Raw genomic sequence first — 66,355 nt, 5'->3', positions numbered from 1 at the left:
GTGTTTATCCGGCTGGGACACGGGGCCGGGGGGAGGGAGCCAGGGCTGGGTGTCGGGGGGGGGACACACACAAAGCCCCCCCCTCCCGTCACCCCGTCCCATCGCTCCCATCTCTTTATTTTCCCGTTATTTTTTTTTTTCGGCTAAATCCGGAATCCCGCTCAGATAAAACGGAGGGGGGGTGTGGGGGGGGTGGGTCCAGGAAATTGCAGCCCCCACCACCACCACCACCACCAAGGGGCACGAACCGGTCGGGTTTTGGGCAGCGACTCCTCCTTGGGGACCCCCAAATCTTCACCACCCCCCCCCCCCCCGCCTCTCCCCGCACCCCCGCACCCCGACCCTGCTCCTTCCCGGCCGTTCCTCGCTCCCTCTCCTCCCTGCCGGGGGGGTGGGGGGGGTAAGAAGATTTACGCTTAAACCCCCCCCCCTTTATATCCGCAGGCGATGCTCCCTGAGACCCTCAGAGGGTTTCTCCTGCCCAGCAGCTCCCACCCGGGAAGTGCCCCCCCCGCCCCCCCCCCCCCCCCGGCGGGGCCGCAGGTGAGTGGAGCTGGGGGGGGGGGTGTGGCGGCGGGGTCCCCCACCCCCGGCACCCCACGGAAAGGGGTCAGGGATGGTGGGTTTGGGGGGGTTTGGGGGGATGCTGAACCCCCCCTCCCCCCCCCCCGCAAGCGATGGGGGCATCCCCCGAGCGATGGGGGCATCTCGGTGGTGGGGGGCACCCCCCAAGTGCTAGGTGCATCCCCCAGGTGGTGGTGGGTGGAACCCCCCAAGCGATGGGGGAATCCCCCGAGCGATGGGGGCATCTCGGTGGTGGGGGGCACCCCCCGAGCGATGGGGGCATCCCGGTGCTGGGTGCCACCCCCCAAGTGTTGGGTACGTCCCCCCCCGTCCAGGGTGCACCCCCCCGATGCTGATCGCATCCCTGGCGGTGGGCGAATCCCCCCCGACACTGGGTGCTTCCCCCCAGTGTAGGGCGCATCCCCCGGGTGCTGGGTGTCCCCCCATGATGCTGGGTGTACCCCCACCCTGTCGGGTGCATCCCCTGGGTGCTGGGTGTCCCCCCATGATGCTGGGTGTACCCCCACCCTGTCGGGTGCATCCCCTGGGTGCAGGGTGTCCCTCCACAGTGCTGGGTGTACCCCCACCCTGTCGGGTGCATCCCCCCAGGTGCTGGGTGTCCCCCCATGATGCTGGGTGCATCCCCTGGGTGCTGGGTGCACCCCCACCTTGCTGGGTGTACCCCCACCCTGTCGGGTGCATCCCCTGGGTGCAGGGTGCCCCTCCACAGTGCTGGGTGTACCCCCACTGTGTCGGGTGCATCCCCTGGGTGCTGGGTGTCCCCCCATGATGCTGAGTGTACCCCCACCGTGTTGGGTGCATCCCCCCGGTGCAGGGTGTCCCCCCCATGATGCTGAGTGTACCCCCACCCTGTCGGGTGCATCCCCTAGGTGCTGGGTGTCCCCCCACGATGCTGGGTGTACCCCCACTGTGTCGGGTGCATCCCCCCGGGTGCTGGGTGCATCCCCTGGGTGCTGGGTGTCCCCCCACGATGCTGGGTGTACCCCCACCCTGTCGGGTGCATCCCCCCAGGTGCTGGGTGTCCCCCCATGATGCTGGGTGCATCCCCTGGGTGCTGGGTGCACCCCCACCTTGCTGGGTGTACCCCCACCCTGTCGGGTGCATCCCCTGGGTGCTGGGTGTCCCCCCATGATGCTGAGTGTACCCCCACCGTGTCGGGTGCCTCCCCCCGGTGCAGGGTGTCCCCCCATGATGCTGGGTGTACCCCCACCGTGTTGGGTGCATCCCCCCGGTGCAGGGTGTCCCCCCATGATGCTGGGTGTACCCCCACCGCGTCGGATGCCTCCCCCTGGTGCCGGGGGCTCTGCTCTCTGCCCGCAGGCCGGAGGATGCCGCGTTCCTGCCTGTGCCGGGGGCTGCCCGTCCTGCCCGGCTCCTGCTGGCTGCCAGGTGAGCACCCAGAGGTGCCCAACGGGGGAGCGACAGGGTGGGGGGGGGCCTCATCCTCAGCCCCCCACTCTCCTCCCTGCCTCCGTCCCTCCGCAGACCCGCTCCGGGATGGGGCACGGATCTCCCTCACCATCCTCCTCGGAGCTGCCTTGGGGTGGGGGGGTGGGGGGAAGCGACCTTGGAGCCACGTCCCCCGGTCCCCAGAGAGCCCTAAGCGTGTCCCGCTCGCCCCGTAGGGCTGGTGTTCCCCGCCTGGGCGTCCAGAGCCGAGCCCAGCCCCGGCTCCCGGCAGATCCAGTTATGGCATTTCATCCTGGAGCTGCTGCAGAAGGAGGAGTTTCGCCATGTCATCGCCTGGCAGCAGGGCGAGTCCGGGGAGTTTGTCATCAAGGACCCCGAGGAGGTGGCCCGGTTGTGGGGCAGAAGGAAACGCAAACCCCAGATGAACTACGACAAGCTGAGCCGGGCGCTCAGGTGCCACAGGGGACAGGGGACATGGAGAGCCCTCACCATCCTGGGGGACCCCATGGGGTGGCATCCGCCATCCCAAGGGGAATCCACCAGGTGGCATCCGCCATCCCAAAGGGACCCAACAGGGTGGGAGCCAACAGGGTGACATCCACCATCCCAAGGGGACCCAACAGGGTGGCATCTGCCATCCCAAAGCGATACGAGGTGGTGGCATCCACCATCCCAAGGGGAACCCACCAGGTGGCATCCGCCATCCCAAAGGGACCCAACAGGGTGGGAGCCAACAGGGTGACATCCACCATCCCAAGGGGACCCAACAGGGTGGCATCTGCCATCCCAAAGCGATACGAGGTGGTGGCATCCGCCACCCCAAGGTGACCCAAGAGGGTGGCATTTGCCATCCCAAGGGGATGCAACACGGTGGCATCTGCCATCCCAAGGGGACCCAACAGGGTGGCATCTGCCATCCCAAGGTGACGCCATGGGGTGGCACCCACCATCCCGAAGGGACCCAACGGGGTGGCATCCACCACTCCAAGGTGATCCCGCAGGGTGGCATTTGCCATCCCAAGGAGGTACAACAGGGTGGCATCCACCATACCAAGGGGACCCAAGAGGGTGGCATTTGCCATTCCAGGGGGACTCCTTGGCTCACCTGGTCCCAAGGGGACCCAACAGGGTGGCATCTGCCATCCCAAGGTGACGCCATGGAGTGGCATCTACCATCCCAAAGGGACCCAACAGGGTGGCATCCACCACCCCAAGGTGACCCCGCAGGGTGGCATTTGCCATCCCAAGGAGATACAACCCGGTGGCATCTGCCATCCAAAGGGGACCCAACAGGGTGGCATTTGCCATCCCCAGGTGACCCCATGGGGTGGCACCCACCATCCCGAAGGAATCCAACAGGGTGGTATTTGCCATCCCAGGGGGGGGCCCTTGGCTCGCCTGGTCCCAAGGGGACCCAACAAGGTGGGAGCCAAGAGGGTGGCATCCACCGCCCCAAGGTGACCCAAAAGGGTGGCATTTGCCATCCCAAGGTGATACAACACGGTGGCATCTGCCATCCAAAGGGAACCCAACAGGATGGCATCACCACCCCAAGGGGACACCATGGGGTGTCATTTGCCATCCCGAGAGGACGCAACAGGGTGGCTTCTGCCATCCCCAGGTGACCCCATGGGGTGGCACCCACCATCCCAAAGGGGACCCAACCGGGTGGCATCCACCGCCTCAAGGGGACGCCATGGGGTGGCATCCACCATCCCAAGGAGATCCCCGGGGCTCACCTGGTTCCCAGCCCTCGGTGGGGGTGTCCGTCCGTCCGTCCATCCCCCCCCGCCCCGTTAACACCCCCCCGTGTCCCATCCCGTGCCCCCCTCCCCCCCCCGGCCCAGGTACTACTACACCAAGCGCATCCTGCACAAGACCAAGGGCAAACGCTTCACCTACAAGTTCAACTTCAGCCAACTCCTCTTCCTCACCTGCCCGCTGTGGGACGCCCGTGTCCCCCCCGCCGGGCCCCCCGCCGGGCCCAGCCAGGTAGGGGAGCTGGGGGTGGCCGGTGACACCCCTGGGGACAGGCTGTGCCCTTCCCCGGCGCTGCCATGTCCCCTTTTATGTGTCCCCCCCTCCCCAGTTGGCGCCCAGCGTGCTGCTGAGCCGGTGGGTGCTGGCGGAGCCGCTGGCCTGGCACTGGGGTCCGCGGCCCCCCCAGCCCCCCAACCCGTCGGAGAAGAGGGTGGCCACCAGCGGGACCCGTAAGTCCGCCCAAATACCAGCCCCCTGCGCAGGCTCGGGGGGGGGATTGGGGGGCTCGGGGACGGGGTTTTGGTGGGTGCGGTGGGGGCTCGGGGTGCTGGGTGCTGGCTGGGGGGGGTCCCTGCCCCAGCGCAGGCAGCGCCGCTGCCGGTCCCACAGCAGCACCCAGCGGCTGCGGCTGGGAGAAAGGAGGGGGCCCCCCCATTTCCCCCCCCCCGCCCCCGCGGAGAGTGGCCAGGACACGGGAGTGGGGACCAGCCGGAGCACCCCGGGGTGACACACGTCCTGCGGTGTCACCGCCCCCCACCTCCTCGGCCACCGCCGGCCGCGCTCACCCCGTCTCTCACTGCCCCACAGGCCTCGACTCCGCGCCCCCCCCATGCCTGGGGGGGTCCTGCTGCCATGTGGGGGGCCCGGAGGAGTTTCCCCCCCTGGTCACCTTCCCCCCGCCGCCGCCAGCCCTGGCCACCCAGGCCCCCACTTGGGCCACCTTCCCCGACCACGTCCTGGCCCCCCCCGGCCGCCTTCCGCTGCTGCTGCCCCCCCAGCCGGGGGTCCCCCCGTCGGTGCTCCTGCACCCCGGGTTCTGTGGGGTCCCGCTGGGGGCCGGGGGGGCCGGTGCCGGAGCCCCCGCCATGCCGGCTGGGGGAGGAAGGGGAGGAGGAGGAGGATGAAGGCCAGAGCTCAAGAAGCCAGAGCTCAAGGACAGGATGGGGGGGGGGGGGGGGGGCGGGCAAAAGTGGGGTGCCCCCAGCCAGCACCTTCCCTCCCACCCCCCCGCCCCACCAGGCCCCCCCCAGCTGGTCCCTCCAGCCGCCCTAGGGTGGGCTGTGCATTGAGTGGGGGGGGGACAAGGGGGTGTCATGGCTGTGTCCCCCCCCCTCCCAAGCCGGCAGCACCCCAGGACATGACTGACGCCCCCAGCGCAGCCCCCCGCCATCGGGTGTCCCCCCTGGGGTGTCCCCCCCCCTCCCCGGCCACTGGGTCCCTGCCTGTACGAAGGGCAGGAACCAGTGTGTGTGTCGTCCCCCCCCGCCATAATAAACCAGTTTGCCAAAATTCTCGCCCTGGTTGACACCCCCAGACCCGGTGGCACCCCCAGACCCGGTGGCACCCCCAAAGCCACCGTCACCGTGGGGGGAGGCCACGTCCATGACATCCCCCCCCCACCGGGGGACGTGCAAACGGGATTTGGGGGGGACACAGCGCGGGGGGTACGCAGGCAGGACGGACTGAACTCCCTCCCCCCCCCCAAAGGTTGATTTGACCCCCGGGGGGGTGATGTGGGGGTCGGGGTGCGGGATTTGGGGTGCGGGGTGGGTGGGGGGGGGCCGAGGCGGGGGCTGCCTCTCGCTCCCAGGGATTCCCGGAAAACGGCTCATTTTCATTTTCACTTTTCCATGTTTTCTGCCCTGGGAAATCTGCGGGGGCGGGGGGAAAGGGGATGGGGGGGGAAAGCGCCTCGCTCTGCTTTTTGGGGACCCCCTCTGTGCCCCCCCCTCACGGCAAAGGGCACCCGCGGGGGTTCCGGGGGTGGCGGGGGTTTGGGGGGGGGGGGCTTATCATGGGGGAGGTGGGGTGAGCCCCCACGTCCCCTCCGAGGCCTTGCGTGTCCCCCCCCTGCTGCGGCTGAGGGCCCCCCCCCACACCTGGGCGGCGGGTGGGACCCCCGTACCTCTGTCTATGGGTCACCCCATATGTGGGGACCCCCATACCGGGCTGGGGCTGGGGGTCCTCCCAAACCACGCTGTCCCCATGGGTCCCCCCTATCCATGCCGTCCCCCCCGTGTCCCCCCCACCCAGGTGTCCCTGTGGGTCCCCCCCCCCAGTCTCTGCCATCCCTGTGGGTCCCCCATATCCACGCTGTCCCCCCATGTGTCCCCCACACCCAGGTGACCCCAGGGTCGTCCCCCCCGCACCCGACTCTCCCCATGGCCCCCCCAAACCCAGGTCCCCCCCTGTGGCCCCCCCACCCAGGTGTCCCCATGGGTCCCCCCAATCTCTGCCATCCCCGTGGGTCCCCCAGACCCTGGTCTCCCCCCGGGTCCCCCATATCCACGCTCTCCCCATGGGTCCCCCCCGCTCTCTGCCATCCCCACGGGCCCCCCAAACCCAGGTCTCCGCATGGGTCCCCCCCCCCATCTCTGCCGTCCCTGTGGGTCCCCTCACCCGACTCTCCCTATGGGTCCCCCATGCCCATGCTGTCCCCCCGTGTGTCCCCCAGACCCAGGTGTCCTCATGTGCCCCCCCAATCTCTGCCGTCCCCATGGGTCCCCCACACCCAGGTTTCCCCTGTCTGTCCCCCACACCCAGGTCTCCCCATGGGTCCCCCCCACCCGACTCTCCCCGTGGGTCCCCCACACCCACACTGTCCCCCCACGTGTCCCCGTGTGCCCCACCAATTTCTGCCATCCCCAGCGTCCGCTGCACCCAACTGTCCCCGTGTGTCCCCCCAATCTCTGCCATCCCCATGGGTCCCCCCACACGACTGTCCCCCCGTGCCCCCCATACCCACACTGTCCCCCCCCGTGTCCCCCACACCCAGGTGTCCCCGTGTGCCCCCCCGAATCTCTGCCGTCCCCATGAGTCCTCCCCACCCGACTCTCCCCGTGGGTCCCCCACACCCACACTGTCCCCCCGCGTGTCCCCCCCCCACCCGACTATCCCCATGTGCCCCCCAATCTCTGCCGTCCCCCCGTGCTTCCCCCACACCCAGGTGTCCCCGTGTGTCCCCCCCCCAATCTCCCCCCCAATCTCTGCCGCCTCCGCGGGCCCCCCCCATCCCCACGCCGTCCCCGCGCGTGTGTGTGTGTGTGTGTGTGTGTGTGTGTGTGTGTGTCCCTTCCCCCGTGTGTGTGTGTCCCTTCCCCCGCCGTCCTTCCCCCCCCCCGTCCCCTCCTCCCCCGCCGGCGCTGCCCCCTCGGCGGCGGCGGCGGGGGCCGGGCGAGCCCGGGGATTGGGAGCGGGCGTAGGCCTCTCCCTCGGCCCGGCCCCCAGCGCCGCCGGGCGGGTCGGGGCCGGGGCCGGGGCCGGGGGGGGGGCCGCGCCGCCGCCGCCGCCGCCGCCGCCGGAGCCGGGCCCGGGGATCGGACGCCGGGAGCGGGGCCGGGCCCCGCCGAGGCCGCCCAGGCCGCCGCCGGGCTGCGGGGATGGTGGCGGCCGGAGCGGGGCGGCGGCTCCCCGCGCCCTGACCGCCGAGGGGCCGCGGGCGAGGCACCATGAGCGTGAGGCCTCCGCAGGCCCTCGACAGGTAGGTGGGGGGGGACACCGGGGGGGGTAGGGGGGGGACACGGGGACACCGGGGGGCTGCGGTGCTTGGACCAACCCCCTCCTCCATCCCCCTGCTGAAAAAGCGGCGTTTTGGGGGGAAAACTCAGTGTTTTGGGGCGGCTGGAAGTGGCGGTGGTGGTGGGGGGGGATCCCGTCCTCCGTGGTGGGCCTGGTGTGTGTGTGTCCCCCCGCCCCGCAATGCCCGGGCCTTGCTTATGGGGTGGGTGGGTGTCCGCCCCCCCCCCCCCCAAAAAAAATGCCCCAAAACCAGCCCGGTGGGGAAAAAGGCAACATGAGAAATGGGGAAACAGCCGGGTTTGCTCTTAAATCCCTTCCCACCCCCCACCCCCGCCGGCGCAGGGGAGCGTTTTGCCCCAGATAGCCCCACTTTGCCCCCAGATAGCCCCACTTTGCCCCCAAATAGCCTCAGTTTGCCCCAAATAGCCCCACTTTGCCCCAGATAGCACCAGCGTTTGCCCCATATAGTCTCAATTTGCCCCAAATAGCCCCAGTTTGCCCCAAATAGTCTCAGTTTGACCCCAAACAGCCTCAATTTTAAGCTGAATTCTTTCAGGTGGGGTGTTGGGTTTTTTTTTTGGGGGGGGGGGGGATGTTGGGGTGAAATGGGGCGTCTTATCCTCGGTTCCTCACGGGGCGATTAAGCTAATTAAACCCCAGCGGGACGTGGTCGCCTTCTGGCCCGGGAAATGGGGGGGGGGGGGGGGGCGGCAAGTGTTTGGGGGGGGTCCCACTGGTGTGTGTGTGTGTCCCTCGTCGTCCCCAGACAGCGTGGTGGCAGGTCGGCAGTGTCTTCCCCCCCGCCGCCACCTCGGGAAGACGGAGATCCGAGATGGAAACGGGCACCTCGCTCCATGCAGACCGGCATGGCGAGCCGGTGGAAAAAGCCCCCCCCCCCCCCCAAAAAAGAAACAAAAACTCCACAAACAAACCCCAAACCATTTGATTTTGGGGTGACTTGAGGAGATTGTGATTTCCCCGCCTGGGCGTGAGGAGCTTCCCGGTGTCCCCGGCACGGCCGGGACCCTCGGTCCACGCCACAACGTCTGTTCCACGTGGATCTTGCCCGTTTGTGCCCAAAACAAGGTTTTATTTTCACATCCCAGGAAGAAAGAAGCGGGTCCGGGGGTGTCGGGGACGGGGGGACGCGGCTGCGGTGCCGCATGGGCTGGGGACGTCCCTGGCCGATGACGTCCCCTTCGGGGACATCCCCTGAAGATGCTCGACGTGGGTTCCCGGCGCGTCGGCACACTGTGCCGAAAAAGGTGGTTTGGTGCGTCCATTGGCAGGGCCGGCGGCGTATTCCCACTTCCTTCGCCATTTGCGTGGATTTCTCCCGTTTTTCGGAGCGCCTTTCTCCTGATTTTTTTTGGGGGGGGCGGGGAGAAAGCGCACGTGCGAAGCAGAGGGCGAAGCTGGAGCGCAAAATCGCCGCGTTTTTCCCTCGCTGTAACTCTTCAATTAGACGGAGAAACCGGCCAGGAGGCCAGCGACCTGTTCGCAGCCGGCCCCACTGGACCAGGAATTAAGGAGCTGCTGGATTTTCCAGGCAGGGAAGGGGCAGGATCGAATCCCCGAGCCCGACTTCCCCACCTCGGGAAGCCGCGGGGCGTCATTCCGGGGCTTAAGGCTTCTCTCCGCTCTTTAAATAGCCGCCGTCTCCTCCGCTCTTTAAGGTCAGGCGCCTCAAGTGCCCCGGCCGAGGCGGCAGCCGCTTGTCGCCCGGGGGTGGCGTGGCTCCCCAGCCACAAAAACCACCGGAAAATGGGTGAACGTGAAGATTTCCCCCCCTCCCCGCCTAAAAAAAACCCACCCCAGCAGCCCCCGCCCTCCTGCTGCCACCAAGCCAACGATGGCGGTCCCCGATGCCCTGGAGAGGCACACCAGTGCAAACCAGTAGAGTTCTTCCTCCTGCGGTGGGGAGGAGGCGCGGAGGGAGCCGCGCATCGAGGATTTAAGTCGCCGCTCTCTAACCTCATGTATCGCCAGGGCTTCCATCGCAGAAGGAGCCCACGGGGAGGCCAGGCCAGAGGAGAACATTCCGAGGGCGGCCCCGCTGGAAAAAGGCGCGATATTCCCCGCTCCGGGCTGCGCGGATTTTATTTCGGAGGAAAATCAGTCGGGGTGGGAGGGGAAAAAAACCCCATCCCTTGGGGGTAGGTTATTCCCTATCTCACTCGCTGCGACGAGATCTCGCACCACGAAAGCGCCGCCATCGGTGCCGGCCAAACCAGATCCGCCGGTCTGTGTTTTCCAGGAGACGAGTGGCACCGTTAATGATGTTAATGATTACACCGCTGGGCGCGGGGATTGCTCGGGAGCGGATTCCCAGCCGTTCGCCCCGTCCTGCTCCGCGCGCCGCCGGCGTTCCCGGAAAAACCGGGCCCCTGGCGCTGCGGCTGAGCCGCATCTTCTTCCCGTCTCAGTTGGGATCCCGGTTCCGCTTTTCTCCGCCGGGTTCCCTCCGTCAATGCAAACATCGTCTAATTAAGACGTAAATACTTCGCTCACCCCTTCCTCGCCTCCCGCCTTGGCTCCCGCGGCTCTTCCCCAGTTCTTGCTGGGCGCAAGCACTCCATTTTCCATCTCTTTTCGGGGTCTAATCCTGCTGGGGAGATCCCACGGCTCCGGGAGTGGGGCTGGCGTTGTTGGGGGTCTCCCTTTCCCCTTGTAGGTGCTGCCGGCGGGGCCGTTTCGGGAGAGATGGGGTGCGGGAGAGCACCGCGACTGCGAAACACAAGCGGGTTTTTTTTTTTGCGTAACCGCCCGAAAATCGCAGCTGTCCCCGCGCTCAGCCGCCGTTCCTCCCCCCCGTGGGGAATTGGCATTGCAAAAATCCGCAGCACACGGACGATTAGGAACGTTGGGGAACGGAGGCGGCCGCGCCATGAAACAACCAGGGCTGCCGGTGCTCCTCGTGTTAATTTTTTGCCTTTCCCTCCGTTTAATTAAAAGCCTTAATTTAAACAAAGCTTTTGCAGAATCCCCCGGGCTGCTGCGAGAAAGTTGCGGGGGGGAATCCGGGGATTTAAATTCGGTTTGCCGCGGCGCGTACGCGGGACTTTTGGCATCCGCTTCGCAAAACGCAGTTTGCCACCAGCCGCCTCCCGAGGGCTGAGGCTTTGCTTTGCTTTTCTCCCTTTGGAAAATAAAAAAAAAAAAAAATAATAAGCAGAGAGAGACAGAGAGAGAAGGGAAAAGCTTTGCTGCGTAAACCCCGGATGGATCCGGGATGACTCCAGCCCCGTGGATTTGCGGGCGGCAGCTGCAGGGTGGCTTTGGCGGTGGCACGGAGCCCGCGTGCCACGGGGACGCGTCGGCTCCCGGCGTCGCCGAAGCCCTGGGTTTGGCAGCGTCCTGGCGAAGGAGGAGCTGGGTGGCAGCCCGCCAATCCTCCCCCCTCCCCGGCATGGCGGGGACGCAGGCGGCGGGGCTTTTGGGCCAACACTGGCCGAAAGTCGCCGTGGGGTTGCCCTCGTCCCGCGCGTGGGGCGGGCTCCGACGTGCTCTGCCGGCTGGGAGTCGGAAACGCTGGTGAAGACGCTCTTTTGGGGGGAAAAAATGAGGGAAAAAAACCCCAGATCTCCTCTGGGACGGGGGGGTTGTGTCATCGCGAGGGTGTTTGCAGGCGGCCAAAAATGTTGAGAAATTATTTTATGCCTTTTTCCTCCGCCCCCCCGCCCCCCTTTCCTTGGCTAGCAGCACCCCAGCAAGGTTTAAATCTGCCTCGCCGTGCGGACCGAGAGGCAGACGCGTCATTACGAGCTTCCCCCATGCGTCACCGTGGGTCGGCGGGCGAGCGGGAGCCTCCGACCCCTCCGGAGAAGCAGCCGGCATTCCCGGGGGGGCCGCGGAGAGCCATCCCCGGGAGATGCGCATCCTCAGCACGGCCGCTTTTCCGCTGGGAGGCTGGAGCGGCTCCAGCGAGAGCAGCATCGGGGCTGGACGCGGCCGGGTCCGACGCGTTTTCCCTCGGCGGGGAGGGGAGGAAGCTGAATCATTTTGATTTTCTTTTTTTATTTTTTTTTTTTTTTTTTTAAGCTGAAATTCCTTCCTTCCTTCCTGTCCCCAGAATACGTGCGGCCGGCGGCGGCCCGGCAGAGTGCCGGGGTTTGGCGCGGGAGATGGTGGGTGATCCCGGCGCTCCCGGCGACGCCGAGCGTATCCTCGGGCTGCGGTGGAAGCAATGACTCTTCGCGAGTTGTGGGGTGGTTTGAGGTTTTTTCCTCCTCTTTTTTTCCATATATGTGTCTTTTTTTTGGTTTGTTTGTTTTATTTTTTTTGCAACTTTTCCTCCTGACGGCCCCACCTGCCTCCTGCCTCCGCTCGAAAGGCAGCGGCTTTTCAGGGATGCCGGTGCGGGCTCCGGCTGTTCGTAAAACTTTTCCCCGGAGCTGGGATCGTGGGGACCAGCCGTTTGGAAACCTGGGAAGGGGAAAAAAACCAACCTCCCGGCCTCGGAGTTTTGCAAAGCTGCGGCTGGAGGCTGACCCGCTTTGAGGATTTGAGCCTGTTCCTCTCTTAATCTTTTAATTGCGGCGTTTGCTCCGTGTGGGCTCCCGAGGTGGCGGCGCCTGTGCTGTGCTTTGCCCTTTTCCTTCTTGGTTTTCCTTCTTTTTTCCTCTCGGCCGTGCCCGTCCGGGCGCCTCTCGCCAGGCTGCCCGGCGTGCCCCGCTGCCCTCTTCCGTCCTGCCCCCATTGCGTGTTCGTGGCAAGCGAATAGCTGCGATTTAACTGAAAGTACCCAAAATCGGGTGAAATAACCTCAGAGCAGAAAGTGAGGGTAACGCATCGGATGCGGTTGCAGGTGCCGGTTCGTAGACCGGCACCGGGGCTGGGACTGGGTGAGTCGAGGGTGGTTGCAGGATTTGGGCGTTGTGCAATCTCTGGAATTAACAATTTTTGGGAAAACCGGAGGGCCGGTCTTTCAGGGCACCGAAAGGAGCTTCCCCCAGTGGAAGCAGGTGCCGGGGTCAGGTCTCCGTGGAGCTGGTGGCGTTTGGTTTAAAATGGCATCTTTTGGCTCTCCGTAAGTCAATTAGGAAGGAGCTTACGCAAAGCCGAATTAAACTACTCTTTTAGACGGCAATAAGCCAGCGCTGGCCCGGCTCCTTCCAGCGGGATGGAAACGGGCTCCGGGCACAGCGTTGGCATCTCCTGGTGTGGGACTGGTATGGGACTGGGGGGCTCCTGGTCGGGCTCGGGGCTCGGCTGCGCGTGGTCCTGGCACCCATGGAGCACCGAGGAGCTTTCTTCCCCTAACGAAGAGGCTTAACGACCGTCCCGCTGGGCAGCAGCGCCTTAAATCCCGGCATCCGGGGCGATGCGCAGAGAGGAGCCGATCCTTCCGTGGCCCGGATAAGCGGCAGGTCTGACCTGGCCCCAGCACCCTGCCGGCTAATCCCGCTGGGGTTAATCCTGCGCCTACCCCTTCCACCCACAAAGGTGCTGGTCCCCATCCTGGATTGCCTCTGAAAGGGTGCGGGGGGACCCGGTCCCACCACTGTCCCCAGCTCCTGGGGATGCTTCGGCTGTGTCTGACCGTGCCTGGGCTCCTTCGTGCCGAGGTGCTGGTTTATCTCCCACTTGGGCGAGCCAGGGTCGTAGTGGGGCAAATCAGAGGCTGTGGCGTAACAGGTATAGAATCACAGAACCACAGAACGCGTTGGGTTGGAAGGGACCTCTAAAGGGCATCCAGTCCAACCCCCCTGCAGTCAGCAGGGACGTCTTCAACTAGATCAGGTCGCTCAGAGCCTCATCCAGCCTGGCCTTGGATGTCCCCAGGCATGGGGCCTCCACCCCCTCTCTGGGCAACCTGGGCCAGTGTCTCACCACCCTCAGTGGAAAGAACTTCTTCCTCATGGCTGATCTAAACCCACCCTGCTCTGCTTTAAACCATTGGCCCTCGCCCTGTCGCTCCATGCCCTTGCAAACAGCCCCTCCCCAGCTCTCCTGTAGGCCCCCTTCAGGGACTGGAAGGGGCTCCAAGGTCTCCGCGGAGCCTTCTCTTCTCCAGGCTGAACCCCCCCAGCTCTCTCAGCCTGTCCTCCCAGCAGAGGGGCTCCAGCCCTCGGATCATCTTTGTGGCCTCCTCTGGCCCCGCTCCGACAGCTCCGTGTCCTTCTTGTGCTGAGGGCTCCAGAGCTGGACGCAGGACTCCAGGTGGGGTCTCACCAGAGCGGAGCAGAGGGGCAGAATCCCCTCCCTGGATCTGCTGCTCACGCTGCTTTTGATGCAGCCCAGGATGCGCTTGGCCTTCTGGGCTGCGAGAGCACATCGTTGGCTCACGTCCATCCAGCTTTTCTTCCACCAGGACCCCCAAGTCCTTTTCCGCAGGGCTGCTCTCTATCACCTCATCCCCCAGCCTCTACTGATAACGAGGGTTGTCCCCCCCCAGGTGTAGGACCTTGCACTTGGCCTTCTTGAACTTCGTAAGGTTTGCTCGGGCCCACCTCCCCAGCTCGTCCAGGTCCCTCTGGATGACATCCCGTCCCGCTGCCATGTCAACCGCACCACTCAGTGTCGTCGGCAAACTTGCCGAGGGTGCCCTTGATCCCACTGTCTATGTCATTGATGAAGATGCTGAACAGCACCGGTCCCAGTACGGATCCCTGAGGGCCACCGCTTGTCACCCCTCTCCATCTGGACATCGAGCCATTGACCACCGCCCTCCGGATGCGACCATCCAGCCAGTTCCTTATCCACCGAACCGTCCACCCATCAAATCCGGATCTCTCCAACTTAGAGAGAAGGATGTTGTGGGGGACCATGTCAAAGGCCTTGTGGAAGTCCAGGCAGATGATGTCCGTAGCTCTCTCCTTGTCCGCTGACGCAGTCACTCCGTTGTAGAAGGCCACCAGGTTGGTCAGGCGGGACTTGCCCCTGGTGAAGCCCTGCTGGCTGTCTCGAATCTCCTCCGTGTCTTCCACGTGCCTTAGCAGAGCTTGGTTGCGCAGGTCAGGTCTGGATTAAATCGTCCAGGCTACCCTAAATGAGGTGTTTCCTAATATTCGGAGCGGGGAAGGAGCTGGGAAGCTGTTGCGCCTCGGAAGCCGGGGCTGTGGAGTTTACGCTGCTGCGGGCTCCGACTTTGGGGTGTTTTTTGGGGGGAGACCCTCTTGCTCAGCCCCATCGTGGAGGGCTGAGAGTCTTCCCGGCTTCATGGTCCTGCAGTGAGACCGGGCTGGCTTCGCTGTGGATGTTATTTTAGGCAAGTGGGGGCTTGGTGGGGGCAGGGGGGATGCTTGCCCACGGGCTTGCCCCAGCCTGCCTCCAAGCAGCCCCCCTGCCCGAGGGACGAGGCCGAGGAGCGATGCCTCCCCTTCCCCATCATCCCGAGGAGGGTGAGAAACTGGAAGGAGGATTTTCCCCCCCAGAAGTGAATCCTGTCCCAAACCCCGGTGGGCGCTGCGAGGCCGTGCCGGGCAGAGGGAGGTGTTTTTGGGTCCCGCCGCCCTCCCCAAGGGGTGTAAGCACGCCGTCGCTGCGCTCTCTCTCCCACCTCTGCCTCTGGATCTGTTCGTCTCCTCTTTCCCCACTTCCTCTCCCCGCACCCCTGTCCTCCGGCTGTCCCTTGGGCCACCTCTCACCCCTGTCTCTGTCCTCCCCGGCAGCCGAGCGGGCAGCAAGAGGCAGCCTCACCTGCCCAGGTAAGCGGGGTCGGGGACGGGGCCGCTCCTGCTCTCATCCCGCACCCTCGCTTCAGGTGGCCGAGACCTTCCAGCTGGGAGCACCTTCATTTTCTCACTCTTCCCGTTGCTTTCCGACCCCGCTCCGTTCCTGCCCCGATGGGTGATTCGGTTGGGAGGAGGAGAGACAGGACAGCGGAGCCGGGCTTTCGTCCCTGGGATTTCATCCCTGGCATGGCCTGGGATCCTGGAGGGGCTCAGGGAAGGGGAGGCAGCGCTCCAGGGCCCTCCTTTTGTGGCTGGAGCTGGGTTTGGAGGCAGAGCCAGGCTTCCCAAGGGAGGGGTGAAGGCTGGGGGCTGCTCTGGGATGCCGTTCCCTCCGGCCGCAGCTTGTGGGTCTCCTGCCTGCACACCGAGCCTGCCGGCACCGCCTTGTTGCAGCAGTGTCAGCAGGGACGGCAGCCCAGCCTTGGCTTCTCCACACCCCCGTTGGCTGGAGAATTAACGCTGGGGCTCAAAAGAGCTGCGCGGACGAGTCCGTCCCCCCCAGCTTCCTATCGCCGTCCTTCCAGCGCGGCAGCGAGGGGATGTGCTGCTGCCCCTTCGATGCACAGAAAGCCCCAGCCCATGTGCCCGTCCAGCATCCACAGCCTTGCTGCAGCACCGGCGAGGGCAGGACCGTTAAATATCTGTCCGTCTGTCCCTCTCTCACCCATCCTTGGCTGCTTCGTGTCCCTCCTTCCATCAGCCCCATCGCAGCCTGGGAAAGACCTGCCGCCGTCTGCGCTGCATGATGCATCTCTCCCCTCGCCCGACGCCTTCCCTGCTCTCCCCGAGCCCCGGGCAGCCCCCGTCGCTCCTCCCCGACGGCAAATGCGAGACCTCGGGGTGCTGGCCCCGAGCGGGGGCTCTCCTTGGGCTCTCCCTGGAGCTCTGTGGTGGTGACGGGAGAGGAGCCTTTTCCCAAGGCGGTTTGGGGACAGGCAACTGGAGGGACGGGCAGCACCCACCCGTGCGGGCTGTCATCGCCATCCAGCTCTGTGTGTTTGGTTTTCCCGAGCCTGAGGAGCCATGGCTGGAGGGTGGCTTCATCCCTGATCCCAGCCGTGGCCAGAGGATGGCTTCATCCCCGGTCCCAGCTGTGGACAGAGGATGGCTTTGTCCCCGGTCCCACCATGGCTGGAGGATGACTCCATCCCTGGTCCAACCGTGGCTGGAGGATGGCTCCGTACTTGGTCCCAGCTGTGGCTGGAGGATGGCTCCATCCCTGGTTCCACCATGGCCGGAGGATGGCTCCATCCCCATCCCAGCCATGGCTGGAGAATGGCTTCGTCCCCAGTCCCAGTATAGCCGGAGGATGGCTCCATCCCTGGTCCCACCATGGCTGGAGGATGGCTCCGTCCAGCCGTGCCCCTCCCTGACCTCTCCTCCTCCTCCTCGCAGGTTAAGCAGCCTGTCTTCCCTGGGTGATTCCCCTTCAGAGCGCAGGTCTCCCGGGCACCACCGCCAGCCCTCCGACTCCTCCGAAACCACAGGTAGGTTTTCCTGCCCGCTCCTCCGCTTCTCTCACGCTCCGGGGCTGCGTTTAGTGCCCTGTCCGCCCCGGGAGCTTGGTGGCATGTTGCCACCTGCCTCCGTCCTTGCAGCGCCCTTGGGGATGGGGCTCCTGTGCCCCTTCGCAGCACCCAAAGGGAGGGCAGGACCCTTCCTCGGCAGCCCAGCGGGGCCAGGGATGATGCTCCGGCTGCTCTTCCCACCTTCCGCGGGCTCGCCGGGACACCCTGTTTTCAGGAGAAGGGGACCGTCACGCGAGGGGTTCGTAGGGTGCGGATGGATTAGCCGTGCCCTTGGGCTCTGGCTGCAGCGTGGCTGGCTCCGGAGGCTCTGTGCCGGGCTCTGGCTCGGGAATGCAGTCCCTGAAACCGAGAGCGGCAGGGGGGGTGGTCCCCACAAGCCAAGCCGACGCTCCAGGCTTGGAATTTCACTGCTTTTCCCTCCTCTCCCTCCCCAGGTCTGGTCCAGCGCTGCGTCATCATCCAGAAGGACCAGCATGGCTTCGGCTTCACCGTCAGCGGGGACCGCGTCGTCCTGGTGCAGTCGGTGCGGCCAGGTGAGAGGGGTCGGCGCTGGCTGGGGCCGGGGGGGAGGCAGGAGATGCCTCGGGGCTCCCCCTCACCCAACTCAAAGTCACATCCCTCGGGAGAAAACGTGGGACAAAAGGGGTTTTCCTTCCGAAGCGTTGCTGGTTTGGGGTCTCGCTGTGGCCAGGATGGGCAGGACACGATTGCTGGGGGAAGGAAGGTGTTTCTGGGGGCGGGGGGGGGGGTGTTTTGGGGAAGCTCCCCAAAACTGCCGTGCTCTGCCCGTTCCTCGTACAAGGCGGGGAGCTGCTGACGGCGGGCAGGGAATTCCCTTTTGTAGGCCCTGGGTAAACAGGGATCCAGCAGCCGGCTGCTCTTGGCGCTGTGCTGCAGGAGACGCCGCCGGTTTTGCTGGATAATGACTTTGCGGGGTGGCAGGGCTGGGAGCGGCAATTTAAATAGACAATGAGCTGCTTATTTTACAGCGGATGTTCCCACCTCCTCCCCCTTCCCCCCCCCCCGGCCCTGCCGTGTCCCCGTTCCCCCCCCCCGGCCTCTAGCCCCAAAGCCAGGAAAAATGAGAATATCGGAAAGGGAAAACGCCGCGAGTAGTTTCAAGGGCAGGTTAGCGCTGGAGTGCTTCTCTCCTGCAACCGGAGCTGCCTGGGGACACCCCCCCCCTGCCCCGGCATCGTCCCTCCCACCCCCGGGGCTGGCTGGGGGGACAGGTCCGAGGTCCCCGGGTGCAGGACAGCCCGGAGTCCTGTTCCCCCTCTCCCGGCTCATTTCGTTTGCCAATAACCAGAGCATTAAAAGCCGAAAGAATCCAAACAATCCGATGTACTTTCCACTCTCGGAGCTCGCTGCCGTGTCTCAGGCCCTTGGCTTGGAGTGGAACCTAATGGAAACATTTTCCTCTCGGTTTTGGCTTTAGGAAAAGCGAATTATTTCATGTGTTCCAACCTCGGGAGCTTTGTTAAAGAGCAGGCAGGGGGAGAGGAGGCAGAGCAGCGCTGCTCTTCCCAGGCCCCGCTCCTGCCTTTGGATCCAGGCACGCGGTGGCTCTCCGGATGTGTCGGAGCCAACCCCAGCGGTGGGAGAACAGGTTGGGGCCCCCTCGTCCATCCCCAGGTGGATGGAAAAGGCTGGGATCCGGCTGGCAGAGCCAAGGAGGGCTTGTTTGGAAGAGCCGTGAGCTGAATGTGCGCTGGGTGTTGGGGTAAAGCACCCAAGGCTTGGTCACCAGCCCCGTCCCATGGGGAATACGTACCCCGTGGTCCCCGTGTCCTCCACCCTGGCGGGATGAATGGCACAGGACGATCTGGACTTCTGCAAGGCCTTTGACACGGACCCCCACAACATCCTTCTCTCTAAGTTGGAGAGATCCGGATTTGCTGGGTGGACGGTTCGGTGGATAAGGAACTGGCTGGATGGTCGCATCTGGAGGGCGGTGGTCAATGGCTCGATGTCCAGATGGAGAGGGGTGACAAGCGGTGGCCCTCAGGGATCCGTACTGGGACCGGTGCTGTTCAGCATCTTCATCAATGACATAGACAGTGGGATCAAGGGCACCCTCGGCAAGTTTGCCGATGACACTGAGTGGTGCGGTTGACATGGCAGCGGGACGGGATGTCATCCAGAGGGACCTGGACGAGCTGGGGAGGTGGGCCCGAGCAAACCTTACGAAGTTCAAGAAGGCCAAGTGCAAGGTCCTACACCTGGTTGGGGACAACCCTCGTTATCAGTAGAGGCTGGGGGATGAGGTGATAGAGAGCAGCCCTGCGGAAAAGGACTTGGGGGTCCTGGTGGAAGAAAAGCTGGATGGACGTGAGCCAACGATGTGCTCTCGCAGCCCAGAAGGCCAAGGGCATCCTGGGCTGCATCAAAAGCAGCGCGGGCAGCAGATCCAGGGAGGGGATTCTGCCCCTCTGCTCCGCTCTGGTGAGACCCCACCTGGAGTCCTGCGTCCAGCTCTGGAGCCCTCAGCACAAGAAGGACACGGAGCTGTCGGAGCGGGGCCAGAGGAGGCCACAAAGATGCTGGGAGGGCTGGAGCCCCTCTGCTGTGGGGACAGGCTGAGAGAGCTGGGGGGGTCAGCCTGGAGAAGAGAAGGCTCCGGGGAGACCTTGGAGCCCCTTCCAGTCCCTGAAGGGGGCCTACAGGAGAGCTGGGGAGGGGCTGTTGGCAAGGGCATGGAGCGACAGGGCGAGGGCCAATTGTTTAAAGCAGAGCAGGGTGGGTTTAGATCAGCCATGAGGAAGAAGTTCTTTCCACTGAGGGTGGTGAGACACTGGCCCAGGTTGCCCAGAGAGGGGGTGGAGGCCCCATGCCTGGGGACGTCCAAGGCCAGGCTGGATGAGGCTCTGAGCGACCTCATCTAGTTGAAGATGTCCCTGCTCACTGCAGGGGGGTTGGACTGGATGCCCTTTAGAGGTCCCTTCCAACCCAACACGTTCTGTGGTTCTGTGATTCCATGATCTGGGGCCAGCGGGAGGGGATCCCTGGCTCCGTCGGCTGCCCCTCCAGCCCTCCTGACACCTGTCTCTCCTCCCTGTGTCGCAGGGGGGGCTGCCATGAGAGCCGGGGTGCAGGAGGGGGACCGCATAGTCAAGGTGAGCATCCCCCTCCATCATCCTTTTCCAGCCGGGGCCGTACGCCCCGTTCCCCCCGCCCCCCGCTGCTGCCAGCCTGTCTGACCCCCTGTCTCCTCTCCCAGGTGAACGGCACGATGGTGACCAACAGCTCCCACCTGGAAGTGGTGAAGTTAATCAAGTGTGAGTATGGGCCAGGGAGCTGCGGCGGCTCCTTCTCGTCCCGGGTGACCGACAGCCCCGCTCCCCATGGTCCGGCTGCTCTTCCCGGCCATCCCACTCCATCGTGCCCGAGCCACTGTGGACTATTGGGCATTGGGGACATTGGTGGCAGCCAGCCTCCCGCCTCTTGCACCCGCAGGGTGACGGTCTGCCCCGTAGCAGGGTCCTAAAAAGACAAATCAGTGTTTACAAGCCTCGCAGCGCGGAGAGGGGCGCCTCATTGCTCCCCAGCCTGGGAGGCCACAGGATCCCACCCAAGGGCAGGTTGATTCTTGGGGAAAAAATGGGAAAATCCGTCTCAGTCCTTCCAGTGAGTCTTTCCAGGCTGGGCCAGCACCCGCCGTGGCAGAGGTGGCCTCGCTGCTTACAGGGACAGGGACGTGCCCACCCCGACGCCGTGGTCCCCGTCGGATATTTTAGGCTGAGAGAGTGAATAATACAAGTCTTTCTCGTCCTCTTTTTCCCCCTCCTGTATTTTTCCAGCCGGCGCCTACGTCGCTCTCACCCTCCTGGGCTCTCCCCCTCCTTCGGTGGGGCTCTCCGGTTCTCAGCAAGACGTGAGCACGGCGGGGGCTCCCCGCGTCACCCCTGCCTGCCCCCCACCGCCTCCCCCGCCGCCGCTCCCTCCGCCGCAGCGCATCACCGACCCCAAGCCCCTGCAGGTAGCAGACCCTGCGGTGCTCCCCCACCCCTACCCCCACCCTGTCACCCTGCTGCGTCCCCCCCACCGCCCGGCAGGGTGGGCAGGAGGAAGGCGAAGCTCAGAGCCCTCTTTGCATCCCTCCCAAATTGCAGGACCCCGAAGTCCAGAAGCACGCGACGCAGATTCTCCGGAACATGCTGCGGCAGGAGGAGGCAGAGTTACAGGTACGGCAGCGGCACGGCTCCCTGAGCTGCGGCTTCAGCCCATCGTCCCGCCGACCTGCTCGGCCCCGTTTCCTCGTGGGCGGCGGGATGGGGCTTACTGGGTTGGGACTGGTGTGAGCGTCCCCTCTCGTCTCTCCGCTCAGCGTTTCTACGAGGCGTACAGCCGAAACCCTGCCACCGCGGTGGAGGAGCAGATCGAGGGGGCGCGCCGGCGGGTCAGCCAGCTGCAGCTCAAAATCCTCCAGGAGACTGGTGGCTCCATGGTACGTGAAATTAGGGGGGTTACCACCGCTTGGCGGGGGCAGGGGGGGTTCCTGCCACCCTCTCAGCTCCCTCCGAGCCTGGCTGGAGCCTGGGGAGACCCGAGGTGGGGGCACAGCGGTGGAGACATCCCTGGTTTCCAAAACCTGCTGCGGTGGGAGCTGCTGTGGCTGGCTCATCCCTGTGCCCGGGTGTCCCCACAGGCCAGGGAACATCCCACCGCTCCGACGCACCTCCTCTCCTTGCAGGATTCGGGGCGGCTGTGCAGCGACTCCAGCTCGGCCGGTTTCAGGGTGATGGAAGGTGAGTCGTGCCGGCGGCTGGGACCGTCCCCGCGTCCCCGTCTCCTGAACGCGCGGGTCAGTCTCTCCTCTCCTCCCAGGACGCCTCTCCCTGGACTCGCAGGACGGTGACAGCGGGTTGGAGTCCGGGACGGAGCGGTTCCCCTCCGTGAGCGAGGTGAGAACGGGGTTACTGCGGCCGTGGGGAGCCCACCCCAGCTTCTGCTGGCTCCTGGGAGCGGGGAGAAAAACCCGGATGGATGGGTTCGTGCTTCCTGAGGAAGCGAGGACCTGCCGTTGCAATCGCGATTAGTTGTTTGCCATCGGAAGAAGCTGAATTTCTTGTAAGGCGGTCTTGGCTCTCAATTTCTTGGGCTTGCAATGCTTAGCCTGGCATGACTGCCCCAAAATGGAGGGTACCCCGCAATTCCCGGCTTCTGGTCCTAATTTTTAAGTGTTTCTAATGGCCCCGGAGGGGTTTTGTGGTTTCCAAGTTCCCTGGGCCCGTCTCCCTTTATGGTCTCCCACCTGGGAGCTGCTCTCGAGACAGCCCCAAGTGCCTCTGCCGGGTGGGGGAGCGGCGGTGGCAGCCCCCAGCATGGATCCTGGCCGTCCCCGCGCCCCGCGTCCCCTGACGCCCATGCTGCCGACCCAAACAGATGTCCCTGAACCGCAACTCCGTCCTCTCCGACCACGGCCTGGACAGCCCGCGAACCTCCCCGGTCATCACCGCCCGCCTCTTCCAGCACCATCGCCGGCAGGGCTCCGACACCCCCTTCGCCCCCTCGGCCGAGCAGGTGGGCTGGGGCCGGGTGGGGGGGTCTGGCTGCACGGCTAGGGGTGTCTGATGGCTGCTCGACCCCGTCAGATGTGTTCCGAGGCTCCTTCGGAAGCTGGCGGGGTGGGATGCTGCAGGGGGGGTGAAGGCGTCCACCCCAAAGTCCGGCACCTGGCTCCTAACTCTGTCCCCCTTTCCCTGGCAGGGGTCGGACCGGACAGGACGACCCCTCATCATCGGGCCGGAGGAGGATTGTGACCCAGGATATTTCAATAACGAGGTAACGGTGTTCTGGGGTTTTGTCCCCTCTCCTCAGGGGACAGGGCTGTCCCCCTCCACCGTGGGTCCCTTTGTGGCCCCGCATTTAGAAATCCTCCCAGGGGACATCCAGGGCCGGGCTGATCCGGGGGAGGCGAGTGCTGGGCTGGGGAGAGGAAAGGGATGTGGGAGCTGAAGATTTACCGCGGTGCTAAGCTGTGGGGTGGGCCTGATCCGGAGGAGTTCATTCCTTTCCTTCCTAACTGGCTCTTTCTCCTCCGCTGCCTTCTCTGTGCAGTGCGACTCCCTCTTCCAGGACCTGGGCAAGCTGAAATCCCGGCCGGCGCATCTGGGGGTCTTCTTGCGCTACATCCTCTCCCAGGCAGATCCCAGCCCCCTGGTAAGGGACCCGCCGGCGTCACCGACCAAGCCGGGCAGGAGCGGGGGATGTGGCGTATTTGACAGCGTCCCCTCCTCCGGCTGAGGGCAGGGTGGTGCTGGTTTGCCGAGCCCGTGGGCAGAGCTCTTCTGGAGGCTGCCTGAAGCGTAGGCAGCTGCCTGCCACCGGCTGCCTGCTGCCAGCCAGCCCTTCCCACAGCTTGTGTGCGCTCGTGAGAGGGAAACAGCGCAGGGTTACACTTCCTCCCCTTCCTGGGGTGCTGCCCTCCCCGGACCCCGGCGATGGTTTCCTGTTTCGTGGCCCTACGGGCTCCGCTTTACTGAGCTTTTCACCTCCCGGCTTCTAAACCCCCCTCCTCCCTCGCTGCCCACCTCCTCTCTCTCCCCTCTTTGCAGCTCTTCTACTTATGCACGGACGTTTGCCAGCAGACCACCGCCAAGGATTCCCGGGTCTTGGGGAAGGACATCTGGAACATCTTCTTGGACAGGAACGCGGTAAGGGCAGGACTCGGCTGTGAGCTGGCACAGAAGATCATTGCCCGTGAGCCAGCGACGTGCCCTCGTGGCCAGGAAGGCCAATGGTGGCCTGGGGTGCGTTAAAAAGAGGACGAGGGAGGTCATTGTCCCCCTCGGCTCTGCCCTGGGGAGGCCACAGCTGCAGCGCTGGGTCCGGTGCTGGGCTCCCCAGTTGCAGAAGGACGGGGAACTGCTGGGGAGAGTCCAGCGGAGGCCGCGAGGATGATGAGGGACTGGAGCATCTCCGTGCTGGGGAAAGGCCGGAGCCCTGGGGCTGTTCAGCTGGAGAAGAGCAGGCTGAGAGGGGATCTCCTCGACGCTCAGCGAGAGCTAAAGGGCGGGGGGCGAGAGGATGGGGCCGGGCTCCTTCCAGTGGTGCCCGGGGACAGGACGAGGGGCAGCGGGCACAAACTGGAATATTACGGTTCGTCTGAATATGAGGAAAAACTTCTTTGAGGGTCCCAGAGTCTCCTTCTCTGGGGATATTCCGAACCCTCCTGGACGCGACCCTGCGCGACCTGCTCTGGGTGACCCTGCTCTGGCAGGGGGTGGGACGAGGTGATCTCTAAAGGTCCTTCCCAACCCCGGCCAGTCTGCGGTACCGTGCGATTCTGTGAATCCTTGTCCCTGCAGGGGATCACCTGGGAAGCCAGCCTTGGATGTCGTGTCCCTGGTGTGGGGAGGCATTTTTAATGGTGTTTTTGCCGCCGACAGCGCTTTGTTGCTGTTGGTTCCTTCGCATGGGTGCGAGCAGTTGCGCAAGGCGTGCACCCCCGTGTTGCACAACCGCAGCCGCCCCGGTGCCTGGAAGCTGGGCTCAGGCAGGAGAGGAGGGTCCCGGCAGCGAGGACGGGGCTCCGGGTGCTCCCGTTAGTGTTCCTGGAGCCCAGCATCCCCCCGCAGGGAGCGGGGACCCCTTGCCGGGGGGGTTGGGGGTGTGTTGCGTGTTGGGTGCTTGGTGTGTGACGTCCCCAGCTCTCAGGCTGCAGGACGACGGTGCGGGAGCGTGGGGCACCCCCTCCACGCTGGCTGGAGGGTGGCTCTGGCGTAGGCGCCGGGTCCCCAGCTCCTTCCAGCCCCGTTCGCTGCGCGGGGAAGGTGAACCAGTGCTGAGCCCCTCTTCTCTTCTGCCTTCCCTCCCCAGCCGCTCCGAGTGAAAGTGTCTGAGCAACTCCTGGCCGAGATCGGTGAGTGAGGGGCTCCCAGGCCGCGTGCGGGCTCTTTCCAGAGAGGATGTGCCAAGGTTTGGGACTGGGGCTCCTGAGTTCTTCCCCGGCTCGGTCCCGGTGGTCCCAGGGGTCTTGTTATGGGCAGATGTCTCAGCTTGGGTGTGCAAAATGGGAGACTGGTTGTCCCAGCCTGGAAACCAGCTGGCAAGGGGGCTGCGCTCTGGCAGGAGGGGGCCAGCAGAGAGGTCTCCCCGCCTGCCCTGCTCTGCCCAAGGACTTGGGGCTGCCAGGAGATGCCTTGTGCCCTTCCTTGCATGCTGAGCGTGCCTGGTGACACCAAATCTCCTCTCCCGTCCCCAGAGACTCGCCTGCGGAATGGGGACGATGTCCGAGCCGCCCTCTTTGAAGCTCAGGAGATGGTGATGCCCGAGATACAGGAACAGATCCAGGACTACAGGTAAGGCAGCTGCCCCGGCTGCCCCGCGGAGCTCGGTGGGATCCTGCCCGTGCTGCCAGCCGCACGGGGTTTGTCCCGGCAGCGGGTGGCCGGTGGCCGTGCTCATGGCTCTGACCCTTGTCCTCCGCAGAACAAAGCGCACCATGGGCCTGGGGAGCCTGTACGGGGAGAACGACCTCTTGGACCTGGACGGGGACCCCCAGAAAGAGCGGCAAGTGGCCGAGAAGCAGCTGGCCCAGCTGGGCGATATACTGTGAGTGCCAGGCTGCCATGGAGGCGCCCTGCCCTGCCCTGCCCTGCCCTGACCGTCGGGGAGCGCCTCTCTGCCTGGATTTGGGGGGAGGGTGCGGGGAAGGGGATCGGAGACGGGCTTGGCTCTGCTCCTCCATCCTGCTTGATCCGCACGTTTGGTGTTGGAGGTGGGAAGGGGAGTTTGGAGCAGGCGGTGGGTGCGGTGAGGGGCAGGGTGGGACGGAGGGCTCGGCGCTGCGAGCGCCCTGCCTGGGGGCTGAGTAGAGGAGCCTGTTCCAAACAAGCTCTTTTATCCCTCTCTGTCTCTCTCTCTCTCTCTCCAGGTCAAAATATGAGGAGGACAGAAGGTGAGTGGCCCCGGGGCGTGGGGGGAGCACGTCCAGATGCGACTGCCTTCCAGTCGTTAGCTGAGGAGGCAAAAGGAGAGGAGCCGCAGGAGCATCCCCATCCCGTGCTGGCCTCTGGCACCCTCTGCCCGTGCCCGTGGGCTCTCGGGCTGGCCCTGGGGAAGGGGGGACATACACCTTGGGGTCCTGGGGCAGCCCTCCTCCTCGGGGTCCTGCCTGCAGCCCCCTGCCAGCCTCAGCTCACCCTCTTGAACTGCTTCTCGCCTTTCCTCCCTTCTCACTTGCCCCGCGTCCCAACCTGGGCATCCTCTCCCCGCAGCGCCCCGGGGGATGTCCCGGCCTCCCCCCTCGCCTCCTGCGGTGCCCTGTCCTGGTGTCGGATCTCCAGCCTCACGCTCTCCTCTCTTCCAGCTCTCCCATGGCCTTTGCCCTCAGCACGTATATGAACCACACAGGCATCCGCAGCCGGGAGCCCCGGGTGGCCGGCACCAGCGAGAAGGCACAGTCCCTCCCGGACAGGGACAAGTGGCTGCCCTTCTTCCCCAAGACCAAGAAGGTGGGTGGCTCTCTGCCCTGGGGCCAGGTTCTTTTGAGGTGACCCAGGGAGGGGGTTCTCCAGAGATCTCCATCTCCCCGCCGTTGCCTTGGAGAGCTGCTTAGCGCCAGATCCCAGCCCCATCCCTTCCCCGACGGCTTATTCAGCCAGCGCCGTGAAGGTTGGGGACGCCCCGGGGAGCCGCGCGGGGACGTGTGTTTTTATCCAGTGCTCCTCTCGGGTGTCCCAACAGAGCGGCAGCGCGAAGAAGGAAAAGGATGCTATGGAAGACAAGAAGCGCAACCCCATCCTCAAGTACATTGGGAAGCCCAAAATCTCCTCCCAGAGCAGTGAGTACCGGAACCTTCTGGGGTGCTGTACCCACCCTGCTGCCTGGAGGACACCTGCAGCCGTCTGCGTGCCCGGGGCCGTCGGGTGGCCTTTGGCACCCGTGGGACTCCCGTTCACCCGGTAGCAGGCACTTGGCATCAGCCACCCTCTGCCCTCCTCCAGCCACGCGTGGGAAACCTCTTGTCTCCGCTGTCGGTGCTCCCGCATGTGGGAAGGGAGCAGAGCTGAGCTCTCCCCCAAATTTATCTCGTCTGCCCCGTGCTCGCAGGCTGCTCGCTGCCTCTGAAAAGCGCCACAGCTCCTGGGGGGCTGAGGCAGCGGAGAGCGAGCCTGTACCCGTGTGCGTACACGTGTGTACCCGTGTGCGTGCCTGCCTTCCTCATCCCCCCCCCGCTTCTGCTTTGAGTTCTCATGCCGTTCGCTCACACCGTTACCTCTTTGCCTCCTCCGTTGCCAAAACGCAGGATTGATTTGACATCTCATTTTTGTTTTTTTCCTTTCAGCATTTCATGTCCCTTTGTCCCCCGTTGAAGGTAAAAGGCCTCTTCTTTTGTTTGCCATTCACCTCATGCGCTTCGTTTGATTTTGCCCCCCCCCCAGCCCTCAAGCTACCCCACTGTCGTTGCACCGGCCGTTGGGGTGGGCTCAGATGGGTGCCGTGGGGTCCGGGAGATGGCCGGAGCTCTGCCGGCCAGACGGTTGAAGCCGTGGTGCCGCAACGTGGGCGGCAGCACCAGCATCTCCCCCCACACCACCCCGACCCAACCATTCCCAGTCCGGTCTCACCGGGATTCTTTCCTTGCTTTCGCCCCAGCAGTCAAACCCGGCAATGTGAGGAACATCATCCAGCACTTTGAGAACAACCAGCATTACGAGAGCCAGGAGCCCGGCGCCCAGCGTCTCTCCACGGGCAGCTTCCCCGAGGACCTGCTGGAGTCGGACAGGTAGAGCAGGGGGATGCGGGAGGGGCATCGTCAGCCCCTGTTTTTTGGGGCTCCCACCGCAGTTTTCTGCATGCGGGGGGATGGCCCTGCCTGTCCCACCAGGCTCAGCCTGGCCTCGGCTTTGTCCCCCTGCCGCAGCTCCCGCGCTGAGGTCAAGCTGGGCCGCTCGGAGAGCTTGAAGGGCCGGGAGGAGATGAAGAAATCCCGGAAAGCGGAAAATGTGCCTCGGTCCCGTAGCGATGTGGACATGGATGCCGCAGCCGAGGCCACGAGGCTTCACCAGTCGGCGTCATCTTCCGCTTCCAGCCTGTCCACAAGGTGGGAGACGCCGCCCGAGCCCCACACTGGGAGGACCTGGGTTCTCCTGGGCATGTTTGGCTTCAAAGGGGAGCTGGGATGGCTGGGGATCTGAAAATCCCTTGGGCTGAGACGCTGTCTCATGGGAAAGCTTTTGCTAAACCCGTGGGTCAAGGCCGAGCCCCAGCCAGGCAGAGCGGGGCGCTCCTGGCCCCCCAGTGGCCAGCAGAGCCTCCTGGGCCAGCGTTTGCCCGGGGCAAACAGAGACAATTGGGCTTTAATCCCCATTTGTGCCCCAAACCCCTCTCACCGGACCCACGTCTGGAGGGGCTTACAGAACCGCTGCTGGGTGCTGCCCCACGGGGTGCGGTGATGGGAAGAAGGGGGGGGTCGGGACGTCGGGACGTGAGAGTGACTGTCCCATCCCTCCCCAGGTCGCTGGAAAATCCCACCCCCCCGTACACGCCGAAGATGGGACGCAGGTGAGTGGCCCGGCCTCGCTCTCCGCCGTCTCTACCGCGCCGCCCCGCGTCCCCGGGGCCAGTTTTCCTTCAGAGCAGGAGGGTCACTGTAGGGGTGCGCCGGGGCTGTGCCCCGGCTTTGGGGCTCAGAGGGGGTTCCATCTTGCGCCTTCCTAGCTTTTCCCTCCCCGTAAGCGAGCCGTGAGGGAGCACAAGGGGAGGCGATGGCCAGGGCTGCCCCGGGAGGGCGTCCCCCGTTAGTTCTCCATCCTCCTGGGGCGAGGGGGCACCTCTGTTCCCTTGTGTCTCATGCAGGAGCTTAAAGGACCTATATAGATGTCTGCTGGGGGACCTAGTCTTTTAGCTCAAGAGTCAGAGGCTTGTACTTCTTGTGCTGAAGGCCCCGGGTTCAAGCCGAAATAGGGCCCAGGTAGATATTGGCTGTACTGGGAGCGCCGCGGGGTGGGCTGGCTGGAGGCGGGTGGCTGCAGAGTACTCCCACCGCCGCCTTTCACCCTCCCAGGAGCATCGAGTCGCCCAACCTGGGGTTCGGCGTGGATCCTTTCCTGCCCCATCTCCTGGAGGACGAGCAGGGCCAGCTTTCCGACCTGGAACCCGAGCTGGACTCCCAGAACTGGCAGCACACGGTCAGCCGGGAGCTGGTGGCCAACCTGCCGCAGAAGGAGATCGATCGGCAAGAGGTGATCAACGGTAAGGAGCACCGGCCACCCCGGGGACGCCAGGGACACCCCGGCAGCGTGCCCCAGCGCCGCGGGGCTCCCCCGGCCACTTCTCCACCCCTGCGCCTTTCGCACAGAGCTCTTTGCCACCGAAGGGTCTCACCTCCGCATCCTCCGAGTCCTCGACCTCCTCTTTTACCAGCGGATGAAGAAGGAGGGCCTGCTATCCCGGGAAGAGCTGGCGCTCCTCTTCCCCAACCTCCCTGACCTGATAGAAATCCACAGTAAGCCTCTTCCCACTTGCATCCCGCTCTCCCCTGGAAATATTCCCCGAGAGTGGGAGCAGAGAGTGGCCCAGGTGGCCCAAGGCCGCCCGGAGCTCCTGCGTGGCCACCCACCGTTCGGACCAGCCCTGCCGAGGGCATCGTGCCATCTCGCCACCCCGGCCTCTCCTTTCCCTCTCCTGGGAGCGATCCAGAGCCTGATTTTTTCTGGGCTCTGCCAATTGCCCGTGTCTGGGACGCTTGGTGTGTAGCCAGCCCTTGGCGTTAGCACGCTTTGGGGAGAGGCTTTCAGTGTCACACTCCTTGCCACGCCGCAGCAATGGAAGCCCCCCTGGCTCTCGTCCCCTCCTGCCGGGGAGGCGGCAGGGACCCTCTGGGGCGGGCGGCTCAGCTCACGGACGAGTGGCGGGTGACCCCGGTGTCCCGTTGACGTGAGTCCTGTCTCGTCTCTCCCCTCCTCGTTCAGATTCTCTTTCCGAATCCATGAAGAAGCTCCGGGAAGAAGGACCAATCATCAAAGAAATTGGGGATCTCATGCTGTCTCGGGTAAGGGGGGGCGGGGGGACAGGGGTGGTAGAGCCCCCGGGGGGCATCTTCTGGTCCTCCAGCGTGGAGGGTTGACATCTTTAAGGGGAGGTGGAGGTGACGCCACTGTCACGCTGTCCTCTGGTTGTGGCAGAGGGGCTCGGGGAGCCTCAGGGCCAAGCCTGGGGGGTGCCTGAGCCCAGTTCTCCCCCCCGGCCCCAGTTCGACGGCCTGGCTAAAGAGGAAATCCAGCAAGTGGCTGCTGACTTCTGCTCTTACCAGTCCATCGCCCTAGAGCTGATCAAAACCAAGCAGCGCAAGGAGACCCGTTTCCAGATCTTCATGCAGGTTTGGCCCTCTCCCGGGCTGTTCCTCGCCCCGCTGCTCCCCTGGTTTCCCTAAATCCCACCTCGGGATTTTTCCCCTCTTCCCTCCCCCCTAGGAAGCAGAAAGCAATCCGCAGTGCCGGCGCCTGCAGCTGAAGGACTTGATCATCTCCGAAATGCAGCGCCTGACCAAGTACCCGCTGCTGCTGGAGAACATCATCAAACACACCGAGGGTAGGGGCTGGGGGGGGGACACCGGGGGGCGGGGGGTTGCTTGTCCCCAGGCTTGCTCGGCTGCGCCTTCCCACCTCCTTCGGCTGGCAGGAGGCGATCGCTTCTGCCGTGGGGCTGGTGGTGGCTCTCCGTTGCCATCCAGAGCACGATCCCAGGGCGGCGCGGGGGGGGAAGCGGTGCCTTTCCAGCAGAAAGAGCCGGGGTGCTGGGGGGTGGGAAAATCTCGGAGCTCTGGATTGGTGGTGTTTTGTGCCCCACTGACCCCCTCACTGCCATCCCAGCGGGCACCTCGGAGCACGACAAGCTGTGCCGAGCCCGGGACCAGTGCCGGGACATCCTCAAGTACGTGAACGAGGCGGTGAAACGAGCGGAGAACCGGCATCGGCTGGAGGGCTACCAGAAACGCCTGGATGCCACCTCGCTGGAGAGGACCAGCAACCCCCTGGCTGCCGAGTTCAAGGTGGTCCCGGCTGGCGGGCAGTGCCGGGGGGGCTGGCGGGGGGTCTCTGCGGCCCCGGCCTATGCTCACCGCTGCCCTGGGCTTCCCGCAGAGCCTGGACCTCACCTCCCGGCGCATGATCCACGAAGGGCCCCTCACCTGGCGCATCGGCAAGGACAAGACTGTGGGTACGGACTTGCCCCACCGCCCGGCACCGGGACCACGGCCTCAGCGTCCCCCAGGACCTGGGCATTGTCCCTCCAGCGGCGTTAGAGGGACCCCCTTGCCCCCGGCTTTGCCACGTCTGCGGGGCCACCGTCCCTCCTGGCTGCAAGGAGGGAGCTTCCACCTGGCTTGCGAAGGCATCCCGGGCTGAACCTCGGCTCTCTTGTCTCCTCTCCCCCTCCCCAGACCTGCACGTGCTGCTCCTGGAGGACCTCCTGGTGCTGCTGCAGAAGCAGGACGAGAAACTGGTGCTCAAGTGCCACAGCAAGACGGCGCTGGGCTCTTCGGACAACAAACAGACCTTCAGCCCCGTCCTCAAGCTCAATTCGGTGCTCATCCGCTCCGTGGCCACAGGTAGGGAGGGAGAACCTACCACGGCCTCCAGCCACGTCCCGCCGCGGCCGGGCTGGTGACAGGCGTGACGGTGGGGTCGGGTTGAAGCCCTCGCCGTGCTCTTGACCCTTCCTCGTCACTGTTGGCCACCACCATCACCCCCCCCCCCGGCAGATAAACGAGCCCTCTTCATCATCTGCACCTCGGAGCTGGGACCCCAGATCTATGAGCTGGTGGCGCTGACGTCCTCCGAGAAAAACACGTAAGGCTGGGTGGGACGGGTGCTGGCAGCGACGGGCAGTGCCCCCCCCGGGGCGAGGGCTTCTCTTGGGGGTGCAAAGACCCCCCCGACCTCGGGGAGCTGAGGAGGGGCTCTCGGCCGGGCAGGTGGATGGAGCTGCTGGAGGAGGCGGTGCAGAGTGCCACCAGGAATGCCACTTTCCCCCCCAAGCGCCGGACGCCGGAGCCCACCCGTGCGGCACCCTCCGGGTGAGCAGCCCAGCCCTTACTGGGAGCCGGGGACCCCAGCCCGGTCCCCTGCTGGTGGACACCGCAGTGGGGGACGAGGCCAGCAGGCTGCTGGGTCTCTCCGGAGGGCGGTTGGGATGGGGACAGGGGTCCTCCCTGCTCACTGGTGACCTGGGGGGGGGGGGCGTTCCAGGCTTCCTGGCACCTTGCTGAGGGGGGGCTTCGGCAGGGTCTGCGCTGGGGCGGGGACTGTCCCCGAGCCCCTGGCTCCTGATGTCCCTTCCTTGTCCTCGCAGCCTGGTGTTACCGGACCCTGATGTGTCCCCCATCCTGTCCCGAGGTGCCAGCTCCGGAGCGGAGGCAGAGACAGAGGATTGCTCCTCAGGTGAGCCCCCTCTCAACCGCTTCCCCAGCGCCCCCCCCCTCCATTTTTCAGGCTGGGGACGTGGGTCTGAGCTCTCCCCTTCTCCCCGCAGCGGACGACAATCCCACCGCGCTCCTGGGCAGGGAGAAGCCCCCGGCGCTGCTGGAGGAGCCGGGGAGCAGCGAGGTGGAGGAAGGGGAGGAAGAGCTGCCTGCAGCCCCGCTGCCCACGGGAGCTGGCGTGGGGGGGGATGACACCCCCCCAGCCCAGCGGCCGGGACCCCCCACGCGTCTGCCGCTCCCGGGAGCCCTGGGCACGGAGGGGCTGGCCGAGGCGGCGCTGGAAGATGGTGAGTGCCGTGGGGTGCTGCGGCGGGGAGCCCCCCCTCCCCGCCATGCCAACCTCTCCCCGGAGCCGGGGGGGGGGGGCGAGGGGGGTGGAGGCGCAGAAGCCCAAAACCACCTCTTCTTCCCCATCCCAGTGGAGAACCTGCGGCTCCTGATCCTCCGGAGGCTCCTGCCTTGCCGGGACGCGGAGCCTGAGGACGACCTGACGCCCACGCCGTCGGTCATCGGGGGGGGCGGCGGCGGCCAGGCCTGGGACTCGGTGCTCTCCAGTCAGGATTCGGCCTCCCAGGAGGTGCTGGCGGAGCCCCCCAGCGCCACCCAGGACACGAAGCCGCCGTCGAGCCGGGGGGAGCCGGAGGAGCCGGGGCCGGCTGCCGAGGAGCCGAGCAGCTACAAAGTCGTGCGGAAAGGTAGAGGGGTGACGGGGAGGGCGCTCGGCCGGGCACGGGGCGGGGGGTGACAGGCGCTGGGGACCCCTCTCCGCTCCCTGACCTGCCCCTCGCTGGGGGTCTCGCTCCGCGCTTGGCTGCGTCGGGGCCGGGGGCTGCGCGGGGGGCCAAGGGGTGCGGGTGAACTCCCCCCCCTCCACCTCCTGTCTGCACCCTGGGGGCACGGGGGGCTATGAGGGGTGCTGGTGGTGGGGTGCTTGGTGGTGGGTGCTGGTGGTGGGATACTGGTATTGGGGTGCTGGTGGTGGGATGCTGGCGGGTGCTGGTGGTGGGATGCTGGTGTAGGGGTGCTGGTGACGGGTGCTGATGGGTGCTGGTGTTGGGATGCTGGTGGGTGCCGGTGGTGGGATGCTGATGGATACTGGTGATTGGGTGCTTGCTGATGGGTGCTGATGGATGCTGGTGGTGGGATGTTGGTGGTGGAGTGCTGGTGGGGTGCTAGTGGGTGCTGATGGTAGGATGCTGATGGGTGCTGGTGATGGGGTGCTTGCTGATGGGTGCTGATGGGTGCTGGTGGTAGGATGCTGATGGGTGCTGGTGGTGGGGTGCTGATGGGTGCTGGTGATGGGGTGCTTGCTGATGGCTGCTGATGGATGCTGGTGGTAGGATGCTGATGGGTGCTGGTGGGTGCTGGTGGTGGGGTGCTGATGGATGCTGATGATGGGGTGCTCATGGTGGGCGCTGATGGGTGCTGGTGGTGGGATACTGGTATTGGGGTGCTGGTGATGGGTGCTGATGGATGCTGGTATTGGGGCGCTGGTGGTGGGATGCTGATGGGTGCTGGTGTTGGGATGCTGGTGGATGCTGATGGATGCTGGTGGATGTTGGTGGTGGGTGCTGATGGTGGGATGCTGAGGGGTGCTGGTGGTGGGATGCTGATGGATGCTGGTATTGGGGTGGTGGTGAGGGATGCTGGTGGTGGATGCTGGTGATGGGGTGCTGCTGGGTGCTGGTGGGTGCTGGTGTTGGTGTGCTAACGGTGGGCGCTGGTGGGTGCTGGTGATGGATGCTGGCGGTGGGGTGCTGGTTTTGGGATGCTGATGGATGGTGGTGGTGGTGGTGGTGGGTGCTGGTGGTGGGGTGCTGGTGATGGGGTGCTGAGGGATGCTGGTGATGGGGTAATGGTGATGGGTGGTGATGGGTGCTGATGGGTGCTGGTGATAGGTGGTGGGTGCTGGTGTTGGGATGCCGATGCACGCCGATAGTGGGATGCTGGATGCTGCTGGATGCTCCTGGATGCTGGTGGCGGGGTGCCGGTGGCGGGGCCTGCTCACCCCCTCCCTCTTCCCCCCCCCCGCCCCCCCCTCTCTTTTCGGGGTGCGCAGCCCAGGCGGAGGGTGCCAAGGAGGCCACGCCCTCGCCAGGCGGCAGCCAATCAGAAACTGAGCTGCAGGAAGGAGGCGGAGCTAATGTAGATGGTAAAGAGACACACCCCCCCCCCCCAGTCCCCTCCCCGGACCCCGCCGGGGGTCCCCATGTCCCCAGGGCCCCCATCTCCCCCCTCAGGGGATGCCCTATGGCCCTCGAGGGGAGCCGTGTCCTCTAAGGGGACACCTGTCCCTGGCGGGGGGGGGGACGACAGTGTCACCTGGGAGGACCTGTCCTTGGCGGGGGGAGGGATACACCTGTCCTTAGAGGGGGCCACCATGTCCCTAAGGACTGTCCCCATGGCCGAGGACACCCAGCGCCACCGACACCGTGACCCAGAGCCATCTGGAAACGTTTTTGTGGCCGGATCCTGCCACGAAGTGCCACCAACCCCCCACCCCCTGCGTGTGGGGGGGGGCGGGGGGAACGGGATACCTCAGGCAGCAAACCCCCCCCCCTGGGGGCCACCGGCAGCCACCCCAGCGGGTCCCTTGTCACGCTGACGCTGCTCATCCCCTCTTCAGGCAACTACTTCTACGTCAGCATGCCCACGGCACCCCCCCAGCCCGCGGGACCCCCGCACCCCGCGCCGCCCCCCAGCGCCCCCTGGGGCTCCCCGCAGGAGGCGCCCCCCCGGCCCAGCCCCACCGAGGGGTCCCCGGACCCCCCCGCCCCCCTGCGCGACGTGGACCTCATCTTTCGCACCATCGAGCAGCTGACGCTCAAGCTCAACAGGCTGAAAGTGAGTCGTCGTCCCCCACCCAAACTGGGGAAACTGGGGCGGGGGGGGGGGGGGGCGGGGGGGAGGAAATCCCATCAGGGTGTCATGGAAGGGAGAGGGGGACACGGCTCTCGACCCCAGACCTGCGCCCACCCTGGCACCCTTTCTCTCTCCAGGCTGTGGAAACGGCCCACCGGGACTTGCTGCGGTCCCTGGGGCGCAGCTCCTCGACCCACGTCACCCCCCTGGGGGGCTCGGCCCCCCCGGAGACGGACGGTTGGGCCCAGCCGCCCCCCAGCCCCGACGGCGACAGCCCTTTGTCCCGCGCCCTCCGGAGCCTGCAGGGTCCTGCCGCCAACGCCCCAGGTAAGACCCACCGCCATTCGGTCCTCGCCCCCCCACCCCCGCCCCCCCCCGCCATGCCCTCGCCCCCCCCACGCCCCCCTCACCCCCTTCTCCCCATCTTTTCCAGGCTCCAGAGCCCCCCTCGCCGAGGACCCCGCTGGCGACGCCGGCCTTTAGCCGCGGTGGGGAGGGGGGAGTTTGGGGGGTGTCTCCCCCCCCCCTCCAAGGTCGCTCAAAGCCGGGGAGCTGCCCCACAGCCCCCCCCCCCCCCCCAACGCTGTGCCCCCCCATCCCCGTGCCGGCAGCCGTTGGAGCGCCCCCCCCCCGGCCCCCACCTCCTAGGACTGCCGGGGGCTTCGGCTGGAAGGAGGGAGCACGATCCGGCGGGGCCGGCAGATGGGTGGCCCCCCCCCCCCTGCCCCCTTCACCCCCTCGCATGGCAGCCCCGGCTCGGCGTCGTTCCCCCCCCCCCACGACGTCCCGTCCCCCCCCCAGCGGGCCGCGAGAGCTGGATCTAGTCTGTATAAATGCACTTTGTTCTGTTCCTCTCCGTGCTGCGGCCCCCCCCTCCCCGCTGCCTATAAATATGTACGTACGTGGCCCCCCCACCCACACACACCCTTCCACCCCCCCCCACCCCCGCCACCTTCCTCCTGTAAATAACCACCGCCGGCCCCCCCCACAGCCGGGGGGCAGCGGGGGACGCCCCGAGCACCGGGCTGTCCTCCCCGCCTGGTGACAATCGGTGACCCTGGCCGGGGAGGGGGCCGGGGAGCCGGGGCGACGGCTGGGGCGCGTGTGTCGTGTCCCCCCCCTTCCCCCAAAATCCCTTCTCCTCCCCCCCCCCCACCCCCGAAAAGGTGTGGCGGCGAGGCCAGCGCTGGGCTGGCTGATATATATATTATATATAATAGAGCCAAGACTGACCGGTTGCTGTTCCCCGCTGGACCATCCGCTGTATTTTCTTCCTTGCCCCGGAATTTTCATTGGGTTCGGAAAGAAAAGGTCCCCCCCCCGCCCCGGCCTTTGCCCACCCGCCCCCCCCGGGTGCCCGGTTAGGTGCCCGGGTCCTGCTGCTCCTCCTGGCACGGGGCGCTGGGGGGGGCGTCCTGCGGCGGCAGCAGCTCCCGGAGGCGCGCGAGGGCCGGGCTGTGGGCAGGGATGCGGTTCTTCTGCGGGGAAACGGGCGTCAGGCTGTGCCCCCCTGCGATGCCAGCCCCATGGCAATGCCAGCCCCATGGCAATGCCAGCCCTGCTGGGACCCCTGTGGCATTGCCAGCCCCATGGCAATGCCAGCCCCATGGCAATGCCAGCCCTGCCGGGACCCCTGTGGCAGTGCCAGCTCCATGGCGATGCTAGCCCTGCCGGGAGCCCTGTGTCAATGCCAGCCCCATAGCAGTGCCGGCCCTGCTGGGAGCCCCATGGCAATGCCAGCCCCATGGTGATGTCAGCCCTGCCGGGACCCCTGTGGCAGTGCCAGCCCCATGGCAGTGCCAGCCCCATGGCAGTGCCAGCCCTGCCAGATGCCCCATGGTGATGCCAGCCCTGCCGGGAGCCCCATGGTGATGCCAGCCCCATGGCGATGCCAGCCCCTTGGCAATGCCAGCCCTGCCAGGAGCCCTGTGGCATTACCAGCCCCATGGCAGTGCCAGCCCCATGGCAGCGCCAGCCCTGCCAGGAGCCCCATGGTGATGCCAGCCCCATGGCGATGCCAGCCCCATAGCAGTGACAGCCCCATGGCAGTGCCAGCCCCATGGAATTGTCGTGTGCCCAGTGGTGATGCCAGCCCCATGGCAGTGCCAGCCCCATGGCAGTGCCAGCCCCACGGTGATGCCAGCCCCACGGCTGCCCCGTCTCACCTGCAGGGAGAGGCACAGCAGCCCCTGCTGCCCCGGCACCTTTGGCTTCTTCTCCCGCTGCTGCCCCTCCAGCGCTGCCAGGAAGGCGCCGAGGCCCCGCTGGGTGATGCGGTTGTCTGCGGGGGGACAGGGGAGTCGGGGACAAGTTGGTGGTGGTGGTGGGGGGGACGACAGGGGAAGGTGGGGCCAAGTCCCCCCCCCCGCCTCACTCACGGGTCAGGTTGAGGTTGAGGAGCGCCCGGTTCCCCGGCAGGATGACGCTGCCCTGCTCCTGCCTGGCCTCCTCCAGCAGCGGATGGGCCGGATCTGCCGCCTGGATGCCGGGGGAGGGTGGGGGGACAGGCCATGAGGGAGTGCGGGACACCAGGGTTGGGGACCACCTCCCTGCTCCCCCCCCCGCGGCGTCCCCCCACCTCCGGGCTCGGCTTCTCCTGCCCGCTCGCTTTGGCGTCCCTGCCACGGGCGGCTCTGGGCTCCGGCGCTGCAGGGAGGGGAGAGCAGAAGGGAGGGAGCTGAGCAACCCCCCAACCCTGTGCCCCCCCAGCGCCCCCCCGGCCCCTCACTCACGCTTCTTGGGCTGCCGCGTCTCCTCCTTCCGCAGCGACTCCTGCAATAACCAGGGCAGCGCTCGCCCACCCCTCCCAAGCGGGATGGGTGGGGAAACTGAGGCACGCCGAGGGCGCCGCCTGCCCCCCAAAGACTGGGGACACCTGGGGGGTGGGGGGGGCTTCCCCCCCCACCCCGGTCCCCGCTTGCCTCCTCACCTTCTTCTTGGCGGGGGTTTTGCCGTATTTGGCCGGCAGCAGCTTGTCGGGGGCCAGGCTGGAGCGCTGCTCGCTCTGACCCTCGCTGTCTTTTGGGATCTGCTTGGGAGGGGGGGCTCAGGGTGCCGGGACCCACCCGGGACCCTCCGGCCTTTCTTCCCTGGTGGTGGGGAAGGGACGGGGGGGCGGGGGGCGTCTCACCGTGAGGGTGCGTCCCAGCGCCTCCGCTAAGAGCAGCCGCCTCCGCTCCACCACCTCGGCGTGGGTCAGGGCGAAGGGCCCCAGCACCTGGGGGGCAGCGGGATGGGTAGGGAGGGGGGGTCAGGGCAGGGTCCGGCCCCCGCACCCCATTGCCAGGGTGGTGATGGGCGGGGGGGGTTAACAGGGGGTGGGGGGGGGGCACCCACCTCCGCCAACCTGGTGGCCCCCGTGTCGCCGATGTCGTTGTTGGCCAGGGACAGGGAGAGCAGGGAGCGGTTCAAGCGCAAGCCCTGGAGGGACGAGACGGGTGCTGGGCACCCAGCGGTGGCCCCCCATCCCCCCCCCCCCCCCATCATTTTCCGCCCCCCACCCCCCGCCATGCCCACCTGGGCGATGTAGCCGGCTCCCAGGTCCGAGATGCGGTTGAAGCTGAGGACGAGGGAGACGAGGCCGCGGTTGGAGGAGCCGAGGGCGGCCAGGCTCTGCCCCACGCGCCGGGCGCCCGCGTCCCCCACGCCGCTGTTGCGCAGCGAGAGGTGGGTCAGCCTGCGGGACGGGAAGGGACGGGATGGGACGGGGGGGGTCACTGGGGGGTCCCGTGTGGGTCCCGGCTCAACAGGGCTCGCTCCGGCTCCCACTCACGCGCTGTCGCTCCCCATCAGCGTCGGGAAGGCGAGTTCGGGCAAGGGGCTCCCCTCCAGGCTGAGCGTCCTGCGGAGGAAAACACGCACACACCCCCCCCCACCCCGGGATGGTATTAATGATCCTCCCTGGCACCCCCCACCCCCACCCCAATTTCATAATTAGCGCTGCTAACGAGGGAGCGCCCGCGTACCGCAGGCGGGGGCAGCGTGCCAGCAGTGCCGCCAGCGCCGGGAGCAGCTGCTCCGTCAGCCCGACCTTCCAGAGGCTGCGGGGTTTGGGGGGGGGACAGGACACACACGGAGCGGCATCAGGACCCGCCGTCGGGGAGGGGACGCGCCGGCATCTCGGGGGGGGGGGGGTGTTCCTGCCTGTGTCCGTCCCCCCCTCACGCCCCCAACTCACTGCAGTGCCCGCAGGCCGGCCAGGGTGGGCAAGCAGCGGCTCAGGACCCCCAGCCTGTCCTCCTCCATCTTCCAGCCTGCCGGAGAGAGCGGGGTCAAGGGGGGGTGACGGGAATCGGGGAATGGTTTGGGGTGGAAAAGACCTTGAGGACCATTTCGTCCATGGGACACTTCCCACTAGCCCAAGTTGCCCAAAGCCCCGTCCAACCTGGCCTTGAACCCCTCCAGGGATGGGGCAGCCACAGCTTCTCTGGGCAACCTGGGCCAGGGGCTCACCGCCCTCGGAAGAAGGAATTTCTTCCCCACATCTCATCTCAATCTCCCCTCTTTTGGTTTCAACCCATTCCCAACGTCCCGTGGCTCCCCTCCCTGCTCCAGAGTCCCTCCCCAGCTTTCCCGGAGCCCCTTGAGGGACTGGAAGGGGCTCCAAGGTCTCCGCGGAGCCTTCTCTTCTCCAGGCTGACCCCCCCCAGCTCTCTCAGCCTGTCCTCCCAGCAGAGGGGCTCCAGCCCTCCCAGCAGCTCCGGGGCCTCCTCCGGCCCCGCTCCCACAGCTCCGTGTCTCTCCTGTGCCGAGGCCCCGGAGCTGGAGGCAGCACTGCAGGGGGGTCTCCCCCGAGGGGAGCAGAGGGGCAGAATCCCCCCCCTCGCACCCCTGCCCACGCTGCTGGGGATGCAGCCCAGGCTGCGGGGCCAAGGGGGGTTAGTTCCGGCCATTCCCCGGATCCCGCGGGGTGATTTCCAAGGGCTCCTCATCCCTGGGTGCTGGGGGGGGTGGCGGGGGGGGCCGGGCCGGGAGCCTAGGGCTCCCCAGGACCCACCTCGCAGGAAGACGGCGCGGACGCTCTGGGGGTCGCCGTGGTCCCTCTCCACTTGGATGCGGGGCTGGAAGGAGCCGAATTTACGCTCGATGGCGGCCAACACCTCCGGCAGCGGCGGCTCAGCCGGCTCCTCTGCGGGACGGGGACCAGGCTGGGTCCTGGGTGGAGGGGGGGGGGGTGGGGGGTGTCATCCCCCCACTGTCATCTCCCCCCCGCCCCTCGCCCACACCCAGTCCCCGCTCACCATCCGCAGGGAAGCTCGGGGCCGGCCGGGGGGTGACTTTGGGGACGGCGGCGATGCCGGCGCGGGCGCAGAGCTCGGGGAAATCCTGCTCCAGGAGGCCGGTGCACTGGTACTCCTCTGCGGGCAGGAGTTGGAGGCGGGGGGGGGGACATGGCGGGGGGGTGACATGACCCCCCAGACCCCCCCCCACCCCCCTGTTGTGCCGGGGGGCTCACCTGCGCCCTGCTCGGCCTTCCTCCCCACGCTCTTCACCTCCTCCTCCGCCGCCGCCTTCGCCCGCTCCCCCCGACGCCTCATGGCCCCCAGCTGGTGTGGGGGGGGGACGGGCACTGGGGTGGGGGGGAAGGGGCTCAGCGCCCCCCGGCACCCACCGGCCCCACGGCTGGCCCTGCCCGCCACCCAGCCCCCCCCCCCCCAGCGTTGCTGGGTGAGGGGGTCCCAGTGGGGTCCCTGTGAGGTTGGGGGTCCCAGGGCGCTATGGAGGTCCCTATATGGGGGGGGGAGCCGTATATGGGGGAGTCCCAGGGCCCTATGGGGGGGGGGTCCCAGGGGTGGGGGACCCTATGCAGTTGCGGGGGGTCCCAGGGCCCTGTGGGGGTCCCTATATGGGGGGGATCCCAGGGCCCTATTGGGAAGGGGTCCCAAGGGGGGGGGTCCCTATGTAGTTAGGGGGGGTCCCAGGGTCCTGTGGGGGTCTCTATGTGGTTGGGGGGGTCCCAGGGCCTATTGGGGTCCCAGGGCCTGTGAGGGTCCTATGGGGGGTCTCTGTGTGGGTGGGGGGCTGTCCCAGGGCCCTATGGGGGTCCCTATATGGGGGGGGTCCCAAGGGTGGGGGCCCTATGGGGGTCCCTGTGTGGTTGGGGTGGGTCCTAGGGTCCTATGGGGGTCCCTGGGTGGGTGTGTGGGAGGTCACAGGTCCCTATGGGGGGTCCCTATATGGGGGGGGTCCCTATATGGGGGGGATCCCAGGCCCCTATGGAGGGTGTCCCAGGGGTGCGGGCCCTATGGGGGTCCCTATGTGGTTGGGGGGGGTCCCAGGAGTCTATGGGGGTCCCAGAGATAAGGGGCCCTATGGGGGTGGGTCTCTTGGCTGTGGGGTCCCTATGGGGGGGTCCCTGGAAGGGGAAAGGGGTGTCTCAGTGGAAGGGGGGCCCAATGGGGGGGCCCTATAGGGGTCTTCATGGAGGGGTCCCAGGGCTGGGGGGGGACCCTGTGGGGGTCCCTATGTGGGTGAGGGGGGTCCCAGGGCTGGGGGGGGGCGATGGGTCCCTACAGGGGTGCAGGGGAGTCCCAGGGCTGGGGGGACCCCATGGGGGTCCCTATGGAGGCCTCCCCGGGGGGGGGAGGTCCTAAAGCTGAGGGGGCCCTGTGGGGAGAGGGGGGAGGTGTCGAGGGGCCGGGGGGGGCCATAAGGGTCCCTGTGGGGGTCTCCCCGGGGGGAGGGGGGCTCCCAGCCGTGGGTCCCGGGGGGGTCCCGGGGCTGGGGGGGCCACGGGGATCTCCCCGGGGAGGGTCCCAGGCCTGGGCCGTATCGAGGAGGGTGTCCAAGGGCCAGGGGGAGCCATGGGGGTCCCTGTGGGGGTCTCCCCGGGGGGGGGTGTCCCAGCCCTGTGTCCCGAGGGGGTCCTGGGGCCAGGGGGTCCCTGGGGGGGGGGGTCCCAGCCCTGAGTCCTGGGAGGGGTCCCGGGGCCGAGGAGGGGCCCATGGGGGTCCCTGTGGGGGTCTCCCCGGGGTGGGGGTCCCAGCCCTGGGCCCTGGGGGGGGTCCCGGGGCCGGGGGGACCGATGGGGGTCCCTGTGGGGGTCTCCCCGGGGGGGGTGTGTCCCAGCCCTGCGTCCCGGGGGGGTCCTGGGGCCAGGGGGTCCCTGGGGGGGGGTCCCGGGGCCGAGGAGGGGCCCATGGGGGTCCCTGTGGGGGTCTCCCCGGGGTGCGGGTCCCAGCCCTGGGCCCTGGGGGGGGTCCCGGGGCCGGGGGGGGGGGGGGCGATGGGGGTCCCTGTGGGGGTCTCCCCGGGGTGGGGGTTCCAGCCCTGGGTGCCGGGGGGGTCCCGGGGCCGGGGGGGGGCGATGGGGGTCCCTGTGGGGGTCTCCCCGGGGGGGGGGGTGTCCCAGCCCTGCGTCCCGGGGGGGTCCTGGGGCCAGGGGGTCCCTGGGGGGGGGTCCCGGGGCCGAGGAGGGGCCCATGGGGGTCCCTGGGGGGGTCTCCCCGGGGTGCGGGTCCCAGCCCTGGGTGCCGGGGGGGTCCCGGGGCCGGGGGGGGGGCGATGGGGGTCGCTGTGGGGGTCTCCCCGGGGGGGTCCCAGCCCGCCCGTACCCTCTGTCCCCCGGGCAACGCATCGGCCGCGCCGCGAGGGGCGGGGCCTGGCGCGCGGCGGCGCCTGCGCGGGGCGGGGCCGGGCTGGAGGGGGCGGGGCCGGGGGCGGGGCTTCCACCACGGCCCCGCCCACGGCAGGAGCGTCCGGGCACTGGGAGGCGGCACTGGGAGCGCTGGGCTGTAACTGGGCCGTAACTAGGCCATTACTGGGGCCATCATTGGACCTTTACTGGGACCATCAGTGGACCTTTACTGGGGCCATCAATGGACCTTTAGTGGGAACAGCAATGGACCTTTACTGGATCTTACTGGGTCGATCGCTGGACCCTTACTGGGAGCATCACTGGACCTTTACTGGGGCCATCAAGAGACTTTACTGCGCGCTCACTGGGGCCATCACTGCACGTTTACTGGGGCTGTCACTGGACCTTTACTGGGTCTTACTGGGGCCATCAGTGGACATTCACTGGGCCCTTACTGGGGCCATCATTGGACCTTTACTGGGGCCATCAATGGACCTTTACTGGGGCCGTCACCGGACCATCACTGGGTCCTTACTGGGGCCATCATTGGGTCTTACTGGGGCTATCAATGGACATTCACTGGGCTCTTACTGGGGCCTTCAATGGACCTTTACTGGGGCTGTCACTGACCCATCACTGGGTCCTTACTGGGACCATTATTGGACTTTTACTGGATCTTACTGGGTCAATCACTGGGCCCTTACTGGGGCCATCATTGGACCTTTACTGTGACTTTACTGGGCCCTTACTGGGGCGGTCATTGGACCTTTACTGGGTCTTACTGGGGCCATCACTGGACCATCGCTGCGACCATCGATGGACCTTTACTGGGGCCATCATTCGACTTTTACTGGATCTTACTGGGTCGATCACTGGGCCCTTACTGGGACCATCGTTGGACCTTTACTGGGTCTTTACTGGGTCCACCCCGGTCCCATCCCTGTCCCCCCCCCCGCCATTGCTGTCCCTCCCTCCCACCGGTGCCACCGCTGCCTGTCCCCGACCCCCCTGTCCCCCATCCCCCTCTCCCTGTCCCCCCGTCCCCGACCGACCCCCCCCATCCCCGACCCCCCTGTCCCCGTCCCCGTGTCCCCGACCTCCCGTCCCCAACCTCCCCCCCCCTCTGTCCCCCCCCCCGTCCCCAGCCACCGCAGCCCAGGCTCACACCGCACCGACGACCCCTTTATTCACCGCCCCGGACTCGGGGACAGGGACAGTCCCGGGCCTCCCCCACCAAGGTGTCCCCCCCCACAACCCCGGGGGGGTCCCTGGTCCCCCCCCCCGTCCCCTCAGCGGTCCTTCTTGCGCAGGGGGGGGGACGGGGGGTAGTGGCGGGCGGGTGGCACGTCGTAGTGGCTGGGGATGTGGCTGTTCTTTGGGGAGTCGTAATGGCTGGGGGGGGGCGCGGGGGTGACGCCTTCGGCCCCCCCGGGGCGGCTCTCTGCGGGGACAAGAGGAGGCTGCAAAAGGGGCCGTGTCGTCCCCCCCCCCCTTCAGGGCCATGCAACCCCCCCGTCACTGGGGCTGTGTCCCCCCCGTGCAGCCCCTGTCACCAGGTATGTGTCCCCCCCCTGGGCCATGCAACCCTCGGCACCAGGGCCGTGTCCCCCACCCCCGCAGCCCCTGTCTCCAGGTAGGTGTCGTCCCCCCCCCAAGGCCATGTAACCCCCATCACCAGGGCAGTGTCCCCGTCCCCCCCCGCCAAAGGCCATGCAGTCCCCTGTCACCACGGCTGTGTCCCCCCCCATGCAGCCCCCATCACCGGGTCCATGTGTCATGCGTGTGTCCCCCCCACCAAGGGCCATGCAACCCCCCCCGCTGGGGCTGTGACCCCCCCAGGGCCACGCAGCCCCTGTCACCGGGTCCATGTGTGTCCCCCCCCCCAGGGCCATGTAACCCCCATCACCGGGACCATGTGTCCCCCCCCGCCAGGGCCATGTAACCCCCATCACCAAGGCTGTGTCCCCCCCCCATGCAACCCCTATAACTGGGGCTATGTCCCACCCCCCCACCCCCCCCCAGGGCCATGTAACCCCCATCACCAAGGCTGTGTCCCCCCCCCATGCAATCCCCATCACTGGGGCTATGCCCCCCCCCCCCACCCCGCCCCCAGGGCCATGTAACCCCCATCACCGGGGCTGTGTCCCCCCCCGCCAGGCCCATGTAACCCCCATCACCGGGGCTGTGTCCCCCCCATGCGACCCCCATCACCGGGTCCATGTGTGTCCCCCCCAGGGCCATGCAGCCCCCATCGCTGGTGCTGTGTCCCCCCCCAGGGCCATGCAGCCCCCATCACTGTATCCATGCGTCCCCCCCACCAAGGGCCATGCAACCCCCATCACTGGGGCTGTGTCCCCCCCCCCACCCAGGGCCATGCAACCCCCATCACTGGGGCTGTGTTTCCCCCCGCCCCGCTCCATGCAGCCCCCGTCGCTGGTGCTGTCCCCCCCATCACCGGGTCCATGTGTCGTTCCCCCCCCACCCCCCGAGCCGGGCTCACCGGGGCCAGGGCCCCCCCCCTCCGTCCCCTCCGGAGGGGCCTCGTCGAGGAGCCCGATCTCGGCGTAGGACGTCTCCCTGCGGACGGGGGCCTTCATCTCCATGTAGCTGCCCTCGGGGGCCTTGGCGGCGGGGGGGGGCAGCTCCTTGATGGTGGCGTAGGGGTTCTCGCCGGCCAGGGAGCTGGCGCTGGCCCCCAGCCCCTCGGGGGGGTGGGCTGGGGGAGAAGGAGCTGGGGGGGGGGCGCCCCACGGCAGGGAGCAGCCGCGGCCCGCCATGGCCCGGGCAAGTCCCAGACGGCCCCAGCTCATCCCGGTACTTCCCTCGTCCCAGCCCATCCCATGCCATCCCATCCCCTCCCCACCCCCATCCCATCCCATCTCCATCCCCATCCCATCCCATCCCATCTCCATCTCCATCCCTTCCCCACCCCTTTCCTTCCCCATCCCATTCCCATCCCCATCTCCATCCCATCCCCATCTCATTCCATCCTATCCCCATCCCATCCTATCCCTTCCCCAGCCCAGCCCATCTCGTCCCCATCCCATCCCCATCCCCATCCCTATCCCATCCCATTCCTTCCCCATCCCATCCCAATCCCCATCTGCATCCCACCCCATCCCCATCCCAATCCCATCCCAATCCCATCCCCATCCCATTCCTTCCCCATCCCATCTCCATCCCATCCCCTTCCCAGCTCCACCCCATCCTCATCCCCATCCCTATCCCCATTCCTTCCCCATCCCATCCCCATCCCATCTCCATCCTATCCCTTCCCCATCCCATCCCCATCCCATCTCATCTCATCCCCACCCCCATCCCCATCCCCATCCCCATCCCCATCCCATCCCTTCCCCATCCCATCCCCATCCGCACCCACTTCCTTCCCCATCCCATCCTCATCCCCACCCCATCCCTATCCCAATTCCTTCCCCATCCCATCCCTGTCCTCATCCCATCCCATCCCCATCCTCACCCCATCCCCATCCCATTCCTTCCCCATCCCATCTCCATCCCATCCCCATCCCCTTCCCAGCTCCACCCCATCCTCATCCCCATCCCTATCCCCATTCCTTCCCCATCCCATCCCCATCCCATCTCCATCCAATCCCTTCCCCATCCCATCCCCATCCCATCTCATCTCATCCCCACCCCCATCCCCATCCCCATCCCTATCCCCATCCCCATCCCATCCCTTCCCCATCCCATCCCCATCCGCACCCACTTCCTTCCCCATCCCATCCTCATCCCCACCCCATCCCTATCCCAATTCCGTCCCCATCCCATCCCCATCCCATCCCTATCTCATTCCCATCCCCATCCCCACCCCAATCCCATTCCCACCCCATTCCTTCCCCCTCCCATCCCCATCCCCATCCCTATCCCATTCCCGCCCCACTCCCGTACCTTTCCCCTCGCCTTTCCCCAGGCTGTGGCTGTAGCTGTAGCTCCGGTCCAGCTGCCCCCCTGCAAGGGGGCACGTTCGGGGTCCCCCCCTGCTCCAGTCCCCCCCCACACACACCCCCCCGCCACCCCCCAGGGGCTGGGAGCCGGGAGGGGACCCCAGTGCCCCCCCCTCCCCCCCCCCCGCCCCCCCCCTTACCCCTGGGGCGCGGGGCCGGAGCCCCGAGGTGCTTCCAGCCGGGGGGCAGCGTGGCGGGGCCGGGGGGGCCGGGGGGTCTCTCCGCGCCGGGGAGGGGCTGGGGGGTGCCCACCTGGGCCCGGAGAGGGCACGGTTTGGCCACCAGCCTCCTGGCAGCCGCGTCGCGCCCCGGGGGGTACCGCGCAACGCCCTGGGGCACCGCGCAACGCCGTGGTGTGCCGGGAAACGCCATGGTGTGCCAGGAAACACCATCCTGTGCCGGGAAACACCATCGTGTGCCAAGAAACACCATCGTGTGCCGGGAAACACCATCCTGTGCCGGGTAACACCGTGGTGTGCCAAGAAACACCGGGTACCACTGTCGTGTGCCGGGAAACACCGAGTACCACCATCCTGTGCCATACAACACCGTGGTGTGCCAGGAAACAGGATCGTGTGCCGGGAAACACCGTGGTGTGCCGGGAAACACCATCATGTGCCAGGAAACACCGGGTAACACCATCGTGTGCCAGGAAACACCGGGTACCACCGTGGTGTGCCAGGAAACACCATTGTGTGCCAGGAAACACCAGGTAACAGCATCATGTGCCGGGAAACACCATGGTGTGCCGGGAAACACGGTCATGTGCCGGGAAACGCGGTCGTGTGCCGGGAAACACCGGGTACCACCATCCTGTGCCGTACAACATCATGGTGTGCCGGGAAACACCGGGTACCACCAGCCTGTGCCATACACCACCATGCCACACCATCATGGCGCACCACGCAACACCATGGAGTGCCGCGCAACACCGTGCCGCACCATCATGTGCCGTGCAACACCATCACGGTGCACCGCACAACACCACGGTGTGCCATGCAACACCATGCTGCAACGCTGTGTGCCGTGCAACACCATGCAACACCACAGTGTGCCGTGCAACACGGTGCTGGACCATAATAGTGCACTGTGCAACACCATCCTGTGCCGTACAACACCGTGCCACACCACCATGTGCCATGCAACACCATGGTGTGCCGTATGACACTGTGCTGCACCATCATGCTGCACCGCGCATCACCGTGCGGTGTTGTGGCGCACCATACACCGCCGCAGTGCGCCGTGCAACACCATCCAATGCCGTGCAACGCCGTGCCGCACACTAATAGTGCACCGTGCAACACCGTGCCGCACCGTCATGGTGCACCGTGCGACATCAGGGTGTGCCGTACAACACCATGCGGCACCATCACGTGCCGTGCAGCGCCATGCTGCACCATCGTGGTGCACTGTGTAACACCACGGTGTGCTGTGCAACACTGCGCAACACCGTCACGTGCCGTGCACCGCCACAGTGTGCCGTGCAACGCCGTCCTGCAACACTGTGTGCCGTGCAGCACCATGCGACACCATCATGTGCCGTGCAAGGCCGTGCCGCGCCATCATGGTGCACCGCGCATCACCGTGCGGCGCCGCGGTGCACCGTGCAACCCCGCATTGTGCCGTGCGCCACCACAGGGCACCGTGCAACACTGTGCTGCACCACGCAACACCACGGGGCACTGTACAGCGCCGTGCGGTGCCGTGACGCACCACGCAACACCGTGATGGACCACCTGACGCCTTGATGGACCACCCAACACCATGAGGCACCACACAACACCGTGACACACAACTCAACACACACCGTGACACACCACACAACGCCGTGACACACCACACAATGTCGTGATGGACCACAAAACACCGCGACACACCACACAACACCATGACGTACCACACAATACCGTGACGCACCACACACCATAATGCACCACACACCATAATGCACCACACAACACACACCGTGACGGACCACACAACACCGTGACGGACCACACAACACACACCATGACGCACCACACAACATCATGACACACCACACAACACTGTGATGGACCGTACACCATAATGCACCACACAATGCACACCGTGACGCACCACAAAACACCGTGACGGACCACACAACACACTCCATGACACACCACACACCACCATGATGGACCACAATACACTGTGATGCACCACACAACACCGTGACAGATCACACAACACCGTGACGCACCACACAATGCCGTGATGGACCACACAACACACACCGCGACGCACCACACGATACCATGACGCACCACACAACACCGTGACGCACCACACACCATAATGCACCACACAACGCACACCGTGACGCACCACAAAACACCGTGACGGACCACACAACACGCTCCATGACACACCACACAACACCATGATGCACCACAATACACCGTGACAGACCACACAACGCCGTGACACACCACACAACACACACCGCGACGCACCACGCAACCCCACGCAGCCCCGTGGGGCCAGCACCGGCCGCGCCGTACCTGGCTGGAGCCGGTGGCCTGGCGGTGGCCGGGGGCCGGCAGGGTGCACTGGGAGAGCGTGTGGTAGCTGGGGTTGGAGTAGTAGTGCGCTTGGTGGCCCGGTGGCACATCTTGGCGGGGGACGGGGGACGGGACACAGGCATCAGCCCGGTGCCGCGGGGCCACCGCCGGTGCGTCCCCCCCCCCGCCTGGTCGCCGGCCTCACCTGGCACCACGTAGTCGGAGGCGTCCGTCTGTCCCGCCGTGTAGGCCACCGCCAGGTGCCGGCTCGCCTTCCCCTTCCGCCGGTGCCGGTGCCACAGGAAGGCGGCCACCAAGGCCACCAGAAGGGCCAGCAGGGCCACCAAGCTGAGCACGACCCCCAGGGAGCTGTAGGTTGCCGGGGGGGCCGGCAGGATGGTGTAGGGCTGCTCGGGGGTCCCTATGGCGGGGGGGGGGGGGGGTGGCACAGGGTCCTTAGAGAAGGTGGGGAGGGGGGGTAGGGACCCCCATGGGACACATTCCACCCCCCCCCCAACGCCGGCGCCCACTCACCGGCCTCGCAGAGGGGCCCGATCCTGCCCGGGGCGCAGGGGCAAGCGCCGGTGGCCGGGTGGCAAGTGGCGTTGTGGGGACAGCGGCAGAGCTGGTCGCACTGGAGCCCGAAGGTGCCGGGGGGGCAGGCTGGGGGGGGGGCGGGCGGGGTGTGTGTGCGGCGGCCGGGGCCATACTGGCCCTATGGCCCCATAGGGGACAGTACGGCCCCACACTGCCCGGGACTGCATAGCCCCATACTGGGCCCTTGTAGCCCCATACTGGGCCCATATGGCCCCATACCACCCAGGACCATATAGGCCCATACTGGTCCCTTATAGCTCCATACTGGTCCCTTATAGCCCCGTAATGGGACCATATAGCCCCATGCCACCCAGGACCATATAGCCCCATAGTGGGCCCATATAGCCCCATACCGGGCCTTTGTAGCCCCATACTGGGCCCTTATAGCCCCATACCATCCAGGACCATATAGCCCCATACTGGTCCCTTGTAGCCCCATGCTGGGCCCTTATAGCCCCATCCTGGGCGCATACAGTCCCATACTGGTCCCTTATAGCCCCATACTGCCCAGGATCATATAGCCCCATACTGGGCCCATATAGCCCCATACTGCCCAGGGCCCTTATAGTCCCATACTGGGCCCATACAGCCCTATAGTGGGACCACATAGCCCCATACAACCATATAGTACCTGGGCCCATATAGCCCTGTACTGGGCCCTTATAGCCCCATACCACCCAGGACCATATAGCCCCATACTGCCCAGGACCACATAGCCCCATACTGGGCCCATACAGCCCTATAGTGGGCCCTTATAGCCCATACTGGGACCGTATAGCCCCATACTGCCCGGGACCACATAGCCCCATACCGGGCCCATATAGCCCTATAGTAGGACCACATAGCGCCATACAGCCCTATAGTACCTGGGCCCATATAGCCCCATACCGGGCCCTTGTAGCCCCATACTGGGCCCATACAGTCCCATACTGGGCCCATATAGCTCCATACCACCCAGGACCACATAGCCCCATACTGGGCCCATATAGCCCTATAGTGGGACCACATAGCCCCATACAGCCCTATAGTACCTGGGCCCATATAGCCCCATACCGGGCCCTTGTAGCCCCATACTGGGCCCATACAGTCCCATACTGGGCCCATATAGCTCCATACCACCCAGGACCACATAGCCCCATACTGGGCCCATATAGCCCTATAGTGGGACCACATAGCCCCATACAGCCCTATAGTACCTGGGCCCATATAGGCCCATACTGGTCCCTTGTAGCCCCATACTGGGCCCTTATACCCCATACAGGGCCCTTATAGCCCCATACTGGGCCCATATAGCCCCATACCACCCAGGACCATATAGCCCCACAGTGGGCCCATATAGCCCTCTACTGGTCCCTTGTAGCCCCATGCTGGTCCCTTATAGCCCCATACTGGGCCCATATAGCCCCATACTGCCCAGGAACGGAGCAGGGGGAGCCCCTATGGCCCCGGGGGGGGGGTGTCCATGGGTGTGGGGGGGTGCATACCCCCGGGGGGGGGGGGATGACAGTCGATGGTGGGGGGTCTCTACCTTCCGTGGCCGGGCAGCGGCATGTCCCTTGGGTGGGGGGACACATTCCACGCCCCCCCCCCCCCCCGGCCCCAGGGAGCGCGGGCTGGAGGATGTCTGGGGGGGGGGGGCATGTGGGGAGGGATGGGGGTCAGCCCCCCCACACCCTTAACTCACGCTGGGCGCAGCGGGGGCCGTGCCAGCCGGGGGCGCAGAGGCAGGAGCCGTTGGCGGGGTGGCAGGAGGAGCCGTGGGCGCAGGAGCAGCTCAGGGCGCAGCGCTTGCCGTAGCGGCCGGGTGGGCAGGCTGAGGTGAGACGAGCGCGCCCCGGTCTCAGCCTCCTTGGCGGCAGGGTGGCGTTGGGGGGGGGGGGGAGGGACCGGCTTGGGAGCAACCCGTCATTTGGGGAATCGGGTTTTGGCGGGGGGTGGGTTGGGAGGATGGCGGGGGTGACTCACGGCGTTGGCAGGTGGGCCCGCGGTAGCCGGGGGGGCAGGCGCAGGATCCGTCGCGGGGCGAGCAGACGGCCCCGTTGCGGCAGGAGCAGGGCGAGAGGCAGCCCGGGCCCCAGAGGCCTTGGGGACAACCCTGCTTGCACTGCGGCCCTGCGAGGAGGAGGAGGAGGAGGAGGAGGAGGAGGAGGGATGAAGGCTGGGGGTACAGCGGGGTGTCCCCCCCACCACCTTTGTCCCCCCCCGCACTTACCCATCCAGCCGGGCAGGCAGTGGCACTCCCCGGTGACGGGCTGGCAGCCATCGGCGTGGGCGCAGTCGCAGCGTTGCCCGCAGCCCTCCCCGAACGTCCCGTTCTTGGGGCGAGGTGGGGAGGCGACGGGGACAGTTTTAGGGTGGGGAGTGGGGTTGGGGGACAGGGCTTGGGACACACACACACACACACACACACACACACACTCACCGGGCAGGGCTGCAGGCAGCGGGGGCCCTGCCAGCCGGGGGGGCAAGCGCAGGTGCCGCTCTGGGGGTCGCAGGTGGCCCCGTGGGCGCAGCCGCAGCTCCGGTTGCAGCCGGGACCCCAAGTGCCGGAGGGACAGGGAACGGAGCAGCGGGGGCCGTGCCAGCCTGGGAGGGAAGGGACGGAAGGGTGGGCAGGGGGAGGGGGATAGGGACCCCCCCACCCCCACCCCCCCCCAAGCCTGGGGTGCCCCCCACCTTCCTTGCAGAGGCAGGAGCCGTCGAGGGGGGAGCAGGCGAAGGCGTGCTGGCAGGAGCAGCGCCCCGAGCAGTTGGCGCCGAAGGTGTCGGGGGGGCACAGGGAGGAGCAGTGCTCGTCCTGGTGGGGGGGGGACACACGACACGACACACACATACACAAAAACCTCAGGACAACCCCCCCCCCCCCCCCCGCCACCCGCCACTTTCCACCCCTGGGGAACCCCCCACCCCGGTCCCTCCTCTTGGCATCCAGCGGGTGGGGGGGGGGTGACCCCCCCCAAAAAATCCCCTTCACCCCCCACGGGAACCCTAAGCCATCCCCAAGGTGGCCTGGACCCCCCAAGCTAACCCCCCACCCCCCCAGGAATGCTGAAGTGCCCATTGCTCGCCCCCCACCCCTCCCCCCCCGCAAAGGGATGCCCCCAGACCCCAAAATTGCCCCCAGAGATAAAAGGAGCCCCAGCCCGTCCCCAAGGATGCCCCGCCCCCCGTGTTTCCCCCCCCCCCCCCCGCCCCCGGCCCATCCACATCCCCACTCTCCCCCCAGAACCACACAAACACCCCAAGTGCCCCCCCCCCGGACCACTCAGATCCACCCACCCACACACACAACCACGCTCATCCCCCCCTCCACGATGCTCCCCCCGGGACCACCCAGACCCCCCCATTCTCCCCCCCAAGGACCACCCAGACCCCCCCATGCTCTTCCCAGAACGACCCAGACCCCCCCCATGCTCCCCCTAGAACCACCCAAACACCCCCATTCTCCCCTCAGGACCACCCAGACCCCCCCATGCTCTTCCCAGAACGACCCAGACCCCCCCATGCTCCCCCTAGAACCACCCAGACCCCCCCATTCTCCTCCCAGGACCACCCAGACCCCCCCTTTCTCTCCCCAGAACCACCCAGACCCCCCCATGCTCTTCCCAGGACCACCCAGACCCGCTCACACCCCCCTAGAACCACCCAGACCCTCCCATTCTCCCCTCAGGACCACCCAGACCCCCCCATTCTCTCCCCAGAACCACCCAGACCCCCCATGCTCTTCCTAGGGCCACCCAGACCCCCTCATGCTCCCCCCAGAACCACCCAGACCCCCCCATTCTCCTCCCAGAACCACCCAGACGCCCCCATGCTCTTCCTAGGACCACCTAGACCCCCCCATTCTCCCCCCAGAACAACCCAGACCCCCCCATTCTCTCCCCAGAACCACCCAGACCCCCCCATGCTCTTCCCAGGACCACCCAGACCCCCCCTTTCTCCCCCCAGAACAACCCAGCCCCCCCATGCTCTTCCTAGGACCACCTAGACCCGCTCACACCCCCCTTTCTCCCCCCAGAACCACCCAGCCCCCCCATGCTCTTCCTAGGACCACCTAGACCCCCCCATACTCCCGCCCCCCTCACTCCACGTCCTGCCCCAGGACCACCAGCCCCCCCGCCCCCGCCGTGTCCCCGCACCGTGTAGCCGGGGGGGCAGTGGCAGCGGCCGGTGGTCCCGTTGCAGACCCCCCCGTGGAGGCAGAGGCAGGTCTGCAGGCAGCCGGCCCCGAAAGAGCCGGGGGGGCAACTCTCATTGCAGAAGAGCCCGGCCCAGCCGGGGCGACAGACGCACTCCCCGTGCATGGGGTGGCAGCTGGGGGGGGGCACCCCCTCAGCACCCCAGTGCTCCCAGGACGGGGCACTGGGTGTGCTGGGAAAGGGGCTTTGCGAATGGGGCAAAATTGGGGGGGGAGGGTGGGGGGGGAGGGCACAAAGCATCTGCCCCAAGCTTGGGGGGGGCGGGGGGGGGCGAATTGAACCGTTCCTGGCCACCCAGCCAGTATCCTCCCTGCGTGGCGAGGGGGCTGGGGAGAGGGGAGGGGGCTGGCGGGGGGGGATGAGGATACTGGGGAGAGGGGAGGGTGCTGGGAGTGGGGGGATGAGGATACTGGGGAGAGGGGAGGGTGCTGGGAGGGGGGGGATGAGGATACTGGGGAGAGGGGAGGGGGCTGGAGGGGGGGGGATGAGGATATTGGGGAGAGGGGAGGGTGCTGGGAGGGGGGGGATGAGGATACTGGGGAGAGGGGAGGGTGCTGGGAGGGGGGGGATGAGGATACTGGGGAGAGGGGAGGGTGCTGGGGGGGGGGATGAGGATATTGGGGAGAGGGGAGGGTGCTGGGAGGGGGGGGATGAGGATACTGGGGAGAGGGGAGGGTGCTGGGAGGGGGGGATGAGGATACTGGGGAGAGGGGAGGGGGCTGGGGGGGGGATGAGGATATTGGGGAGAGGGGAGGGTGCTGGGGGAGTTGAGGATGGTGGGGAGAGGGGACGGTTTTGGGGGAGAGAGGAGAATATTTGGGAGAGGGGAGGGTATCTGGGAGATGGGATGATGCTGGAAAGAGGGGAGGATGTTGGGGAGAAGTGAGGATACTGGGGCAGAGGGGAGGATACTGGGGGGGAGATGAGGATATTGGGGAGATGGGAGGATGCTGGGGAGAAGGGAGGATGCTGAGGGGAAGATGAGGATGCTGGAAAGAGGGGAGGATACTGGGAAGATGGGAGGATACTGGGGAGAGAGGCGGATACTGGGGAGAGGGGAGATGGTGGGGGGGAGATGAGGATGGTGGGGAGAGGGGAGGATGCTGGAAAGAGGGGAGGATACTGGGGAGAGGGGAGGGTGCTGGGGAGAGGGGAGGGTGCTGGGGGAGAGAGAAGGATATTTGGGAGAGGAGGATATTTGGGAGATGGGACGATGCTGGAAAGAGGGGAGGATGTTGGGGAGAGAGGAGGATGCTGAGGGGAAGAGGAGGATGCTGGAAAGAGGGGAGGATACTGGGAAGATGGGAGGATACTGGGGAGAGGGGAGGATGGGGGGGGAGATGAGGATGGTGGAGAGAGGGGAGGATGCTGGAAAGAGGGGAGGATATTGGGGAGAGGGGAGGGTGCTGGGGGAGTTGAGGATGGTGGGGAGATGGGAGGGTGTTGGGGAGAGGGGAGGACGTTTGGGAGAGGGGATGATGCTGGAAAGAGGGGAGGATGCTGGGGAGAGGGGAGGATATTTGGGAGAGGGCAGGATATTTGGGAGAGGGGAGGATGCTGGAAAGAGGGGAGGATATTGGGGGGAAGTGAAGATACTGGGGGAGAGGGGAGGATCCTGGGGGGGAGATGGGGATACTGGGGGAGAGGGGAGGATCCTGGGGGGGAGATGGGGATACTGGGGGAGAGGGGAGGATACTGGGGGGGAGATGGGGATACTGGGGGAGAGGGGAGGATACTGGGGGGGAGATGGGGATACTGGGGGAGAGGGGAGGATCCTGGGGGGGAGATGGGGATACTGGGGGAGAGGGGAGGATACTGGGGGGGAGATGGGGATACTGGGGGAGAGGGGAGGATACTGGGGGGGAGATGGGGATACTGGGGGAGAGGGGAGGATACTGGGGGGGAGATGGGGATACTGGGGAGAGGGGAGCATGCTGGGGGGAGCTGAGGGTGCCGGGGGGAGCCGGGGTGGGCTGGGGGTGGGGGGGGGGGGGGTGTCCCACCTGAGGCTGTGCTGGGGGTGGCAGAGGCACTGGCTCTGGCAGCGGAGGCCGTAGAGGCCGGGGAGGCAGCGGCGCTCCTGGCAGCGGCTGCCCTGGAAGCCGGCCTCGCACAGGCAGCCCCCGTCCACATGGAAGCATTGGCCCCCGTTGGCGCAATCGCAGCTCTCCCGGCAATCCTGCCCGTACCGCCCCACCGGGCACCGCTCCCGGCACCTACGGGGTTGAGGGGGGTGGGGGGCGAGGGGGGGACACAGAGAGGGGTGACACAACCCCACCAGGAGACCGGCTGGCTCCTGGCCCTCCCCAAGCTGAGGCCGCCCAGCTCGTTGCATGCCAGGCCCGGGGGAGCTGGGGCGGCGGCGCTGCCTGCGCGGGGACCTGCCACCGGCAGCAGCGGGGCTCGGTGGCCTCGTCCCCCGTGTGTCGCATCCCCGTGTACCCCCGTCCACCCGGCGTACCCCCTCCCTGTCCTCCCATCCCACTGTCCCCCCATTCCCTGTCCCCCCATTCCCTGTCCCTGCATTCCCCTGTCACCCCCATCCCCCCGTCCCCCCATTCCCTGTCCCTGCATTCCCCTGTCACCCCCATCCCCCTGTCCCCCCCATCCCCCGTACCCCCCATTCCCTGTCCCCCCGTCCCCCCACATCCCCCTGTCCTCACATCCCCCTGTCCCCCCATTCCCTGTGCCCCCATTCCTTGTCCCCCCATTCCCTGTCCCACATCCCCCCATTCCCTGTCCCCCCCATCTCCCATCACCCCCATTCCCTGTCCCCCCACATCCCCCCCTGTCCCCCCATTCCTTGTCCCCCCATTCCCTGTCCCTGCATCCCCCTGTCACCCCCATTCCCTGTTCCCCCCATCCCCCGGTCCCCCCGTTCCCTGTCCCCCCCCCATCCCCCTGTCTCCCCACATCCCCCTGTCCCCCCTATTCCCTGTCCCCCCCATGCCCCTCACCACCCCCATCCCCCTGTCCCCCCCATCCCCACATCCCCCTGTACGCCCCCTTCCCTGTCCCCTCCCCCCCCCCCCCATGCCCTGTCCCCCCCCTCACTGCTCTCCGGTGAAGCCGGGGGTGCACTGGCACTGTCCCCCCCGGGGGTCACAGTGGCCCCCGTTGTGGCAGCGACACTCGCCCTGGCAGCCGGGGCCGAAGCGCCCGGGGGGACACGGCACGGAGCAGATCTCCCCCTGCGAAGGAACCGCAGGGTCGGCAGGGGAAACTGAGGCAGGGACCGCGGCGGGGGCCGGGGGCCGGGGGGGGTGTCACAGCCCACCTACCATCCATCCGTGGGGGCAGACGCAGAGGCTGGGTTCGGTGGGGTGGCAGATGCCCCCGTTCTGGCAGGGACAGGGGCTGTCGCAGGGTGTCCCCTCGCGGCAGGGCACCTCGCAGCTGCGGGGGGGGTGGGGTGGGGTGGCGAGGGATGAGCGGGACCCCCAGCCGAGGGGTGCTGGGGTGTGTTGGGGGGGGGGTGCGGAGCGAGGACCCCTACTCACAGGGGGCCGGCATGCCCCAGGGGGCAGTGGCAGGCGCCGGAGGAGGCGTTGCAGGGGGCCCGGTGGTGGCAGGGGCAGGGCAGGCGACAGCCCTGGCCGTAGGTGCCGGGGGGGCACGGCTGGCGGCAGCGGGGGTCGGCGAAGCCGGGGGGGCAGGAGCAGACCCCGCTCAGGGGGTCGCAGGGGGCCCCGTGGTGGCAGTCGCAGCGGTGCTGGCAGCCCGGGCCCCACGACTGCTCGTCACACTCTGCACGGGGGGGACACCGCCGGTACCCCCCCATCCCAGCCCCGGCCGTCCAGCCCCATCCCATCCCCATCTCCATCCCTATCCCCATCCCAGTCTCATCCATATCCCTTCGCCATCCTATCCCATGTGTATCCCATCCCATCACATCCCAACCCATCCCCATCCCCATCCCATTCCCATCCCATCCCATGTGTATCCCATCCCATCCCCATCCCATGCATATCCCATCCCCATCCCATCCCATGTGTATTGCATCCCATCACATTCCCATCCCATCGCATTCCCATCCCCTCCCCATCTCCATCCCCATCCCAATCTCACCAATATCCCATCCCATTCCCATCCCCATCCCCATCCCATCTCCATCCCCATCCCATGCATATCCCATCCCCATCCCATGCATATCCCATCCCATTGCATCCCTATCCCCATCCCCATCCCAATCTCACCCATATCCCATCCCCATCCCATCCCCATCTCCATCCCATCCCATGTGTATCCCATCCCATCTCCATCCCCATCCCATCACATTCCCATCCCATCCCCATCCCAATCTCACCCATATCCCCATCCCCATCCCCATCTTATCTCCACCTGAATCTCCATCCCCATCCCAACCCATCCTATCCCCATCTCCAGCCCCATCCCAATCTCACCCATATCCCATCCCCATCCCATTCCCATCCCATCCCATATGTATCCCATCCCATCCCCATCCCATGTGTATGCCATGCCATCACATCCCCATCCCCATCTCCATCCCCATCCCAATCTCACCCATCCCCATCCCCATCTTATCTCCACCTGAATCTCCATCCCCCTCCCAACCCATCCCATCCCCATCTCCAGCCCCATCCCAGTCTCACCCATATCCTATCCCCATCCTATTCCCATCCCATCCCATGTGTATCCCATCCCGTCCCCATCCCATTCCCATCCCCATCCCCATCCCATTCCCATCATCCCCATCCCAATCTCACCCATATCCCATCCCCATCCCATCCCATTCCCATCTCCATCCCATCCCCATCCCATGCGTATCCCATCCCATGTGTATCCAATCCCATCCCATCTCCATCCCCATCCCATTCCCATCCCATCCCATGTGTATCCCATCCCATTCCCACCCCATCCCCATCCCATCCCATATGTATCCCATCCCATTCCCATCCCCATCCCATCACATCCCCAGCCCCATCTCCATCCCCATCCCATGCATATCCCATCCCATTCCCATCCCATCCCCATCCCCATCCCATCCCATGTGTATCCCATCCCATGTGTATCCCACCACATTCCCATCTCCATCCCCATCCCAATCTCACCCATATCCCATCTCCATCCCATCTCCACTCCATCCCAATCCCATCCCCATCCCCCCCCGAGCTGTCCCACCCCAGGCTGCCCAGCCCTCCAGGGAGTCCCGCTGTCCCCCTGCCCCCCCCATCCCAGCCGGGGGTCCCCGACCCCGTGTGTCCCCCCCCCGCACCCAGCACCCCCCACCCGCCGCTCACCGCTGGAGCAGTCGGTGCCGCGCCAGCCCGGCTCGCACTGGCAGAGGTCGGGAGCCACGCACCGGCCGTGGACACACTCCTGGGTGCAGCGCGCTGCGGGAAACACGGCCGGGGGGTGACGGGGGGCCGAGCCGGGATAGGGTCCCGTGTCCCCCCCACCCCGCCGGGGCCACCCGCTCGCCCCACTCACGGACGCAGGTGTCCCGGCTCTCGTAGTAGCCCAGGCAGCACTGGTAGCGCCGGCGGTAGTCGGTGCGGACGGCCTGCCGGTACTCGGTGCGGTACACGATCCTGCGCCCGCAGCAGCGCCGTCAGGATGGGGACAGTCCCCTCCAGCCCCCCCCCCCATGGACGTGGGGACACCCCGCAGTGGGACACCCTGCTCCAGAGCCCCCATAGCCTTGGGGACACCCTGCAGGGGGACAGCCCCCCATGGACGTGGGGACAAACTGCCATGGGACAGTGCCCTCCAGCCCCCCCCATGGACGTGGGGACACCCCGCAGTGGGACACCCCGCTCCAGCCCCCCCATAGCCATGGGGACAGCCAGCAGTGGGACACCCCGCTCCAGAGCCCCCCATAGCCTTGGGGACACCCTGCAGGGGGACAGCCCCCTCCACGCTCCCCGTGGCTTTGGGGACACCGTGTAGTGAGACAGCCCCCCGTAGCCTTGGGGACACCCTGCAGGGGGACAGTCCCGCGCCAGCCCCCCCATGGACATGGGGACACCTTGCAGGGGGACAGCCCCCCCCATAGCCTTGGGGACACCCTGCAGGGGGACAGCCCCCTTCCAGCCCCGCCATGGCCTTGGGGACACCCTGCAGTGGGACACCCCGCTCCAGCCCCCCCATAGCCATGGGGACACCCTGCAGGGTGATAGTCCCATGCCAGCCCCCCCATAGCCTTGGGGACACCCTGCAGGGGGACAGTCCCGCGCCAGCCCCCCCATGGACATGGGAACACCTTGCAGGGGGACAGCCCCCCCCATAGCCTTGGGGACACCCTGCAGGGGGACAGCCCCCCATGGACGTGGGGACAAACTGCCATGGGACAGCCCCCTTCCAGCCCCGCCATGGCCTTGGGGACACCCTGCAGTGGGACACCCCGCTCCAGCCCCCCCATAGCCATGGGGACAGCCAGCAGTGGGACACCCCGCTCCAGAGCCCCCCATAGCCTTGGGGACACCCTGCAGGGGGACAGCCCCCTCCACGCTCCCCGTGGCTTTGGGGACACCGTGTAGTGAGACAGCCCCCCGTAGCCTTGGGGACACCCTGCAGGGGGACAGTCCCGCGCCAGCCCCCCCATGGACATGGGGACACCTTGCAGGGGGACAGCCCCCCCCCCATAGCCTTGGGGACACCCTGCAGGGGGACAGCCCCCTTCCAGCCCCGCCATGGCCTTGGGGACACCCTGCAGTGGGACACCCCGCCCCAGCCCCCCCATAGCCGTGGGGACACCCTGCAGGGTGATAGTCCCATGCCAGCCCCCCCATGGCCTTGGGGACACCCTGCAGGGGGACAGTCCCGCTCCGGCCCCCCCATAACCATGGGGACAGCCAGCAGGGGGACAGCCAGCAGTGTGACAGCCCCCCATGGCCTTGGGGACAACCCGCAATGGGACAGCCCCCCATGGACATGGGGACACCATGCAGGGGGACAGTCCCACTCCAGGCCCCCCATAGCCTTGGGGACACCCCGCAGCGGGACACCCCGCTCCAGCCCCCCCCGCCATAGCCACGGGGACGCCCTGCAGGGGGACAGCCCCCCCCACCCCGCCCCGCCATGGCTTTGGGGACCCCCTGCAGCGTGACAGCCCCCTCCGTGCGTGGCCCTGGGGACCCCCTGCCGTCCCCGCGGGGGGGCCGGGACGCCCCACCTCTGCTGCAGGCAGGGCAGGGGGGTCCCCGGCGGCGCGGGACAGGGCTCGGCGGAGGGCACGACGTGGGGTTTGGTGTAGGACTCCTTCACCGCCGCCGTGAAGCTGCCGGAGGAGGGGGAGGTGGGGTGACGGCGGGTCCTGGGGGACCGTCAACCCCCCCCCACTTTTCCAGTCCCCCCCAGTCCTACCTCTCCCAGTAGCTGCAGACGTTGGGGTCGCTGGGGCGGAGGGCGGCCAGCAGGCAGAGGTGGGTGGCCAGCGCCGCGACCCGCAGCGCCATCCTGCACAGGCTGGGGGGTGGTGTGTGGGGGGGGAGACAGACGACGGCTTCGCCCTCCGACCCCCCCCCCCCCCGGCTCCCCACCCAGCGCCCCCAACCCGGAGAGCGGGATCCGACCTCCCCGTGGGGGCTCCGCATCCCTCCGTCCGCGGGAACGGCCCCAGCCAAGGGGAAACTGAGGCACGGCGGCCTGGGTGGCCCCCGCGCATTCCCAAACACCCCCTCCCCGGTCGTATCCCGGCATCCCGCCGCACCCCAATCCCGGCGGGGGATGCTGCCGGGGAGCGGTACCCGAAGTGCCGGGGCGGGATTCGGCTCCCGGCCCCCCCTGGCGCGACGCCCGGGCGGCCCCATTTCAACCCGCTCCCGTGTTTATTCCCAGTTGCCTTTTCCTGGATCCATCGCCTTCTTGCTCAACCCGGAGAAGGGTCCGGCATTGCCGGGGCGGCTCCGGGATCACCGCCAACCTTGGGGGCCGGGGTTGGGGACACACACACACACACAGACACACACACACACATACAGAGCGAGGGCCCCCCCCAGCCCCCGACCCAACCCTGACCCCCCGGTGCCGTGTTTACCGGGACGCGTGTTTTACGGCGAAACGCCGTGTGCCGGCGGGAGGAAACAGAGGTTTCCTGGTCGGCACAGCTGGATTTACGGCCCTTTCCGCGCCGCTCCGGCCGTGGGACACCCCAAAACTACCCGCCCCCCCCCCCCCAACCCCATCCTCCCCCCTCGCCTCGGCCCGTGTTGTCATTTTGCAATTTGGGGGCCAAATAAAGGGGGGGGAGGGAGGGAGGGAGGGGGAGACACACCCACACACACACACACCCCCCGCCATCATCCCGGAGCGGCGGGTTTTGGGTGGAAAAACCGTTTAGTGGGAGTTTCCCTTCTCCCGCTGGCGAGGAATTAATTGCTCACGGGCGGGTGAAATTCCCACCCCTGCGCCCCCCCCCACCCCCCCCAATTCCTCCCCACGGCCCCACTGCCGGCCCCATCCGACGGGGGGGGGGGGTTTTGGGGGGGGGTGAGGGGGGGGTCCCGGGCCTGCTGCGAACAACAGGAACCGCTGGGAGATGCTGGCAGGAAAAGCGAGGAATCATCAAAACACGCCAGCGGGGCCCGTCTGCTCCCCGCGGGGGCGGGAGGGGGGCCCAGCCGCCGGGAAGAGGCCCCCCCCAAGGTTGCCATAGTGGTAAGAGACCCCCCCCCACCAGTAAAGAGCTGGTTCTCCCCACCCCATGGGTGCCCCCCAGCACCCCCCGGGCGAGATGGGGAGCATCGCCCAGCGGTGACGGGGTGCCATGACCCAAAGAATTGGGGGGGGGGGGATGGGAGGGGAGAGGAGGGGGGGGGATGCAGCTGGGGTGAGGGTAGGGAACGCGGGGACCGGTCCCGTCCCCCCCCCCGGAGCCACTATCTCTCCCCCAGCGCTTCCTCCGTCGCATCCCGAGGGCTGACGCGTTTCCTCCGGGGGGGCTGCGAAGCCGCGGGGATGGGGCTGGGGGAGGATGAGGTGGGGGGGGAAGGGGGGGCGAGGCCGAAGGTCAGGGTCAGGGTCACCAATGAGGTCGCCACGGGGCGTCGCAGCACCGTCCCGCGCCCCGTCCGCTGTCGCCCCGCCGCCATCACCCCACCGCCGTCACCCAGCTGCCACCACGAGCCACCGTCACGCCACCGCCGTCACCTCCCCACGGCCGCGGGAACCCATGACGCCCCCAAGCCCCCCATCACGGCGCTGGGGACAGTGTCCCCCCACCCCTGCCGCCACCACCCCAGCGCAGCCCCCCAAAGCCACCCCCGGGACACCAGGGTCCCCTGGGCGGGGGAGGGTGGCACTTACCTGGCCGGGGGCCACGGTGGCCAGCAGGGTCGGGGTGCGATGGCCCCCCGAGGGGGTGGCCTGGCCGGAGGGCTCGGCCGGCCGGGACGGCACAGCGCGGCCGTCGGAAGCGGAGGGAGGGCCGGAGCCGCTCTCAGGAAGTTTGGACGCGGAGACGACTACGGAAAAGGGAAAAAAATAATAAAAAAAAAAAAACACTCTAGACTTACTTTTTTTCTCTTTTTTTTTTTTCCCCCCCCACTTTTTCTGGCCAGAAACCAGCGGGTTTTGGAACGACGGCGTCGGCGGGGGCCGCTCGCACACGGCGCTGGGTGGGTGGGGGGCCCTGGGGACGTCCCGACGCGGGTCCTCGGCCGGGTCATGGCTCTGGAGGGTGGCCCCGTCCCCCCGGGGGGGTCTGCGGGGAACCTGGGACCCCCTTCGGCGGACCCCCTTCGGCGGACCCCCTCGGACCCCCCCGTGGCCACCCCTGCCTGCCCCACGGCTGGTGACCGGGGGGCTCTGCGCAGGAGCGGAGGGAGCGTGGCACCCCCGAGGGCAGGGAGCTCTGTGCTCACCCCTGGCGGTCCCCGCTCCCCCCCCAGCGCTGGCACCCATGGGTGCAGGGCTCGATCCGGGGTGTCCCGCAGGGAGGGGGTGAGTGGATGGGACCCCCGGTGAGGGGCTGCGAGGGGCAGCGGGGACAGGGGGTTCCTTCGGATTAACAGCAGCATCCAGTGGCAGTACGGAGCCCCGTGCCCGGCATCCCGGGCACGTCATCCCTGTATCCCGGCCTCACATCATCCCTGCATGCCTACATCCCGGCCTCACATCATCCCTGCATCCCAGGCACACATTGTCCCTCCATCCCGGACACACATCATCTCAGGATCCCTGCATCCCGGGCACATCATCCCAGGATCCCTGCATCCTGGACACATATCGTTCCTGCATCCTGGGCACACATCATCCCAGCATCCCGGGCACATCATCCCTGAATCCCAGGCACACATCATCCCAGGATCCCTGCATCCTGGACACCTATCATTCCTGCATCCCCAGCATACATCATTCCAGGATCCCTGCATCCCGGGCACACAGCATCCATGCATCCCAAACACACGTCATCCCAGTATCCTGGGCATACGTCATCCTTGCATCCCGGGCACACATCATTCCAGGATCCCTGCATCCCGGGCACATCATCCCAGAATCCCTGCATCCTGGACACGTATCGTTCCTGCGTCCTGGGCACACATCATCCCAGCATCCCGGGCACACATCATCCCTGAATCCCTGCATCCTGGACACGTATCATTCCTGCATCCTGGGCATACATCAGCCCAGGATCCCTGCATCCCGGGCACACATCATCCCTGCATCCCAGGCACGTCATCCCAGGATTCCTGCATCCCAGGTACACATCATCCCTGCATCCCAGGCACACGTCATCCCAGGATCCCTGCATCCTGGGCACATATCATTCCTGCATCCCGGGCACAAGCCATCCCTACATCCCTGCATCCTGGGCACACATTGTCCCTCCATCCTGGACACATATCATCCCAGGATCCCTGCATCCCAGGCACATCATCCCAGAATCCCTGCATCCCAGGCACACATTGTTCCTGCATCCCGGGAACCTGGGCATATGTTGCCCCCACATCCTGGGCACACATCGTCCCCGCATCCCAGCATCCCAGGCACACGTCATCCCTGCATCCCGGGGACACATCATTCCCTCATCCTGACATCCTGGCTGCGCATCATCCCCGCATCCTGGGATCCTGGCCACATATCTTCCCTGCATCCCGACATCCCAGGTACGTATCACGCCTTCATGCTGGGCACACGTCACGCCCTCATCCCAGAATCCCAGGGACACACCATCCCCGCATCCCGGGCACAGGTTGTCCCTGGCTCTTGCCATCCCAGGCACACATCATCCCCGCATCCCAGAATCCCAGAGCCACGTCATCCCCGCATCCCAGGTTCGCGGGCACCCCCGCATCCCGGACACGGCCCATCCCTACATTGCGGGATCCCTGGCCAGGCCTTTCCCCTGCATCCCTACATCCCAGGATCCCCGGCTGTACATCACCCCCATATCCTGGGATCCCTGGCCACGCACTGCCCCTGTATCCTGGGATCCTCAGCCATCCATCACCCCTGTATCCTGGAATCCTGCCTTATATCAACCCTGTATCCCTGGGATCCTGCCCTTATATCAACCCTATATCCCAGGATCCTGGCCTTAAATCAACCCTATATCCTGGGATCCTGGCCTTAAATCACCCCTCCATCCCTGGGATCACCCCTCCATCCCAGGAATCACCCCCACTTCCCTGAGATCACCCCTGCATCCCAGGATCCTGGCCTTATATCACCCCTATATCCTGGGATCTTGGCCTTAAATTACCCCTCCATTCCGGGAATCACCCCCATATCCCTGAGATCACCCCTACATCCCAGGATCCTGGATTTATATCCCCCCCACATCCCTGGGAATCCCCCCCATATCCCTGGGATCACCCCCACCTCCCCGGATCCCTGCCATATATCCCACCTAGTGACCTACATCCCGACCGCGTATCCCACCTCCATCCCGGGATTCCCAGCCATGTATCACCCCTATATCCCAGGATCTCCAGCCATGTATCACCCCTGCATCCCTGGGATCCTGGCCTTAAATCACCCCTCCATCCCAGGAATCCCCCCTACATCCCTGGGATCACCCCTGCATCCCAGGATCCTGGCCTTATATCACCTCTATATCCCAGGATCTTGGCCTTAAATTACCCCTCCATCCCGGGAATCCCCCCCACATCCCTGGGATCACCCCTGCATCCCGGGATCCTGGCCTTAAATCACCCCTGTATCCCAGGATCCTGGCCTTAAATCATCCCCGCATCCCTGAGATCACCCCTACATCCCAGGATCCTGGCTTTATATCCCCCCCCACATCCCTGGGAATCCCCCCCCACATCCCTGGGATCACCCCCGGATCCCCGCCATATATCCCACCTAGTGACCTACATCCCGACCGCGTATCCCACCTCCATCCCGGGATTCCCAGCCACTTGGCACCCTCATTCCGGGACAGGGCAGCTCGGCACCACCTGTGTGTGTGTGTGTGTGTCCCCCCCCCATTCCCAGCCGCCCCCCCCGGCTCCCAGCGAGCACACTTACATTAGCCTGATGTCAAGGCGCCGTTAATTGCTTCTCCTCGTTACAGTAATAGCTCTAATCACTCACAACG

General features: G+C 66.5%; 4 protein-coding genes across 17 annotated transcripts; 2 read left to right on the top strand and 2 right to left on the bottom strand.

Moving 5' to 3' along the window:
- Positions 1–1,913: 1,913 nt before the first annotated feature.
- Positions 1,914–4,880, top strand: LOC134526109 (ETS translocation variant 3-like protein). Its single transcript, XM_063357613.1, has 5 exons — positions 1,914–1,974; positions 2,211–2,448; positions 3,843–3,987; positions 4,085–4,205; positions 4,564–4,880. The coding sequence occupies exons 1-5, from the start codon at positions 1,914–1,916 to the stop codon at positions 4,878–4,880; spliced, it is 882 nt and encodes a 293-aa protein (XP_063213683.1).
- A 2,365-nt stretch (positions 4,881–7,245) lies between these two features.
- Positions 7,246–35,842, top strand: ARHGEF11 (Rho guanine nucleotide exchange factor 11). 12 transcript variants are annotated; one of them, XM_063357316.1, is made up of 42 exons: positions 7,246–7,456; positions 15,108–15,143; positions 16,566–16,657; positions 17,134–17,232; positions 19,766–19,815; positions 19,920–19,977; positions 20,500–20,678; positions 20,812–20,883; positions 21,027–21,146; positions 21,393–21,447; positions 21,527–21,603; positions 22,085–22,222; positions 22,409–22,483; positions 22,760–22,861; positions 23,257–23,355; positions 24,521–24,563; positions 24,906–25,002; positions 25,133–25,255; positions 25,578–25,601; positions 26,013–26,157; positions 26,390–26,486; positions 26,991–27,020; positions 27,305–27,431; positions 27,570–27,749; positions 28,163–28,210; positions 28,713–28,900; positions 29,007–29,153; positions 29,620–29,699; positions 29,901–30,026; positions 30,121–30,238; positions 30,520–30,698; positions 30,790–30,865; positions 31,089–31,256; positions 31,410–31,497; positions 31,623–31,724; positions 32,000–32,088; positions 32,180–32,416; positions 32,549–32,824; positions 34,189–34,281; positions 34,756–34,973; positions 35,129–35,318; positions 35,425–35,842. In XM_063357316.1, exons 1-42 carry the CDS (start codon positions 7,425–7,427, stop codon positions 35,472–35,474), a joined length of 4,623 nt encoding a protein of 1,540 aa, XP_063213386.1. In that variant the 5' UTR covers positions 7,246–7,424; the 3' UTR covers positions 35,475–35,842. The 12 variants fall into 12 exon arrangements, with proteins under 12 accessions (XP_063213386.1, XP_063213380.1, XP_063213383.1 ...); XM_063357310.1 differs by having other exon boundaries at positions 27,534–27,749; XM_063357313.1 differs by having other exon boundaries at positions 27,302–27,431.
- Positions 35,843–36,288: 446 nt separating this feature from the next.
- Positions 36,289–42,571, bottom strand: LRRC71 (leucine rich repeat containing 71). 3 transcript variants are annotated; one of them, XM_063357379.1, is made up of 16 exons: positions 42,545–42,571; positions 40,447–40,560; positions 40,232–40,348; positions 39,988–40,145; positions 39,169–39,244; positions 38,957–39,031; positions 38,764–38,832; positions 38,508–38,667; positions 38,328–38,411; positions 38,122–38,208; positions 37,921–38,019; positions 37,724–37,763; positions 37,570–37,637; positions 37,370–37,469; positions 37,157–37,272; positions 36,289–36,469 (listed from the first exon to the last, which is right to left on the bottom strand). In XM_063357379.1, exons 1-16 carry the CDS (start codon positions 42,565–42,567, stop codon positions 36,353–36,355), a joined length of 1,503 nt encoding a protein of 500 aa, XP_063213449.1. In that variant the 5' UTR covers positions 42,568–42,571; the 3' UTR covers positions 36,289–36,352. The 3 variants fall into 3 exon arrangements, with proteins under 3 accessions (XP_063213449.1, XP_063213450.1, XP_063213452.1); XM_063357380.1 differs by having other exon boundaries at positions 38,508–38,640; XM_063357382.1 differs by having other exon boundaries at positions 39,988–40,119.
- Positions 42,572–43,739: 1,168 nt separating this feature from the next.
- On the bottom strand, positions 43,740–61,978 carry PEAR1 (platelet endothelial aggregation receptor 1). Its single transcript, XM_063357343.1, has 21 exons — positions 61,177–61,978; positions 60,986–61,090; positions 59,302–59,402; positions 59,112–59,204; positions 57,351–57,597; positions 57,132–57,246; positions 56,905–57,041; positions 55,854–56,066; positions 53,791–53,965; positions 52,328–52,448; positions 52,074–52,237; positions 51,864–51,966; positions 51,617–51,763; positions 51,336–51,464; positions 49,589–49,717; positions 49,260–49,475; positions 49,055–49,164; positions 46,670–46,781; positions 46,474–46,533; positions 45,068–45,283; positions 43,740–44,008 (listed from the first exon to the last, which is right to left on the bottom strand). Exons 1-21 carry the CDS (start codon positions 61,620–61,622, stop codon positions 43,857–43,859), a joined length of 3,291 nt encoding a protein of 1,096 aa, XP_063213413.1. The 5' UTR covers positions 61,623–61,978; the 3' UTR covers positions 43,740–43,856.
- Between the last annotated feature and the right edge of the window lie 4,377 nt (positions 61,979–66,355).

The sequence above is a fragment of the Chroicocephalus ridibundus genome, chromosome 21 (genome assembly GCF_963924245.1).
Source record: "Chroicocephalus ridibundus chromosome 21, bChrRid1.1, whole genome shotgun sequence".
Classification (NCBI taxonomy): Eukaryota; Metazoa; Chordata; class Aves; order Charadriiformes; family Laridae; genus Chroicocephalus; species Chroicocephalus ridibundus.
Note: the sequence above shows the minus strand (reverse complement) of the source record. Positions and strands in the feature narration are given on the sequence as shown.

What these genes read in the sequence shown, in the direction of transcription:
- LOC134526109 (XM_063357613.1), top strand. Translation starts at nt 1,914, where the DNA reads ATGCCGCGTTCCTGCCTGTGCCGGGGGCTGCCCGTCCTGCCCGGCTCC. An exon ending in CGGCTCCTGCTGGCTGCCAG is followed by an intron (nt 1,975 to 2,210) that starts GTGAGCACCCAG and finishes CTCGCCCCGTAG; the next exon opens with GGCTGGTGTTCCCCGCCTGG. An exon ending in CCCCCGCCGGGCCCAGCCAG is followed by an intron (nt 3,988 to 4,084) that starts GTAGGGGAGCTG and finishes CCCCCTCCCCAG; the next exon opens with TTGGCGCCCAGCGTGCTGCT.
- ARHGEF11 (XM_063357309.1), top strand. Translation starts at nt 7,425, where the DNA reads ATGAGCGTGAGGCCTCCGCAGGCCCTCGACAG. An exon ending in CAGGATATTTCAATAACGAG is followed by an intron (nt 22,484 to 22,759) that starts GTAACGGTGTTC and finishes TTCTCTGTGCAG; the next exon opens with TGCGACTCCCTCTTCCAGGA. An exon ending in ACGCCGAAGATGGGACGCAG is followed by an intron (nt 28,211 to 28,712) that starts GTGAGTGGCCCG and finishes TCACCCTCCCAG; the next exon opens with GAGCATCGAGTCGCCCAACC.
- LRRC71 (XM_063357379.1), bottom strand. Translation starts at nt 42,567, where the DNA reads ATGCGTTGCCCGGGGGACAGAGG. An exon ending in GAAGGCCGAGCAGGGCGCAG is followed by an intron (nt 40,349 to 40,446) that starts GTGAGCCCCCCG and finishes TCCTGCCCGCAG; the next exon opens with AGGAGTACCAGTGCACCGGC. An exon ending in CCGCGCCGTCTTCCTGCGAG is followed by an intron (nt 39,245 to 39,987) that starts GTGGGTCCTGGG and finishes TCTCTCCGGCAG; the next exon opens with GCTGGAAGATGGAGGAGGAC.
- PEAR1 (XM_063357343.1), bottom strand. Translation starts at nt 61,622, where the DNA reads ATGGGGCCGCCCGGGCGTCGCGCCAGGGGGGGCCGGGAGCCGAATCCC. An exon ending in CTGCCCTGCCTGCAGCAGAG is followed by an intron (nt 59,403 to 60,985) that starts GTGGGGCGTCCC and finishes CTGCGGGCGCAG; the next exon opens with GATCGTGTACCGCACCGAGT. An exon ending in GAGCCGGGACACCTGCGTCC is followed by an intron (nt 59,205 to 59,301) that starts GTGAGTGGGGCG and finishes TGTTTCCCGCAG; the next exon opens with CGCGCTGCACCCAGGAGTGT.